The 71,163-nt window shown below is 42.7% G+C and overlaps 7 protein-coding genes across 9 annotated transcripts in view; all 7 read left to right on the forward strand.

The window, feature by feature from the left end:
* The first annotated feature begins 329 nt into the window (after positions 1-329).
* scel (sciellin) lies at positions 330-10,360 on the forward strand. Of its 3 annotated transcripts, none has more exons than XM_080497698.1 (22): positions 330-397; positions 1,806-1,834; positions 2,770-2,845; positions 3,034-3,084; positions 3,226-3,288; positions 3,400-3,426; positions 3,541-3,603; positions 3,696-3,761; positions 4,579-4,650; positions 4,738-4,806; positions 4,904-4,960; positions 5,792-5,854; positions 6,323-6,373; positions 6,548-6,601; positions 6,710-6,751; positions 6,960-7,028; positions 7,121-7,171; positions 7,271-7,339; positions 7,417-7,491; positions 7,710-7,818; positions 9,755-9,857; positions 9,965-10,360. In XM_080497698.1, exons 2-22 carry the CDS (start codon positions 1,825-1,827, stop codon positions 9,979-9,981), a joined length of 1,257 nt encoding a protein of 418 aa, XP_080353824.1. In that variant the 5' UTR covers positions 330-397; positions 1,806-1,824; the 3' UTR covers positions 9,982-10,360. The 3 variants fall into 3 exon arrangements, with proteins under 3 accessions (XP_080353824.1, XP_080353822.1, XP_080353823.1); XM_080497696.1 differs by having other exon boundaries at positions 6,323-6,372; positions 6,538-6,601; XM_080497697.1 differs by having other exon boundaries at positions 3,544-3,603; positions 6,323-6,372; positions 6,538-6,601.
* An 8,406-nt stretch (positions 10,361-18,766) lies between these two features.
* Positions 18,767-30,468, forward strand: slain1a (SLAIN motif family, member 1a; the record flags this gene model as incomplete). The annotated part of the gene is made up of 9 exons (XM_080497703.1): positions 18,767-19,188; positions 21,445-21,581; positions 23,776-23,892; positions 24,561-24,671; positions 25,526-25,675; positions 26,606-26,944; positions 27,993-28,181; positions 28,328-28,661; positions 30,346-30,468. 9 exons carry the CDS (start codon positions 18,767-18,769, stop codon positions 30,419-30,421), a joined length of 1,875 nt encoding a protein of 624 aa, XP_080353829.1. The 3' UTR covers positions 30,422-30,468.
* Positions 30,469-32,271: 1,803 nt separating this feature from the next.
* On the forward strand, positions 32,272-33,195 carry LOC308131723 (uncharacterized protein; the record flags this gene model as incomplete). Its single annotated transcript, XM_080498553.1, has 3 exons — positions 32,272-32,292; positions 32,422-32,585; positions 32,961-33,195. The coding sequence occupies 3 exons, from the start codon at positions 32,272-32,274 to the stop codon at positions 33,193-33,195; spliced, it is 420 nt and encodes a 139-aa protein (XP_080354679.1).
* Positions 33,196-34,707: 1,512 nt separating this feature from the next.
* kbtbd7 (kelch repeat and BTB (POZ) domain containing 7) lies at positions 34,708-36,822 on the forward strand (the record flags this gene model as incomplete). Its single annotated transcript, XM_080498711.1, has 1 exon — positions 34,708-36,822. The coding sequence occupies exon 1, from the start codon at positions 34,948-34,950 to the stop codon at positions 36,820-36,822; it is 1,875 nt and encodes a 624-aa protein (XP_080354837.1). The 5' UTR covers positions 34,708-34,947.
* Positions 36,823-39,597: 2,775 nt separating this feature from the next.
* Positions 39,598-41,951, forward strand: LOC308131724 (ras-related protein Rab-33B; the record flags this gene model as incomplete). Its single annotated transcript, XM_080498554.1, has 2 exons — positions 39,598-39,855; positions 41,505-41,951. The coding sequence occupies 2 exons, from the start codon at positions 39,598-39,600 to the stop codon at positions 41,949-41,951; spliced, it is 705 nt and encodes a 234-aa protein (XP_080354680.1).
* Positions 41,952-44,865: 2,914 nt separating this feature from the next.
* On the forward strand, positions 44,866-55,991 carry katnal1 (katanin p60 subunit A-like 1; the record flags this gene model as incomplete). The annotated part of the gene is made up of 10 exons (XM_080498407.1): positions 44,866-45,027; positions 46,240-46,400; positions 47,074-47,242; positions 47,332-47,453; positions 47,545-47,650; positions 49,442-49,600; positions 52,031-52,157; positions 53,308-53,442; positions 54,571-54,697; positions 55,793-55,991. The coding sequence occupies 10 exons, from the start codon at positions 44,866-44,868 to the stop codon at positions 55,989-55,991; spliced, it is 1,467 nt and encodes a 488-aa protein (XP_080354533.1).
* Positions 55,992-61,810: 5,819 nt separating this feature from the next.
* Positions 61,811-71,163, forward strand: part of tspan7 (tetraspanin 7) — a 13,540-nt gene continuing 4,187 nt past the window's right edge. The window contains exons 1-4 of the mRNA XM_080497576.1: positions 61,811-61,937; positions 70,464-70,652; positions 70,967-71,041; positions 71,132-71,163. The exon at positions 71,132-71,163 is cut by the window's right edge and continues 64 nt beyond it. Coding sequence (XP_080353702.1) covers positions 61,872-61,937; positions 70,464-70,652; positions 70,967-71,041; positions 71,132-71,163 — 362 coding nt within the window. The 5' untranslated portion in view covers positions 61,811-61,871. The remainder of the gene's footprint in view (positions 61,938-70,463; positions 70,653-70,966; positions 71,042-71,131) is intronic.

The raw sequence follows: 71,163 nt of genomic DNA on the forward strand, positions 1-71,163 counted from the left end.
AACCTCAAATCAAATATATCTAAACTAATGTTGAAAGCAGCTGGCCAGTCGTATACAAATCCAAACAAACTATTTGTACATGATCTAATTCCATTTACAAAAGGTCAGCTGTAGTAGTAACACTCGGAGGACCTCACGCCCTCTTGACAGGTCTTGTTCTTCAAGCTGAACATAGTAACTCTCATGAATGGTGATGACGGACACAGAAGCATCGAGAGTGAGGGAGTGAGGGAGAAAATGTTCCCTGATTGTTGCGTGGAGCCACACCCATGGGGTGGCCTTGACTCTCGTTCCACCAGGTTAAAAGCAGGGCCAATGAGGAGGGTGTGATTTTACAGTGCAGGGCGGCAGACGGAGCGTTTACTCTTTCCAGCAAATCTCAGAGCCTTCAGTGGAGGTACGTACCCACTGCATATCTGGATTCTTCACTTCACTTTCCATGTGTACTGGATTGTTTTCAGGCTTAGATCAGGAAAAAATGTGCAGAGAAAAAAACCCAACTCTTGATATTAGTTAATAATAGTACGTTTCTTTTAGATTGGATGGTTTAATTTGGAGAAACTGTGAATCTTGAAAAATACATACAGCGTTACACTATGAGCATTACGTAGGGATTTACCCACAGCTATATTGCCGTCACTTTGAAGAATCAATGCATGACTTAATGTATTAAATTACAAGTGACAAGGACGTGTCACTCACACACACAGTCTCAAGGCTTCCCTGTGTGGACCCTTAACCACCATAAAACAGAAAGAAAGAAAAAAGAACAGGTCTTGTTGCAGGGCAAATGATACTGACTAGTCTTTTTCTCAGTGTCCTCCTTTATGGAGAAGAGTTTTCAGTCTAATTGTCACACATACTAAAGGGAGACAGACATTTATATATATATATATATATATATATATATATATATATAATGATTAAAAGTTCCTGCATACATATTTCATACAAGATTTGTACTATTGTATTTTTCTTTCATGTGATAATACTGGAATGATATTAACACTGGTTTGACTGTTTGATACACAATCATTACTGTCAGATTTAATCCATACATACCTTCTCACACTGGTCCATATATTCCTCATGTTAAACCAAAAATCTGACATAATTTACCAAATAACATAATATTACCATTATGGTCCCAAAAGAACAATGACCACTGATTGATTTTGTGTTTATTACTCGGCTGTCATCCCAGTTGTCTTATTCATTTGGCTGGTGACACGCTGGTTAAATTAATATGTTTTGGGGAGTAAAAGCCCCCATCAGACTTCTAAATGAAGGTGGCGTGTACGAAGACAGTTGTGGAATTCTCCTCCGAGTGTTTGAGTGTTTGTAGTCGCGGAGTGACAATTGTTATCATCAATAGCTGATGGCATGTTACAGGTACACCCGTGTGTTTCGCTGACAAAGATGTGTTTGGAGAAGGTGTGTTATGGGAGGGTGGGTGTGTCGGCATATGGGCAGAGATCAAGACAAACCAGTTTGGCACTTAATCATTCAGTGTGAGTTTGAAGCAGAACCGGCTGAAAGCCGCACGCACGCACGCACGCACGCACACACACACACACACACACACACACACACACACACACACACACACACACACACAAGACAGTCAGATCTCAGTGCTCAGTTTTTTTCAGCTCATTTTACACTGACTCTGATTTGAGGTTTAAGACAAACAAAGACTGAATTGTATGTATAAGACAGGTCTCAGCCTTCAATGCCAGCCCGTGGACAATTGACTGTTGTTTCATTGTTTGACTTTGGACTCTCGTGTTTATGCTCCCTGACAGGTGACGTTAGAAAAGGAGCATGTCTTCCTGTAAGTAACAAATGTACTCAACATTGAGACGTCAAGAATTGAATTCAGTACTCATGTTTGGGAGATTAAAGTAATTTATATGTTGAAAGGTTTACACTTTGCCCCCCCCCTTCATTTCTGCACCCTCGTGTTGTTGCAGTCAGCCAGTAAACTTTATGGTAAAACTAAATGTTTTACAGGTTATAAGACAAGTTTGAGATACAGTGTGCTTCAAATTGAATACTCTTATGGATGCAACATTTGTATCCATCATATTGTGCAACAGACTTTATTCAGACAAGGTTCATATGGTAAGAGAAATCAGTAAAACTTATTAATATATAATGAAGTTATAGGAAGAATTTAACTGATGGAATTAATCACTAATACCATTTGCTCTTTGTATTTCCAACAAAGGATGCAGATAATATAAACTTATATCGAGACTCATTTACTTTATTAATAACTGTTAAGGAATCTTATCATAAGCAATATTATGCACATGACTTCATTAGATGTTGCATTCACTAAAGAGTTAAATACATGACAACACAAAAAACTTGAAAAATGTCTACACTCACATTCAATGTATTCTTTTTTTTGGACCAAATTCCTTCCAGGGATTTGAAAAATATAAATCAACAAAAATGGCATCGCTACACATACATTTGTAGATTTTTACTTGAGGTGCTTTTAAAAGAAACAATGATTAATAGAAATTTGTATACAAGTAATTACATGTAACTCCTGGAAAACAGAGATAACATTAAATAGACAGCCATGTTCACAATAAACAAGAATCCATCATAACAAATCATATCATAATCAATCAGAATGGATTACATTCATTGAAAAAAACCGTCAGTAATATAGTATATATGAAACAACATGAACCTTCACATACTGCGTAATGAAAAGCTACGATTTGCCTCGTTCATCTTCTCCTTGTTTTACAGTTGCAGCCAAACCTTCAAGTCTTCTGAAAGACAACAGCTGGATCAAAAAGCTGGATGACGAAGATGAAGACGTCGAGTGAGTATCATCCATCTGAAGGCGACAATGCAGTCTTGTCACATATCATCTAGGAATGGAAAAACTTCTGGGTGTGACCTTATCATCAGAGATTTGTGTTAACTCCCTAGTTTTGGCGTCTGTTCTGGAAGTCACTGAGTCGCTCCTGTTCGTATGAGTCAGTGATTGTGGTATTTCTCTCCTCACAGCCGAGACCCAAACTTCGGCAGGTCGATTCTCGGCCACAGATCTGATGACAGGTAAGCAGTGAAATTCTCCTCAAAGTAAATTCCAACTCATAAAAATTAAAAAAAAATTAAAAAACAAACAAACATGTGGTTTCTATTAAGATTGCAATGTGAAAACCAGGTAAGTCATCAATTGCCATATTTTTCTCTTAGTGACGATAATGAAGAAACAATCAGCAAAAGCGTGTCATCATCTGTTCAGGCCCTCTCCCAGAGGTACTGAGAGGAAACTCGCATGCACCTTTAGATTGATTCAAGGACTTCTCAAAACTGTGCGTTTAGATCATGGCAAAGATCCTTAACTTGTGATTTCTATTGTTTGTACAGGTACGGTGGAAGTCCATCCGGCAGCAGGTAAGTACTGCACCCGTGTGATTTACAACCGCAGCTAAAACATCAGTTGCTTCAGTTTATACTCAGCCCACTGCGTCCCACACCAACACACCTGATGCTCTTCACTTCCTTTAGCACCACCACTACAGTCAGCAGGGGTGGCAAAACCACTACCACTACTGAGACCACTATCACCAGGTCATTCTTTTTTTTTTTATTATTGTATGATTCCATTTACATATCATTCATGGCTCCCATTTTCAATCCTTTTTTTTTTCTTTTTTTTTCAGATCAGCTGTAAATACATCTAGCAGCACCAAGACGTTCACTGAGCGGGTGCTGTCTTCAAGCAAAGGGTGAAATATAATATATTCTTGACACATCAAAAGTTTGTTCTGATCGGTAAATTGAGCAACAGTACATGGCTGTGCCATTGTGACGGTGTTACATAACAGACACTATTTTCAGCCTGTTTATGTCTATGCAGTGGCAAAGGTCACCAAGTATTCTAAGCCTACATACTGTATGAGGCATTAAACACCACTTTTAGCATATAAAAGACAAAAGGCAATTTAAGAAAACAGAAAAGAATTAAATACTGAAAATGTATTCAGGAAGGTGAACAATTTTCAACCCTTATTTAAATAAGCTGACAGTTGTAAACTAACCCTTAAAGTATGATGCACAATAACGTGTCAAACCACCTCGTCATATAACCTTCAAAAATGTAGACTTAAAATCTTAATATAAAGTGGTATTATGTGTCACATATGAGATTCTACATTTTAGATTTCAAAGGGTTAAAAGGGCATGAGGTAAAATGTATTTTATGTATTGTATCTTTGGACAGTATGTGAGTCACAAGAAAGATTTAGCTCTCTACGCCATGGACTGATAGAAAAGGAAAGAATACATGTTTTTACTTTTTTGGGGCTAAAACTTATGTGTAGTTGAACATAGCAGCTAATTTGGATTCACTGTCAATGTGTAAATGTCATTTCTTGCCTGAATGTGGAGATATACAAAGACTAAATGAAGCATAAAAAAAATAGTTATAATTCAGATTCCTAATGTTTTGGCACATCCCACTTTTAAATACTGTATTACTGGAGCATTTTTCACATTATCGACTGATCTGTAAATGACTGAAAGTCTTCATATCCTCTCACACAGTTCGCAGTACTCAACATACTCGCCACCCAAAACAAGTGACGTGACCAAGAGGTCCATTAGCAGCACTTCAGAGTAAGCTGGCGTCTCATTCTTACATTTCATACAGTCGTAGTGTCTGTATATCACGACTGAACCCGCCTTCATTACGTCCCTCGACAGTGCGGAGGACCACCTCTATGATTCCCTCGTCCCTTCGTCTAACCAGGGCGATTACTCCCCCACGGACAGGTGAGACCTTCACCTGAGATCAAGACGTTGATAACAGGGATCATGTCGTCATCATGTGATCAGAACTTGTATTGCTTGTATTTTCTCCATTCCACAGCAACAGAACCACTGTTGCCACCGAGACCGTGACCGTGAGACCCAACGAAGACTTGAAGTGAGTGTTTGTGTGTGTTTTCACTCTCTATTCTAATCATTTCAAGTAACATCAGGCTTACATGCCAACACTTTAATTTGATTGCAAAGTACAAAAAAAAAGAAAATGTATGACAACCCCAAAAAATGTACAAGTTACTTCCTGCAGTTATTTGACCCTTCTGAATAAAGGTCGACACAAACTCACATCATTGTGAGACAGTGATCATCAGTATTTTCACACAAAAAAAATAAAACCAGTAGCATCAGCAAAAAGCTCTCCTGTGTCCCCTCACACCAGTGATATGAGCTCTTACATAACGCATCTTAATCTCCTCTCAGAAACAGGCAGAGCGGTTTACGGTCCAGATGGTCTGTAGGTGTGTGACGAGGTGTGCCAGCGTGGTCTTGCAGAGCTTGTTCAACTGTGTTTCGAACTTGTACAAATGACAAGCCAGGAATTTGCATATTAGTCATATTTTAAGAGGGCGACTGATACTGGCTCGCGTTTTTCCTCTGGGGGTGGCAGTGCAACTATTAAAAAAAAAAAAAAACAGAAAGAGCTGTATTCATAGACGATCACAGGCAGTCTTGTTTGAGTATGTGTTGCTCCGGCCCTTCATCCTGGATAATTAGCAGAGTTCATGAAGCAAAATGTCGCTCACTGCAGATCTGCTCACAAAAATAACAATACAATGTGACATCTTCACACCTTTTCTCTTTATTCACCATTACAGATATGTATGAACACTTTCCTGTTGTGAATAATGAGAATATTATCAACCGGCTAAATCCAGAGAATCGTGAATAAAAATCCCGTCAGATATGACCGATGTTACTGATTCCTGTGCAGGGCGGAGAACGACCTCTATGACCGACTAATTCCCAAGTCCATCAAAGACGAAGCTGCTTCTGGGTATGTAAAAAAAAACACATTATTATCATTATCAAACTGTTTCACGCTAAAAATCTCCATAATGTTGCTTGACGATATATTTTATATATTATGGTGCATTAAACAAAAATATGCTTATGACTGCACTTAAAAAAAAAACTAGATTTCAGTGTATTAGAAGCCAGGCTAAATCCCCTCACTACCGGAATTTATTTCTAGGATTTCTAACTTAAATGTCACACATAAATCACAGATAAAACACAGATGTGAATTAATTAAAATATGCTGCCGGAGCTGAAGTGTCTCCAATAGATTCCAATAGATACAGTATGTCTAGAAAATCTCTTAACTAGAGTTAGTGAGATCCTTAGCTGTATTTGGAATCCCGGAGGTTTTTGGTGAAGGTTTGACAGCTGTGTCTTTCCACACCATGCGCTACTTTATTTATCATGAATATTATGTAAACAAATAACATAACTCCTTTTACAGCAGGACATCTTCCACCATGGAGACTGTGACAGTCAGAAGCAGCACTATCGGGTGAGCGACTACGCACAATGCACCAGATCAAATATCATCAGCCATCATTACGTAGTCCACTTTAGTAGTTATGTCTGCACAGTTTGCAAATTCCATTCACTATTATCCCAGCAAGTTATTCATGACTAAATACTGCATATGTTCGGAATATCACAATCTGCATCGTCTTCATAGGGGTGATGATGACCTATACAACAGCATCCGGACTAAATCGTCCTCCCTGAGCAGGTGAGAACAATCTACTATTCAATGAGTCAGACGTCACACAACGTGCCACTCTATGTGTGGGATGTCATTTCCAGTGTGTTCTGACTTTTTCTTTTGGGTCTTTATCAGAGGAGAGAGCCCGGCGGTGACCTCATCCACCTCCATCCGCAGGTAAACCTCTAAATCTGGAGTCAGCCTCAAACAGATTTGACAGATTTACCACCATACTATGCTAATGCTGCGTCCAATGGCAATAAGACAGCCGGCTTTCATGTCCACTAATGCTAATCGGCCCGTGGGCTCCATGTTTGCCACCCTCCCGCTGCTGGAACTGGCCGCTGCACAGCTTTTAATTCACTCGGTCTCATTTTCTACACAGCTACAGCTCATACACTGACGACTCTCCAATCAGCAGCAGCACCTCCTACACCATCAGCACGAAGCCTGGGTAACCATTTGACGGTTCACACTCATTATATGGCTTCATCAGATGTGGCTGTAAGTCTTTCTCTGATGTCTGTTCTGTGTTTGTATACTCAGTGATGACTACAGCAGCGACAAAACCTACTCTTACACCAGACCCAGCTCCAGGTGAGAACTCAACCCAAGCAAATTCCTTGAATTGTGTAATTAATAGAAAATAATGAAGAAGTGAGCTTTTTGGTTTGTATTTTTTGTTTTTTTTTATAGTTACGATTACGATTACTCCAGCTCCACTGGTCCCAGTTCCTACACTTCAACAACATACCGGAGCAGCAGGTATTACATTATCTGACTTGATGATTACAAAACCAAAATGAGACGTGACTAAACTGATAGTGTTCCTCCCGTCACAGCAGGTCAGATGATAATCTGTCGGATCCAGTCTACTCAAAATCCTCCATGAAGAATGTCTACTCATCCTCTGACAGGTCAGACTGCTCAATAATCCAGTCACCAAAACAGAAAACAATGCCCCCAATGATTGAAAAAATCTCCACAGTTTCACTTGAAATACTTGAATTATTGAGTCGTTTCCATGTGAATGATGAACCAGCAATGTAGCTCACGATGATTTTAACTTACTCTCCTACTTGGTTAACCATAAACAGCCACTTTAACATGGTAACGCTCATCTTGTTCGACCCAGGACGGTGCTGGAGAAGGACCTGTGCACCACCTGCCGTAAGCCTTTCACCGGTGATGCCAAGATGGTGCTGGAGGACATTAATATCAACTGCCATGCCTCCTGCTTCAAGGTGAGCGTTATGAGACGTGTGGGTGGTGATTGAAGTGAACAGGGTTTTACATGGTCTGTGCTTGAAGTATTTCTAATATTCAGTTTGTTCAGTATTTGGAAAAGCACAATAATGTTTATGTCATGTGCTCCCAAGCAGGGTCCTTTAGACCAGTGTTTTTCAACCACTGTGCCGCGGCACACTGGTGTTCCGCGAGATCTAGTCAGGTGTGCCGTGGGAAATGATCCAATTTCACATTTTTTTCTAAAAAAACATTTACTCTCACAGCCGCTGTCAGCTGTGAGAGCAGTGTGCAGAGTAATTGTGTATGAATACTGTGGCAAGCATCGCGGAAGAATTGCTCTGAGTCGAAATTCTATTCTGCCAGCTGAACACCAGAGGCTTTTATTTTGACATGAACACTTGTTACCGGAACTTCATAACAGGAAGACACTCGACACAACACATTTCTCACTCATGGTTGCACACCAATATTTAACAAACCAAACTAAACTAGATGTAATAATTAACTACAACTCGTAATATAAACAACCCACCAATGCCTAGTACTTTGCACAGTACTTTGATACAAGATGGGAGCAGCAGGTGGTGGTGATTAACCAGACTGACCTCTGTTAAGTGTCATTTCACAGGCAACGTTCTGTGCTGCCATCTAGTGGTGAAGAGTATTGTAATATAAACAACCCACCAATGCCTATTCCAAACCGAAGACAAACACCTTTTCCACACCTGAATAATGAACTTTTAGCTCAGTTGGTTAGAGTGTTGTGCTAATAAACCGAAGGTCGTGGGTTCGAGCCCCGTTACGGGTCACACAGTTTTTTGCCCCAAATAGAGAAATTCACTTCTTTTTTTAACGCTTTAACCTGCTTTCATACCACGTTCTTACGTAATGACGAAGGTGTAAAACCCAATTTTTACTCAAACTAGTCAAGAAGAAGTCGGGTTTTTGATGAAACCTTCCATTGCTAGCGCAACATAGCACGTCTGTTCGATTCTCGCACGTGGCTCTGAATGTTTCGATCTCTGTAGTTAAACTGAGTCAACGCGGCTTCAATAAGCGATACGTGCAGCTAAAACGCGCTGCCTTCTTTAAACTTAACCAAAACTAGATAAAGACTAGATCAGTGTTTTTCAACCACTGTGCCGCGAGATATAGTCAGGTGTGCCGTTTCATCAAAAACCCTGGTTTATCACCACCACCTGCTGCTCCCATCTTGTATCAAAGTACTGTGTCAGTGACAGAAGTTTTTGAAAAGGAAGAATCTAACCAGGATCTCAGCTCTGTGTTCATCCATCAGGTCCAGGTTTCACACTGAGTGAGTACAACTAAAAAAAAGAAATTGGGAAATATTTTTTTCTGTATTTATTTGATTCCTGTTGATAAAACATTGATGAGAATGACTTTATATTGTTAATATAGGCTACAGAGTTTAAAACTTTAACATTTTCGATTGGTGGTGTACCTCGAGATTTTTCCAAAGAAAAAAGTGTGTCTTGGCTCAAAAACGGTTGAAAAACACTGCTTTAGACACTTGTGCAGCTGTAAACCTGGAATAATAGTCAAATAATAACTACAAAATAAACTAGAATCAAACTCAGAAGTTAGTGAGCTTTCTTTTTTTTTCTTACCTTTTAATTTTTCAGAGCAAATTCTACGTAAATGTACACAAATTAAAAATGTAAAATGAGCTTAAGTTCAAAATGCGTGTAACAGTTACAACAGATGCAGAATCTATATAAAGACTTCCATCTTCCAGCAAGCAAAGATGTGTGTTTATTGCCTTTTGATCCCAGCAGCAGTTAAAAATATGATCCTACTGTGTGAAAAACCTTTGTGAACCAGTGTCGGGGACGCTTGAGGGCTTAATTGGAGACTTAAGACTTAAATCTATTGTGGCAAACTGAAGAATTTACATGTGGCTTGTTTTGGCAGTGTGGCGTGTGCAGCGGCACTCTGGGTAACCTGAAGGCCGGGGACAGCATGTGGGTTTACCGAGGCACGGTGCACTGTGAGAACTGCTTTGAGGTCACCAAAGGTAAAATATGGATTTGGACTGTTTTTCATAATCATGACTGTGAATGTCCAAAGAGAATTTTTTAAAAACTTTTTCTTAAATACCTTTTAATTCTTCTCCACTTACAGCAAAATGGCATCGCTGAGCTTCCATGAAGAAGAAACAGACTGTTGCTGCTCAGTGTGCTTCGGGTGACATGGGTGCTCATGTTATTACAATTTAACAAGCAGGCACATTTTTATCTGGGGATTTTGAAAAGTGATACTATGAATATATCGTCTTTTTTTTTTTTTATAACAAGCGTGCACTGTGTACTGCACAGAATACTTCGTATGATGTACTGTAGCTGTGTTGCCATCATAATATTTCTTTGTATACCCCAAATCCAAAATATTACTAAATTTACTAAAGTTGGCAGTTGTTCAGGGGACTCTTGTGTGTAATGCGATAGATAAATGTTTCAACGAGGGCCGGGGGCTTTTTCTGTGTGCAATACTAATAGTAATAAAGTATGTTATTCTCCAACTAAATGACATTGTCCCAGTTCTATTTATTCATTTATTATCAAATAAAGGACAGTCATCAAACAATCATCGTATTCTACCTAATTAACCAAACAGTATAAATAATCATACACAAGCAAACATGTCTGTTAAACTGTTCATAGATTTATTACCAATCGATTTTGAAGAAGATACATTTATCCTTCCTGCTTCATCTATACGTCTGCTTATCAACTGGCCACTAATATGACGGCTATTTGAACTATTTGCTTTGCTGCTTTTAACCATATTCATTTAAAATATTTAAGCTTCCTGCTGAATATGGCTTTAACCTTCAGTCACATATAAGGATGGTGACCAGGCATAATAGAAGAAGAGTAGAAGTCTCACAATGTGCTTATTTTGGTATTTCAGGATGAATCCGTGCAAATTTTCTATTCAATCAAATAAACACTTTGACGTTCTTCTTTAACGTTTTTCAAAAACAGCATAAAATGTACAACAGACCTTTGCTAGCATGGGCTTACCAAGAAGGGGTTTTCAACAGGAGAAGCCAGGATAATAAAAGTGCTTCTTCAATGGTTCTCCAGCCTCTAGAACAGGATGTTAAATCACTTTATTGTTGACAAAATAAATTCTTACTTTCTGTGCAAAACAAGCACATTTTCATTCATTTGCCTCTTATTGTCAACTTTCACAGAAACAATTCTGTCCATGAATTAACGTATTAAGCTACATATAATATTTTAATATGTTACTTCTGGTTTTACCTCAAATTAAGTTCTGGTTTTTCAAAGTGAAACTCATAGTTCTCATGTACATAGGTGGAAAGGAATGAAGAACAGAAATTAATTTTAAAATGTGCAATTGAACCCCAGTTATGCGGGTTACTTAATGTATTTTGTCCCTGGTTGCTGACATGTTTACGGCTCCACGGTATTGGATTTATACGTTTGTAGGATATTGTGGTCCAACACACGAACACTCACACACACAAACACCATGCCCTCGGGGGTGCAGGGCTATTTGCATATTAAATTACAACTAACTTGAATATTGGGAGAGGAGACAAAAGTTAAAGGCCTGTTAAAGTTAAGGATCATACTGAAGGAACATTTTCTTTTGAGGCTCAGTCTTGGGCTTTGGCATCAACATCAACTCTCAACAATGTTGATGATGAATCCTGGTCTGCGCAAAGTTCAGCGTTATGTCTGCTCATACCAATTCAGTCAGGATCACCTGGAGCTTTTCTTCAATTCTGGCAGGGCAGTTTCACATTTATGATTTCAGTCTGTGGTTCAGATCTGTGGGGACAACGGTTATATAGTTTCCTGACTTACCCTCAGAAAATGTACCACTCATGACTGACTGTCCTCAACAAACATCTCTGTAATGTAAGAGTCCGATCAGCTGCAGCCACATCCTCTGCTTTAGTGACAGAGGACGCGCTCCCGTCCCCATTTGAATGAATGAATGAATGAATGAATGGTTTATTTCGGTTACAGTTTCAGTGTAAGTGCAGTTGATGAATTTTTGTGCAGTTCATGGTACAAGTTCACACACCTGTGATTTTTCACTGTTTCCATAATATACTTGTAACCGAAATGGGTAGAGGCTGAAGCCAAGGCTTATTTTAGCCTATCCCTTAAAAACCTGTGCGGCTACCCCAGACACCAGTGATGCAAAAAATATAATCAAATTTTTAAAAAAGCAACTGGAGAAAGAAAAAAAAGAAAAAAATAATAATAATAGACATAGCAGTCATAATAATAATATTAATTAATACAATTAATATGGAACCTAACAGAAGTAATACATGAGAAAAACCCAACCAAACAAAAAGAAGTAGCAGAAATTATTGTTCATTGTAACCATCAATCATATTTCTTTTTACTGTTTTTTTGAAGCATTTGCTAACATTCCTGCAGTGATATGCGACCACAGTTACCTGCCCACTGGCTTTGGTGGTCTTGTGGATACCTTGTGAATGCCCTGGTCTACATTTCAGGGTTCGTTGTCTGAAAAAAAAACGTGGTGTGATGTCCAAGCCTCGTCACAGCCGCTGCAGCCCTCGTCCGTCCACCGGAGCTCTCAGCTGCTTGAACTGAAAAACCCTGGTGGGCTGTCGATCCCCTCAGAGGGAACAGTGAAGGTGATCAGAGCAGCCGAGCCGAGCGATTCGCCAAAACTCCACAGACAACCTTGTCAGTGTGTCCTATGTTAACCATTTTGTCCGGGCTGAGAGTGGTCCCCAAGGAGCACATTACAGACACACGATTTGGAAATTCACAACCATCATTTCATGCTTGTAACATTTCTTGTCACTGTATTCCACAAAGTGAGGCTGAATGGCAAAACTGGCTACTGTGGAGCTACAGAGGGCCAGGACACGCAAGAAGCTGTCTAAATCACTTCTTTTTCAGTGGTTTTAGCTTCCCAGCCCCAGTTGTAAGAGAAGGGGAGAGTAAGATTCACAGCACACGAAGCAAAAATAGGAGTCATAATTTTATTGTGCATACAAAAATAATGGAGGTGGAGGTGGAGGTGGAGGTCACGGTGGACACAGCGAGCAGGTGCAGCGGGTTGCTGAGTACGACGTGGTCCTGTGGGCGCGTCTGGGGCGGAGGTGGCTGCGAGAGGCTGACGGAGGAGCGGGGTGCAGCAGCGGAGGAGGAGGCTCGGAGAGGTGGGCGGAGGAAGAGGAGGCGGGGACCTGGTTCGAGGGTGGAGAGACGCCCCCAGCAGCTTCTGAGGTCGAGTCCTCCATTTTGACCTTGAAGGGGAAGGAAGAATCAGACGTTACGAGAGTCGTCGTGACGTCCGAAAACATCACCAGGTCGGCAGCGACACATCCGCAGCTGAAAGTAGTCCCTCGGGTCTGGAATCCACTATTAATCAATTACTTGTTGCAAATGTAACCACCACAGATTTGTGATTCATGTCCCCAAAAAATATGAAGATTTAAACTCTCACCTCTACGTCCTTGCCGTCTCTGTGGGCGTGGCTGATGGACACCTGCTCAGCGGCCCACTCCCTCAGCACCTCGTCCAAGTTGAAGCGGCGTGTGAAGAAGTTTCGGGCCTGAGCAGATAACAAAGGGGGGGCGGGGGGGGGTTAAAGAGACAAGTGAGGCGGCGCACAGAAACAACCTGCTGGATGGAGGGTGACAGCAAGGTCACAATAACAGATCAGAGGACAATAGGTGGGGGGGGGGGGCTCACCTGAACCGGTGTTTTGCTCCCGATCTCTTTCGCAACGGCAATGAAGTTTTTCCCATGGCGACGAATCCCTGGAAAAGAAACAGCAGGTTTAATGAAGCTACAGGAGGACGTGCTGGTCGCTGCAGGTTTCTGTTCAGAGTCATTTGTGGGTTTGAGCCTAATTTTTTTTTCTTGTTTACAGTTATTGCCAACTTTTCTCCTGTTGTTCTGCCAACAAGACGTGCTGCATGACTTGGGTAACACGCGTTGTACAGGCAGAGAACGGGAATATGAACGTGTGGCAGGGCAAAGAGGCGTCAGTGTGAAGAAGCTTTCACTCACCCTGCACACCCAGGCGCTGCTCCTCCTTGGTCCAGCGAGAGTTCTTCTTCTTTGGGGCCGGCTGGGAGGAGAGACAGAGAGATGAGAGAGGGGGGGGGACAGGACGCACCAGGACAGCAATGAGTGGATGAGGATTCATCTCGATCCCAACAGAGGGAGTTGAGTGATGAAGGAAAAAAAAGAAATGAAAGGTTGCACTACCTCAGAAGGTCGATGCGCCCGCTTTGTGCCCGTTTTGCGCTGTTTGCTCACGACGGGGATCTTGGGCCGGGTCTTCTTCCAGGCGTAGTAAAATCTGACCAGGCTAGCTACCGGCTTGTCTGGGAGCTAACAACACAACACAACACAACACAACAACGTGACACACTGCCGCTTCACTCGTCACTGGAACATTTCCACGTGTGTTCCCGACGCCGGCGTACCATCTTGTGGATGAGGTGGAAACTCTTTCCGTGACAGTTGAAGGCGTCTTCAAACCGCGCTCTGTCCTCCGACGTCCACTCCGCCTCCTGGACCGGGGCCATGCTGCCGAGGGCAGCCAATGAGCGCTCTACATCATGCTCGTGCCGTTGCATCAAGCCAAGAGCCTTGAAGAGGACGAGAGACAGAGAAATGTTAAAAAAATTTTAATTTGCAGGTTGCCATGAGAACAGCCGCTAAAGATATCGCCACTACATTCAGCTTTCAACTGGGACGGCTGAAAATTGTGTGTAACGGCAATAAGATTATTAAAACACAGATGCTTTTTGCTTCCTTTGCAAAAAAACTACTACTGAGACCTTTTCCATTTCAATGTGTGTCGGGTGTTTTTGAAGTGTAACACACGTACAGTATTGTGAACAAGAGTAGCTAGAAATATATTCCATACATAGATATGTACCAACGAAAAATGGAAGTGAATAAATAATATTAAATCGCAGATCAAAAGTTCAAACGACAACAAAAGTCTGTGAAAACGCCCCGATAACACTCTCTGGGTTAAATAATGATTTGCGGCTCAATCGTACCTGCTCCATGTTGCATCCATGCTTCTCTCTCGCTATAAGGAGGTACTCGTCCACTGCAAGAAAGAAATTCACAAACCGTCAGGACGAGGGGGGGGAAAAGTAGGCAAAATAGTGTGATCAGAAAAGAAGATGATTAATAAGCTAGTGATATAAACACAAGTCCAATCCTCTATAATGTACTGATGGATGCGAGGTGAGGTGGTGCGTGTGGGGCTTACACGCGTCATCAGAGAGTTGAGGGTGGGGACGCCACGCCAGCGTGCTCCTCTCGTCATCGTCACTGTAGACGGCTGCTCTGTCTGGGAGCGAAAACAACAGTCAACACAAAACCCAGATATATTTATGTTTTTAAGCTGTGCATCATGACACTAAGATAATAGTAACAATAATAATTTCCTCTCTTTCATACGTTCACTTCTTATTGCCAGTAGTGATCAAAATCTATATTGTTATTCTTCTGACTTTTTTTCTCCAATGATCTGTAACTGATTCCACCCGTTCAAAGAGGCTCGCAGCTTACCTGGATTGAACTCTGGGATCTGAGCCTGGAATTCTTCTCCCACCCTGATCTTGCCTGTGGAGCGAGAAACACAACGTGAACATGGGGGGTTTTGTACCCTGCAGCATTACAGAACCACGGATGAACTGGACTATTAGTTGCGCTGTCTTCAATGTCTTTCTGTCTTCAGTGGTGTTTTCTCTCCTGGCTCATCAGTGCCCGGCCATTCTTACATTCGTTTTTTACAGTATATTTTGTTATGGGCAGTTTGTGTGTGTGTGTGTGTGTGTGTGTGTGTGTGTGTGTGTGTGTGTGTGTGTGTGTGTGTGTGTGTGTGTGTGTGTGTGTGCGTTTATTTATGTGAAGCACTTTGTGCTACAACCTTTTCTGTATAAAGTTTGATTTGATTTGATATCTGCTTCAATTGTAGGACAACTTGTCCACAGATTTCAAAATATTTTTGAGAAAATAAATCCTGTACAATGTACCTTTACATATTTTTATTTCTGATTGATATTGTATAGATTTTTATATGTCTCGTATATGTCCATATATATTTAGTATAGCATCATGTAACCTTGTTTCTCTTTGTTGACTGTTCTCTTAATGGTGAACAAATTGAACGATTTCATGTAAATACATTTTTAGGAATTACTTTTGATGAAAACCTCAGTTGTAAGCTGCATATACATATTCTGAAGTCAAAATTAGCAAAAAATGTGATGCTGTGTCACCTTAATTCATGTCATCAAATATATCAAAATGTTCCATTACACTGTGTTATAAGTACAATGATCTTTCATTTAACCCTTGTATAATACTCACCAGGCTTATTCATCTTTGTCAAGTAAAGGCAAGGTTTACCAATGTAATATTTTGGCAACAAGCAATTCAAGAAGAGATATTAATATGTCAATATGGTTCTTCTGAGTAAATAAAGGTTAAGAAATGTATGGAGAAGTGATAACTATTTAAAAACTCGAACAAGCACTCGCTATTGAATCTACTGAGGAAACAGGTTTCGAACAGACTGGCGTGTTTTGAACAGACTGGCATTATGACCAGAACATCAAAGGAGGGCTTCTTTGATTAGATGAAAGGAGACACGACATAAGCATAACGACATAAGTTGAAGGGACTTCGGCTATTTGTCGGGCGAACGCGCTGATTGGTCGAGCGCCATGACGTCATAACGTTCCGACTTCATCGGGTCCTTTGCAACAATGGTGCTTCAGGTTGGTGATACTTTTTTTGCGAAACGTTTGTAAAATACATACAAACCAATAAATAAATAAATACATGTAGACGAACACATAACCTTCTTGGTCTTTCTTCCATTATTAAAACAGGATGACATGTGATGTCTACATGTCCACTTCATGTCAAGCTTTTAAGTTTGCATTCTGTGTAAAAAAAAAAAAAAGAAAAGAAGAAGAAGACGGGACCAGCTCTGGTTCGTTATAAACGTACAAAGAATTTTATAGATTTGGGAAACTTACCATAGACATTTCAAAGAAGAGACGCCGCATCGACGACTATCAGCTTTTGGCGCTAGCGAGCGGTGGGCCGCCATCTTGATCCAGTCATCAGCTCGAGCGATGACGTTTTTAATCAAATCAATTCAACTTTATTTACACAGCACATAATACAACACAGTTATTTCTAGGTGCTTTTATAAACTTATTGTTTAGTAAACAATATATGATCGTAACACACACACACACACACACACACACACACACACACACACACACACACACACACACACACACACACACACACACACACACACACAAACACACACACACACTATGATGTAGACAGAGAAGCAGATTGTGCACTACACAGACATTTTAAGAAATTGAAAAATAATCTGAATGCATTATAAACCCATAAACGTATAAGGTACAACAAAATCTAGATAAAAATTTTTTTTTTATTCATTTCAGGCATATGACACTTAAAATCTGTACACACACACACACACACACACACACACACACACACACACACACACACACACACACATATATACACATACACGTCTGAAAAATAATTATTAGAAAATAGATCATCTCTATTTAAGTATACTCACACACTTATGAACATAGACACACATGTACATACCTCATATATTTAATCAACGTGCCTGAAAAAGGGTTGGAAAAGGTCAAACTTATCAAATCCTACCCCTAATTATCTCAAAACGCATTCATTAAACAAGCCAACTTACACCCCACTGAGCCAAATTCAGGGCCACAATCTCTGAAATAGGTAAACACACATCAACAAACCAATAATTGACACCAACCACACATGACCATCAGAATTTAAAAAAATAAATAAATAAAGGTCCAGATGACCAGAGATCAAGTTGCTCCTCTTGTCGCCCTTGTGTCTCCTGCATTTCCTCGCGTTCCCTGGACTTCAATAAACCTGGTTTTCATGGAACTCTATGAGTCTGCGCTTAGTTCCATCTGCACACCATCTCATATCACTTACACTACCGGTACTTTTACTACTACTACTACTAATAATAATAAATTGGGACGTTTAAATTTTTTATTTATTTATTTATCTGTGTGCTGTTCCTGTCCTGCTAAAGCTGCTGGAACTCGAATTTCCCTGAGGGAGTCATCGTTTGTTTATTGTGTTAAATGAAAATAATAATTATAATAGATCTCTTACCTTACTTATTCTACTTTTCTTCATCATTTGTTTTCAGGCATTTCTTTCATTTCTTCTAAAGCTTCAATGCAATTCTTTCAATAATATATTTCTTATGTCTTTATATTTTTTTTTCTGTATTTCTTTAATTTCTTTGTAAAGCACTCTGAATTGCCCTGTGTTTGTATGGTGCTCTAAAAATAACTTTGCCTTGCCTTGCTTTGCCTTGCCAATGTATTTTTTTTTTATGTATTTATTTTATTATCAAAATAGTATTAGTTGACTGTGTGTGTGTGTGTATAAAAACTGCTTCTATTGGGATTTGTGTGTGTGTGTGTGTGTGTGTGTGTGTGTGTGTGTGTGTGTGTGTGTGTGTGTGTGTGTGTGTGTGTGTGTGTGTGTGTGTGTGTGTGTGCGCGTGTTTCATAAATCCCGAGTTTATTATGCATTCATGGATGCTCGAGTGTGTAGGAAGTCCTCGGCAGTGGTGTGATGGGAGTTAAACTCCATCTGCTGACCAATGAGAGAGAGTCTGTAGTCATCCAGCAGCATCAGTGTGTGTGAGAGTGTGTGAGAGAGAGAGTGTGTGTGTGTGTGTGGCAGTGTGCTAAACGGGAGAATCTGGACACCGTCTCTGAATCGAGCGGAGCCTCTTGTTGTTTGCAAGGCCGTGTTTTATTTGCCCCCCTCGCCTCGATGTGCCCGGTCCCAGATGGAAGCAGAGGTGTTGAACCCCCCGGCGCTGATGGCGGACGTCAACGGGAACAATAAGGTCGGCGCCGCGGAGCTGGAGGTGCTGAAGCTGCAGGAGCTCGTCCGCCAGCTGGAGCGGGAGAACGAACGACTGCGCACGCGGGCGAACGCCGTGAACAATCGCTCCCAGCTCCAGACCTCCCTGTCCAGCCTGCTCGGACCCCCGGCGGAGCGTCTCTCCCCGGAATGCGACGCTCCGAGTCCGACGCGGCTCGATCCGCGCGTCCCGGACGAGCCCATCGCCTATTTCCAGCCGAGCTCCGGGTCCCCCGATGCCGAGACGGAGGACAGCGGCGCCGGCGGAGGAGCGACGACTGTCCTGGACGAGGTGGATGTTTTGGATCTGGACACTTTGCTGCCCTTCCGAGATCCCGAGACCTGGTATCTGATCCATACGTGTCTGATCTGCTGCGCATGTGTCTTTATTGTTTGTTCGTTTGTGGGTTTTTTTTTTGTTTATCTTGGTATTTTTTTAATGAATGTACAGCATCCCCCCTGTCTGTCTGTCCCAATAGACGCTCCATAGGCCACACAGCACTGTCAGTTGTGTGACTGTAACGCAACCCTTATGCGTCCTTATCGATTCCGTTATCGATTCTTTTTCTGGTAAGAGGAAACTTGCAGACACTGGCAAGCAGAGTGTGTGTTTTTTTTTTTTTTTTTTTAAACTGGAGCAAAATGAAAGAATAACACTTTCAACACAAGCTTTGGGCTTCCCAGCATGCATCATTGCATGCAGCACAGGTACCCATGCACTCAGGATGGAATTAGAAACAATGCCCCCCCCCCTCAGCCTGTGATCAAACAGCCGGGCTTTGTGTGGAGTGTACTGCCCCAGGCTCATCCACTATGAAGCTGCTGACTTGAGGAAGCTCACACGTTTGACGCGCTGACTGCTGAACCGTCTCCACATTTATGCGTCGGATGTGATGTGATGAGGTGGAAAATGTAGCACAGTTTGAACGGATGGGATCCAAGTGTGTCTGTCCACACTCCATTTAACATCACCAGCTGACCCCGGAGTCAGTGGAACTCTGTGGCCTACTTTCACAATCACAAGTCTCTTCAGTTCCTTGTGATCTTTTACAAATAATTGGAAAACATTTTTTTTTACTCCTACACAGGAATCCTGTTAAAGATCCTGCTATTATAAGTGGGAATCTGAGTCACACTGTTAAATGTTTCTTTTTTGTGGGGGTTTTCATTAATTTCGGATTGCCTAAAAAAATTTAAACCCAGTTTCAAGTGGTGATAGATTCTTTAGCAATTGTTATCCTATCGATTTTTTATTTATTTTTATTAATCCCATCACCTTTTCTTTTCAAATGTCATAAAATAAAGAAAATTGATGCTTATAGTTTACCATGGTCACACCAGTTAAAGCTATTTTAATCCAACTCATGAAACAAGTTTTAGATTACAATAGGTTATACAGTATATAAAAGTTGAAACACTTTAATGTACGCTATTTCATTTATATGTAAATAATGGTCACAGTTTGTTTTTGTTTTTTTTAATTAATGGCAACATCAATCGCACCATCCCATTCACCATTCATCTTTGCTGCTTTATCAGAGTCACAGGGGAGGGAAGCAGGGTAACACCCTGGACAATTTGCCCGTCCGTCACAGGGCAAACAGAGAGAGACAGACAACCACACGCTGACATTCACACCTCCGGGCAACTGTAGAGTCATCACAACTTAAGGGTTAACCTCAAACACATGTTTTTGTAGTGCTGAGGTAAATCGTGGGAGGAAACCGGAGTAACCAGAGGAAGCCTACGCACGGGGCAGGCCGTGGAAATTGCACACAGAAGGAAACTCAACTGGATTCAAACGGGGGGATTTTTATCGCTGTCAAGTGTGAGGACGAGGCAGTAACCGCCGTGTGGCCTTCAGGAGGCAGAGACATTTGATTAAAGCACATTTATATTACAGCAGGTGTCCAGTTTGTCGAAATGAACAATGAATTAATTAGCTGTGTCAGTTTGATCATTTTTATTTTCCTCATGAGTGTGTCCGTTAATTCTTTTAACATTTGTTGCCATGGCAAGTCTGTGCGACTTGAACTGTGGACTGGATTTTCATACCAGATGCTCCTCCTGCTGTCTTGAACCACGTGTACCCTCAGTCTGCAGGTTAAAGAATCTCTGCAGTTTGAACATTGGTCTCTTAATCCTTTTTGCATATTCGCTGAAAACCAAATTGAAATGATGGACGAAGGACTTAACCTGTGAAGTGATTAGCTGTTTCAGGTGTCGCGGGAAGAAGCTGTCGCCGCCTGATACTTTATTTCACACAGTTGGTTTTCTTTGCGCACGTGGTCCTCGTTAAAATTGGCACTGTGGCAGTTTACTCTTTGAGGAACCCTTCGGAAATGGGTGTTTGGACTTTATAAAGCTCGCCCAGCCACGGGTTATAAGTTAGCCTGGCCTCAGACAAAATATATCATTGCTATAATCCTCGCCTCTTGAGACCTGTAGCTGCTATTTTTCTTTTGTGGGTAGAGATCGTTCTCCGAATAGATATAGCCACCTTGAGCTTATTCGTCGTCACTCGTTGTCGTTAAAATAACAATATGGGCTTCCTATAAAGGTGTCCGCGGCCTAACTGTGGGTGTTGCTCTCGTGTTCCAGGCTGTACGTGAATCCCAGAGCCAAGCCGCGGGGCCAGAGCGCCCTCAGCACTCTGCAGTGGCGCCGCCAGGTCCTGGACAACCCGGGGCCCGAGCTGAAGCTGGCCAAGTTGAAGTTCCTCCACAGACTGGACCAAGGTACTGTGTGTATTTGACGAGCAGATTAACAGACTTACATCTGCTGCCACATCTGGCTGCCGGCCCGCCGCTCACATGTGATCGTAAAGCCGCAAAACAGTTTGACACAAAATGTCTCCACGTGCAACAGGATTTCAGCTGCGGCGTCCGAAGCGTGGGAGCTTTTCATCTCATAGCAGGCAGCTTTGGATTCACTCGTTTGCGGTTGTTTGATTCAGCTTTCTTGCAAAGTGATTGTTTCTGTGGCTCCTCTATTAGATGGGCACAGATTTAGATGTGGTTTTTAGTTTGAGTACATTTATTCCCTTGACGTTTGCAGATAAAAGAAAAAAATTCTATTAATTTGATTATGTCGTGTGACACTGGATTGTTGTATTTGTTTATGAAGATTGAAAATGTTCCAAAAGTGTCAGTTTAAAGTATTGTAAACTGTCAAATTTATATTTCTAAAGGATTTGGGGACCAGTTTGACATTTTATGAGCGGCAATAATTAGTTTTCTGGTAAAAACAGAGATTAAAAAACAAAAAAAAGATTGCATATATTCCACCAACAGCTATAAAAATCACGACTGATCACGTGCGTTAATCTGTATGGAAACATGCACGTCTGAAATGTACTTTATATTAAGCTCAACTAATGATTTTCTGACTGCAGCTAATATGAGTGTTATAAATCCGCTTATCCAACTCGTGGGAGCAAAACGACTCGCCATGTTTATCAAATGTCGGCGTGGGTTTAATATAAAGAACAGCTTTCAGTGTGTCGCCATAGTTATATCACAAGTTGAATATACTGCAGTATCAGCCTGACGCATCCAAAACAGGCCATTTTACCTGCCTGCACACTGGACTTTAACGTCTGCCAGTGACAGAACGAATGCAGGTGTGCTTGTCGTCTACCTGGACTGCGCTGTAGGAGATCCGTCAGCCTCTCCAGAGAAAGTTTGAAATCCTCGGTGTGACTTCTGCTCACATTAAAAGTTCCTGTTCATCAGTAAATGTACGAGCTTCCGGGCCGGAAAATAGTTTGCATGTCAAGTATGTATTCTGCTTGCTGGATTTTTTTCTGGATTTCTGCCAATTTTAAAAATCTGGGGCTTTTTCCACTTTTCCCACTCATGTGCATGCATGAGGGGTATGGTTGCCATGGAAACCATGCTTATGTTAACTAGGTTTTAGGAGAAGCTTGTACTGTGTATAAGTGTCCACTCCAGTCGGCACGGCTCAGATGCTGCATAAGCGTGTGCTTTCATGGTAAAGTACAGGAGAATTTACTATAACCCTCCAATTTCATGTTGTGCGTTCTAACTACGTTCTGACTACGCTGTTGATTCAGCAATGCTTGTGGCATATTACTGGCGTGTGTATGTTTACATCTCAAGGTCCTCATCTTACTCTAAAGCTGTATTGCGTATAGCCCGGCCCACCTCCTCAAGGTCATGAATACGTCCTTGTGCCTTGAGATCCAGCAGTCCATGTTGGTCTGACTTGCTCTGAATTCTCATTGTATCCTTTAGCGGTTGAGCCTAATTGTGTCAGGAATGCCAAATGCTCCACTTTGTCAGGTGAGTGCCTCTCTGACTACCAATTAGCGAGGGGGCACGCTCTGTGTTTACACACCGAACACATATTAGGAAACCATGTTAAAGTGCCCTCATTACGGCCGTGGCTGTTTGGCAGAAATAAACTAATTAATAAGAGTGCCCTCCTCTAATATGGGTTTTAAACGTCTGTGAGGGGCAGTTAGTTGCTGTAATTGTCATTTATGAAGGCTTTTTTGTTTTGTTTTGTTTTTTTCAAATTGAGCAAAACCATTAGTCAACATTAACGTTGTTGTTTACAGCAGAAAAATCCTAATGTGAAATGCTATGATTATAAATAACCTCCAAACGCCGAAGTAGACCACAGCAGACCCAGTTCTGATTTTGGGAATGCGCTGTAGCCTACATGTTCAATCCCTGCTTATCCCAAGATCCCTCCAAACATCAAAAAAAATCTGTGCTTTAGCCCAATAAGCCGCTGTGTCAGGCTAAACCTTGTCTTACTGTATCAGCTGTGACCAGTCAATACGGATCTGTAAGAAGAAGCCGATTAACACGATATGTGTAAATGTACAACAAATGTCCTGCATGTATGTATGTGTGTGTGTTAAATGGTCACGCTAACATGCATTTGGATGCTTTTGATCTTCAGCAAAATGGTGGCGAGGAGTCTCCCCCATCCGTCCATACAGCTGCACAGAGGGCCTGTCCACCCTCAGCAGCCCCGTCCTGCCTTACACTAAACCTGCTGCGCTGAGCGAGACCCCAGGTAAACAGCAACTGGTGCATTATAATCCCCGATAACTCTCAATCTGAAGCCAACCTCCGATAAGCCGCATACATCCTCAAACAGGCACTAATCTCTTTTGTGGTTCGGTATTCATAATGGGTTTGGCATTAGCGTGACAAAATTGACTCGAGTTGAACACTTTTTTTTTTTTTTTAGCTTAACGGCAGCTGGTGAAGCCGCCGATGCTGGTGCCAAATGACAACTACATGACGGTAGCAGTTACCAATTTAAGCTGCGCAAATCCGTGAAAAGACGGTTCACATTTGCCACTGGCACGATTTAAAGTCTGTTAAACTGTTGGCTCCATTTTTTTTTCATTTTTTCCCCCCGTTTCTTTTTCCCAAATTAAAAACCTAAAACATGTGTTACTTTCAAAATAGTTTCTAAACCCAGATTTTTTGAACAACCTACTAGTTGACATTCACAGTCAGATTAGAGCACTTTGTAGGGAAGAGATTAAAAGGTTGCACCATCTGACAGATGGAGATAAGTCAATCTTTTAACTCCACCAAAGAAAAGCTTCTTTTGCCCGTTCCTCCATATTTCACGTCATTAACACAGAGCGGAAGCTGGGTTTCGGTGGGTATGTCTGACTGGTCACTTGGGAATCGAGCCTCACTCGTTTGTTGTGTTTGTCTCCGTCGAAGCCCCTTTGCCGTCGCCTGGCCCGTCTTTCCTCCAGTCGCCCGCCCCTCTCAGAGCCGGCGGCAGCCTCGCGGACAGAGCGCCCACCTTCCTGTCCAACTCCACGCCCCACAGTAAGTACCCTTTGGCCTGGCATCTTCTCTGCTCCCGTCATTCATTTCAGGTGCGAGTAAACATCAGTCTCAAAGACTGTTTTTCCTAAGCCTGCACATTTTGGGGGGGAAATCGACGTCGATGTGCCTCAAACTCAAAAAGAGGGAAAATGAGTTGAAGCGCCTCTTCAATGAGCGTCAAGATTCAAATTGCTGTTTAAAGGTTCATGACCACAACCGTCTTTTTGGCTGCTGCCACAGCAAATCTTCATCGGCTGTTCGACTTGGAGCAAATTTGACATTCTTGAAGCAAACGTCACAGGGATTTGAGCTCAGCGGGATTCAATCCCCGATTTAAACCTCCCGTGACATGTTGGCTGTTTTAGGCCATCAGTTCTGGCAGTTGGAGCGGGTTTTCTTCCAGTCCAGAGTTTCCAGGTTAACCCCCCCAAACTCAACCTGCCCATGTGTCAAAGTGTCGCTGAGCAAATGTCTGAATTCTGAGTTTTCCCTGTGGCGTCTTACGTGACGGATCTTATAATGCGCATTGAGTCGGCTCAAGTACAAAAATGCGCTACATACAGTAAGTGCATTCGTATATTTGTATAGATGTTTGTTTGTTTTTCAGATGAAACTAAAATAAAGAAAATCCGTGGCGTTCAATCAATCCCATTGCTTTTCAAGCAGGTTTATGAAAGAGTTTTGGAAATTTTCCATCCTATCAAACTTTCTTCATCACTGAGTCATATATACACACAAACATCACACATTTTCTGTGTGTGAAGAGCTGATGTCACTCTTAGATTGAATCCCTTTCACCCTTTGTTTTCCTTTTCATTTTGCTTCAAAAAAAATAAAACACATTCATCTTTCAGATGTGGGCCGGCGGCAGGCGACAGTCACCCCTCAGTCTTCCGTGGACAGCGAGGTGGGCGTGTCCGAGCTGGAGTACGACTCCATCTCTATGGGCTACAAACTGGAGGACATGACAGATGTGGTGGTCATGGCACGACTTCAGGAGGAGAGTGAGTCCACCGTTTACACGGAATGTCTTGAGATTTCGATATAAATGGCCACCGCTGATATCGGACCCTCAGTACCACAGTCACTGAGTGCAGCTACGGGAAGGATAGACATAAAACTAAATATATAATAAACATAAATGAGCTCTTACAAGTGTTCAAACATTTTATTTTAATTATTTCCACCATTCACATCGGAAAATTATTACATTGACTAACCAAGATTATAACTAAAGACAAAAACAGTTTTTAAATGTCTGACACAATAGTGGGGGGCCTGTTTTTGTGTTTTATGCATCCTTTTATTCATCCGCAGAGCCTGAGGCTTCTGGGGTGTCCTCGTCCATTTCCCTGGTGGAGGTCACCAGGGTAGTCACAGGACTCATTTATACATTTGTATATCATTTAAACGGTGCATTCAAAACAACTAGTCTTACATCGCTAAGTGACTTGAGCTTGTGATTTTAAAATTCAGATTTTTAGATCATTTAAAATAAAGTGTTTGCATACTGCCTTTGTTGTTAACACATTAAAAACAATTGTACTGATACTGGTGCTGAGGATGCATTCATTTTATAGCCGATGCTTTTATTTGACATTGATTTTCATGCTATAAAATAAAGATGCATCACTCTCAGGGGAGGCTGAAATTAATTACTGTGTTGAAATAGATATAACTGGCAAAAAAATAAGATTAATGTTGAACAGTTGAACTTCGAGACGAGCATATCTTGCGTCTTGTTAAATTATGCAGAACATTTCATAAAAATGTCCCGAAGTATCAGCGGAGTCTGGCGATCCAGTGACTGAATAATGGATGAGCGGCTCCTCCAGGAGGAAATTCATGATATGGTTGCTGTATTAGGGTCACGTTTGTTTTTGGTTTTTTTTAATTTCCCTCGGATTAAAAAGCAGCGATCTCCCACCTTGCAGGTCTACGAGAGGACTGCGCCTCTACCTCAGCCACACCCAGCCGCCGCAGCTCCAGCTTCTCCCTGCACTCTCTCAGACGCAGCGAGATGGACCTGGAGGAGGAGGACGAGGAGGAGGACGACGACGAGGGCTACGACCAGCTGCCTCCCCCCCAGCCTCGACTGTTCCGTGGGAAGTCTATGCAGCGGGCCAGCCTGCCTCACTCACACACCTTCTCCAGCATCAGAGACTGCAGACGCAGCTCAACCACCTCTCAGTTTTCTCTCAGTGGACTCCCCCAGTACTCTGCGCCCTCCAGCCTGATCACAGAAGCACACGCAGCATACAGGAATGGCTCGGGTGAGTGGGCAATGGAGATCATGGCGCTTTTGCACTGTACAATTACCAAGAACTTAATTTTACCCGGCAGAAACTGCCTGTACATTATGAATGGTGGAATAATTAAAAAGAGCATCATGTCGCATTATAAGATTTCAATTTTAAAACATAATGTGCTTTGAAGATTCTTTTAAAGCTTTTAAAATACAAGCAGCACTCTGAAAGACAAAACAACTCCTAAAAATGAACATTTCGCTTTGCAAAATGAAATGGGAGTCAATGTGAAATGAACAGCTGTGTGACAAGCAGTGGTTTCAGGTGAGGGATAAATATATAGCGATGCCTGCTGTTGGATCCCAACCAATATCAGGCGGAAGTAAATAAACAGTGTCGCTGCTATGTGTGTAAATGTGTCCTGCAGACAGCCGCATACGATCAGCCCAGTTGTTTTCTATCAAAACACAATAACAGTGTGCCATTAATGCACTTTTCCTCATTGTAAGCTTTTGAGTAAAGCGCCAACAAAGCACACAGATTGATGCAGGTACTTCTGCAATTTAACAAGCGCTGGCAGTAAACAATATATCTGCGGCATGACGACGACTGCATCGCTCTCCACCCAGTGGAAGAAATATATGATCTTGTTGTTTTATGCCTGCCGTTGCTTTGTGATGGTTCCTCGACTATAACTCTTCTGAAACAGTGATGGACTGAAAGAGTTTATTTCAGACCAACTTCCACTCGCATGAATAACTGCTGTGGTCTAAGACAGATTTAGGTGCCATCATGATGAAGGATGTGAGTCGTGTCCTTCTTGTCCTTCTTCTTGTCAGGACGTTTGTGCATTAAACATGATTGCCTTCTTGTTAACGGTTAAATATGTGGGTGGACACGGCAAACATGGCTCTGTCCATGTTTGTTGAGACAGTTTTTAGACCAAGTTTTTTTTTTTACAGTTCTCAAAATAACAAATATTACATGAAATGACATAATTGAGAGACTTCTAATGCTGCACATTGGCTTGACGGCTGAAAACCCCTGACCTGGTTTGTTCATATTGTTTGCATAGACAAGCTGCGAAGAAGCATGCCCAACCTGATCCGAGCTCCCAGCATGCCTAGCGTCCCCAGTATGCCTTGCCTGGCTTCCCCTGTCAACCCGCCCTCCTACGGCCCCTCCTCCCTGCCGGTGATGCCCTCCCTGCGGAGCAGCCAGAGCTTTGACTCGTCCAATGGGCTGGCACGCCTCCAGTCCTCCAGTAAGAAACTTGTGTTTGTGAATAAATCAGTTTCGCGGAGCTCATTTAGTCACTCGTAAATAACTGATTGAATGTGCATCGGCTGGTTCCGGGTACAGTAATTGTACAACCATCAACCCAACCTCACCTCGATCTTTCCCCCGCAGTTCCTTTCCCAGGTCAACTCAGCCAGCGAGTCCAGAGCGTGGGAAACTTCGCCACGGCGACACGACGCCCGCTAAAGGCCACGGCCTACGTGAACCCGACAGTGCAGCAGAATCCCACCGCCAGCCCTCTGACCGCCTCCGTCAGCCTGCACTCCGTCCCCGGCAGCGCCGCCGGGTCTCAGCCCCTGCAACCCGGCGGCAGTCTGCTGCCGCAGTCCCTGAAGGCCAGCACGGTCCAGTCGGCCATCGCACGCGGTTCCCTCTCTCGCCCAGCCTCCTTTGTCGGAACAAACGGAATTCCGCGACCGAGTGGTATCACCCAACCCACACGCAGGTAAGCTCACAGACTCGCCTTAGCAAATATCAAACGTGATGAACATCCCGTTAAACGTTATATTCTACGCGTCAATTACAGGCCAACAGGCAGCTCACACTGCTGCGTTTATATTACGTGCACAACCACTCAATTTAAGTCAAGACTGGTGACACTGAACAGGTCCAGCAGGCTGGATCTTCACCCGACTACTGCTGAAACACACCTCGACACACTATGAAGCGACCAGGCAATACTCTGATGGTTAACTGTTAACTGTGAAACGGATCTTCTTGAAAGGTGTTTTTATTTTGGGTTTGTCATTGTGTATTGTTCATACAACTCTCTCTTCAACTGGAGACTGAGAAAGAAACAAAAAGCCCAGGCTTTTGTACATTTAATGATTTCTTATGACTCGTTTTGAATCTTGTTGTTTTTTTTTGTCAGTTTGGTGTCAGAAACTAAGTTGAACCAACCAGGTTTTTTTGTTTTGTTTTTTCCTGTGCCTGGTAAAATAATGAAACAACGAAAGAAAGTGTAATTCCTGGTAGTTTATATTACGTGCACAACCACTCAATTTAAGTCAATGTCGGCAAAAACTCAGAATTAAGCATCAAGATCTACGGTATCAACGTATCCTGGAGTGTTTCTTGCTCTCACACACTCGACGGTAATGAGCAGGTTGTTATAAGACTTTTAGCAGAGGTTTAACAGAGCCAGGCTTGTTGACGGAGGAAGGCAGGGAACATGTTGGGAAAGTGGCTCTCCAGGTCCAGGAATTAAAACCACTGCTTCAATAAGATGTTGTCTGAGCCGAGATAACTGGCATACACTCACATTCTTTACTACTGTTGAAATACTGCCACAACTTGAAGAAGGACTTTGACCCAAAGGTACGGCTCAAAAGGAAAAGTACCAAGATTTTTCTTTTCATTCACAATGTACAAAAAAAAAAAAAGAGAATTGAAAAGCTCCCTCTTGAGGAATAACGGCTTCAAAGACTGAACAAAGGCGGAACAAAAGGTTAGAATGATTGAAGACTGGGGGAAAGCGGCTACTATAAAAAAAAAACCTGACAGGGTGCACGAGCGGGTAAGGACTTCTCTGATACATGTGGTTAAACGCAGACTATTTAGGTACACGTGGTAAAAGAGAAGTAGTGGAAACAGTCAGTGTGAAGTGTGAAACAAGCAGTCAGGTTAGCACTAATCACCGTCGGGGAAAAGAGAAATTGACCTGGAACAGGAGGAGAGCAAGACTACAGAAATACACAGGAAGCTACGAGAAGACAGAAACTAAACAATGACGGTATGGTTTGCCTTGTGGGCGTATTAACTGAAATGAGGAAGCTCACCAAGCTCTTCCAAGTCATATAAGCTGGTGCGGTGAGCGACCCTGGCATCTCGTCTGGCCTCATAAGCAGTGGACTCAAATACTGGACGGTAAATAACACAGCTGCTAAAGCACAGTATTGGGCTAATGCTGCACTAGGAATAAATACTTTCTTAAAATAAGACATCCGGTGATAGTTTCACATCCAGATTGGATTTTTTTGGGGGGGCCATGATTTGTGTATGACTGGAATAGACATGGTGGTGTAGTGGTTCACATTCTCGCCTCGAAGGTTTGAAACCAAGTTAAATCACTGTATTGCTGGGTCTTTATTGAGAGTATTATTAATGGGGTTGTTTCCTTCCCTCTGCAGTTTGTTGACTCCTCCAAAGAGCCTGGCTGCTATGAGCGCCCTGCGTGACAGCAGCTGGAAAGACGGCTGCTTCTGACCCAAATAAGACTGAAGGTTTTAGAAGTGCGCGGGGGTCACCCTTCATGGTGAACCAACTTCTTCAACTTGACGCTGTCTGTGTTGACAGTCAATGATCGTGGATCCAAGTGGACTGTTGAAATGGAGAAAGAAAGAAAAAAAAGGCACTACTCTTCACTGAAGAACAAGGAAAAGACTGGTGACACTGAACAGGTCCAGCAGGCTGGATCTTCACCCGACTACTGCTGAAACACACCTCGACACACTATGAAGCAACCAGGCAATATTCTGATGGTTAACTGTTAACTGTGAAACGGATCTTCTTGAAAGGTGTTTTTATTTTGGGTTTGTCATTGTGTATTGTTCATACGACTCTCTCTTCAACTGGAGACTGAGAAAGAAACAAAAAGCCCAGGCTTTTGTACATTTAATGATTTCTTATGACTCATTTTGAATCTCTTTTTTTGTCAGTTTGGTGTCAGAAACTAAGTTGAACCTACCAGGTTTTTTGTTTTGTTTTTTCCTGTGCCTGGTAAAATAATGAAGCAAAGAAAGAAAGTGTAATTCCTGGTAGTTTTATTTGTCGGCTGGTCCTTTGCAGCACATTGAGTCTAAATTATTTTGAAGAGATTCAAAAAAATTATTTGCTATTGCATTCATTAATGTCAGTGTTCTCCAGCGAGTTTGGATTTATTATTTACATGAAGTTTTTCATGTTCTTTGATAAATAATTGCTGCATCGATATTGCACATCGAGTTCTGACGCTTTTTATGGAAGACAAGAAGTTAAGGAGATGACTTTTTAAAGTGAATAAAAGTATTTCAAAACAAACTTGAATTGTCTCTTTATATATATATATATCATCATTTGACTGTTGCTATGAAGAAGACATCTTACAGGAAATGACATTATCAATAATGATTTTTATTGTCTGTCTGCCGTCTATGTTAACTTTAAGCCAATTTGCTGGCCGGTCGTTCGTTAACTAAATTAACTTTATTTACATAGCTTATTTACACTCAAAGCACTTCACAACTGCCTTGCAGAGTGTTTTACCTCCATCATGAGCAATTTGGTTTCAGTGTCTTGCTCAAGCACAGTTAATGAATGGCGATTGGAAGATGACCCACTCTTATCAACTGAGACACACTCGCACCATGAAGTGGTTAAAACTTTGTTTAAAAGAGAATTGCGGTTGAAAATGTATTAATTTGGACATAATCTTAATAGTGAAATAATGAAAGCGGCTGTGGCAATCCAGGATTCTTATGTGGAGTTTGCATGTTTTCCCTGTGCAACATCCAAATGTATTTTGGGGAAAAATAATGCAAAGCAGTTACCATCCTTATATCAGCACTGCTATTCAATAACAGCTTACGATTTGTAAACTAATTAAAGCAGGAGGAGCTTCAGAATGCAAACAGGTTGATATAAATCAAATAGTTTTGATGAAATAAAAATACAAACTCAAAGAGAGACGAATCACACATGACAGTATTTAGCCTCAGCTTCCGAAGATGACTGGATAGTTCTGCCTTTTCGCAAATAAAACAACTTTGTGACTTCCAGAACGTTCCATTTGTTTACCGTACATCGTAGTGAGATGAAGAACTCAAGCTCACGCTTGTCACCGTCCCAAGAGTCACTGAAGTGACTAATGTTTAACAAAGTTCGTATGTTGATGCTGAATCTCCCCAGTAACGCTCAAACCACGCTCACTTTCGATGTGCTGTACTTCAAACTAAGCAACGAAAAGCCTACTGACACCATATCTGCATGTTTTCTATTCCTCTCAAAGTCGGTAAAGACAACTGAAGACAAATTCTTCAAGTGTTACACACGCCGCTAATTTTGGGGAATTTTTCATAATGCCCAACAAGGCCCAAGAGGTATGTGGGATTGTTTACTTTTCAATTGCAATGTACTTTTAGCATCCAAAGTTATTTTCAGTTAAGAAAAGTTAAAAAGTTAAAGAAAATAAAAGTCAAATAGTTTGGTTATTTTGTTTTGGTTTATAGGATGCTGTGATCAACCTGAAGACTCTGCAGGAGATCTCCAAGCAGCTTGGTTTTGAGTGGACGGTGTTGGCGTATGAGCTTGGCTTCAACAGAGCGGAGATCCGACGCTTCCACACCCAATCCACAGATAAAACCGCTCAGGCCAGGGCCATGCTGGAAAGCTGGTACAATTGTGTGTGCGATATTAGTGTGTGTGTGTGTGTGTGTGTGTGTGTGTGTGTGTGTGTGTGTGTGTGTGTGTGTGTGTGTGTGTGTGTGTGTGTGTGTGTGTGTGTGTGTGTGTGTGTGTATGTATGTATGTGTTTTAGTTGATGTAGTGAACTACAGTGTTCAGAACAGTGTTTCAACATTGGTTTGTTTGTTTGTTTGTTTCAACCCTGCAAATAAAATGAATCTTTTTGAACATTTCCATTATCGAAGTTCAATGGGTTATTTTGTAATTTTCATTAACTTGGTCCTTCAGTCAAGAACTTCAAACACACTCAATCTGATAGTCGTCAGAAATGCTCCACATGTTTTCCTCTTTTTGTTTTTTGCAGGTATGAGAAGTCATGGGACAAACACAACAAGACCAAACTGCTGCGAGATGGACTGGAACGAGTCGGAAGACGTGACCTTGCGGAGACACTTCACTGCCTCCACTGGGGCCACCAGAAACTGAGCCGAAGGGTGGAGCTTCCCTCCGCATTTCCTTTCCTCATCACAGTCCACAAGACCATCCACAACCAAGAGGCATTACGTAGAATCAATGATCTCAATCGAAAATGTATTTAAGGCTGTAGTTGTAAACATGTGAGTATGTCTGTGCCACTGCTAAAAAATAGTATAAGCCACTTTTAGTTTTCTAATAAGTAAAGTTTTGCAATATAGGTGAATGTGAGACTTTGATTTTTTTTTCTCCTTAAGTGACTTTTCGTTCATTGCGGAAGACACGTATGTAGTCCATGAAGTCAGAATTCTGACTTTATTCTCAGAATTCCAATTTATTTTTATTCTTTTATTGTGTGTCAAGTGTTGGAAGGGCACTGACGTCTTAGTTCTGACAAAAACAATTAGTGTGAACATTACATGAATTACAAGGATACATGAAGAGGATGAGTGCCACCTTAAAAATAAGCATATATGTACTGTTTTTTCACATTTTCTATAAAATCATGCTGATTTTATTCTCTTGTATTCTCACTTCAAAGTGATGATTCTGACTTCATTGTCGGAATTATGACTATAAAGTCAGAATTTTAAATACAATTTGAACACTTTGTTTTTAGGTGGCTTTATTAGACTAAAACATAAGAGTCAATTCAAAAATGGGTTATCATTTACTAAAATTCTATCAATACATTTATAGTGTTTTGCTTTGGGTTTTTTTTTACTAAGTAATCAAAATGATTTCCAAATAACTTAAGTCAGTTTGTATTAATACATGTTAGTGTTTGTAACTAAATCTACTATGAATCATTGACAATCAACTCTGGCCTATGTTGCTGAGCCTTGACACAACACTTGAATAACAATATGAATACATTCATTTGGATATTCAATTCAATTCACACCAAATAAACACAGTATTTTCTAGGTGCTTTTTACAGAGAGGACCCCATCAAATCTGATTTGCTGTTGGCTTTTTTGTTTGTTGTTGTTGTTTGTTGTTTTGTTTTTTTTTAATAAAACTGTTACACTGGTCGACTCATATTTGTAATTATTGCACATGTTTTAGCATTGCATAGCTCGTTACACTTTAATAAAAGTGAAACAAACATGACATTGCTTTGTTTGTATTTATAATTATCTCTATAATTAAATCAGCAACTGCCTTGAGACAGTCAGTGCTGCTCAACCAGACTTGAATTGACCCAGATAAATGAACCAATCATAAAGGAAAAACGCTGACCATCATGGTTGTATGAGCTAGCAGTCACTCAAAACGGAAACCAAAGAAAGTTGCCTTCAATCTAAAACACATAAACTCTCATTTAAATAATATTTTTTTAAATGCCAGGTTTAAATGTTTGTAATAACGTTCTACTACATCTAAGGGCTTGTTACTGGTATAGCAATTCGATATAACAGATTTATCGTCACACTTACGTGACGTAATTGTTTTATTTTGTAACGTCTTTTCGGAAGTCGTAGTACCAGCCCTGGCATTTCTGACACTTTTATCTCCGCAGAGTGATGACTGCCTACTGTAGCCAAAACATATCAAAACAACGACAAAAAATATCTTTTATAAGCCGTCGCTGCCGTCAGAGAGACTCGGTTTGGTTTCCGTGTTTTTTGTGATCCGAACGCGACATTGTGGTCGTCTGGAGACAGAGAAATGTCGGCGTTCACACACACGCAGGCGCGCGCTCAGCTGCTCGCTCCGTAGTATTTCTCCTCAAGCATATGCAGGATTTTCACGCCGTGACGTTTGTGTCATTACCAGCGCGAGGACCCTCCGTCCCCCCGTGAGTATGTCTGCCGCGTGATACGGCGTTATCCCGACGTGAAATAGCCAATTTGTTGCCGGCTGCAGGCGAAGCGATGGCTTCGGCGTTGAGCTGCTTCAGCGGTCCGGAGGTGCTGGAGGACTGGAATCACGCCCGCAGCCTGGTGGACGAGCTGAGGTCGCTGTACGACTGTCGGCTCCTCGGGGACGTGACCATCGGGGTGGAAAGTGACGACGAGTCGTCCCCGGAGCCCGGGGACGACCCGGCCAGAGGTGACCTCGCCCAGCTCTTCTTATGCAGCCGCAACGTCCTCGCCGCCGCCAGCCCCTACTTCAAGAGCATGTTCACGGGGGGCTTGAACGAGAGCATGCGGGACAGGGTGGTCATCCGCGGCGTGGACTCCGAATCGATGTCCGTCATCATCGATTACTGCTACACGGGCAGGGTGACCATCACGGAAAGTAACGTCCAGCGGCTGTACGCGGCGGCCAACATGCTGCAGCTGGAGTACATCAGGAAGGCTTGCTCCAGTTTCATGACGAGGAGGCTGGACCTCTCCAACTGCGTGGGCATCTTGAAGTTCGCAGACACCTACGACAACCCTGAGCTGAAGGACAATGCCCAAGCCTTCATCGCCAGGAACTTCCACCAGGTGTGTCACGGAGGTGAGCTGTGCGAGCTGGACCTGGTGCAGCTGAAGGACCTGCTGTCGCTGGACACTTTGGATGTGGATTGTGAGAAGAAGGTGTGCTCTGCCGCTTTGCAGTGGATAGAGGCCAACGCGCCACAGAAGAAGGAGGATGCACTGCAGGCGCTCAAGTGTGTGCGCTGGAACTTGTTTACAGAGAAGGACAAGTGCTACCTGGAGAGCCTCATGACACGACCTTTGATCGAGAAATATCTGGCGTCATTTTTTAACCGGTCCCCAGAGGACGGCTGCGGGATACCGGCGACTCTGGATGTACCAAAACACAGAATTGGCGTGAGTGCGAAAGAAATGATTCTCTTCTTTGGCCTGCCTAATGACAACATCATGTGCTGTGACCCGTACTCGGAGGAATTGTACTTCATGGCTCCTCCTTTAGAAGATCTCAGCAATCAGGACTACAAACGCTCTACGATGGAGTCCTTAATCGCCTGTGCCACACCTGAAAACAACCTGTACCTGGCCTCCCACCTCTCTAAACACTTCTGGCTGTATAACCCTGTGCTCAACAGCTGGCAGGAGTTGGCAGAGCGGCCACTGGGGAGGATACACTCCGGGATGGGCTACCTCAATGGTCACGTGTACATGTTGGGGGGCAGGAATCCAGTGACGGATGCCAGACTGAAGGAGGTTGAGTGTTACAGCATCCAGCGGAACCAGTGGACATTTGTGGCCCCGCTGCCGCACTCTCTAGGCAAAATGCAGGTGGTGGCCCTGAACGACCATTTATACGTCGTGAACAAAAGGCGGATGCTGTGCTACGACCCCAGGAGGAACCGCTGGCGCCACTGCGGCTCGCTCAGGAGGGACAAGCTCCACAAAGCCTGCGTGTTCCAGGAGCAGATCATCTGCGTGTGCGACATCCCGGTGGTGAAGGCCTACAGCCCCACCAGGGGCGAGTGGAAGAGGCTGGGCGACATCCCCATCGACAGCCGGGCTCTCAACTACCAGGTGATCCAGCACAACAGCAAGCTGCTCCTCCTCACTCAGACCTTACTGCAGCACAACAAAAACCGAGTCCTCATCCACGAGTACGACCCGGCCAGGGACACGTGGAAGAACGTCATGGCGGTGTACGTGTCCACCCTGGGGCCCGTGTGCGTCTCGACACGCGTGTACCCAGTGTGCCTGGGCTCGGCTCACAGCTTCTCCACGGAGGAGGACGACGACAGCGGCTCCAGCGCCGACTGGGACTTCGATGGGCTGACGGACGCCGATTCCGACTCTGGCAGCTCCAGCTCCTTCTCAGACGAGAACTGGTAGTGAAACGTGTTACCGTGTCAAAGGAAAGTGAATTTTATTGGAGTTTTACAGGGTGTTTTTGTCTGCCAGGAGCAGTCACGGAATCGACAACCTCTTGAAGTAGCCATCTATAATAAAAAAAGCACAAGCCGATCAAGCGGGCAGAAGTCTACCATTTCAGTTTCATATGTGAAAAACGAAGAAAAGACAGATTTGAATCCGTCGAAGTCATTCATGTGGGGTTGGGTTCGTCGCTGCAGCGTTAACAACAGTTTTAGCAGATATTAAGAAAGTATCCGAGAGCTTTTTTTTTACAACCTATGGATCTCAGCAGATGTTAATAATGATGTAATGTGAAAATCTGAGGACGTCTGGTACAAAGAGCCAAAGCATGTGCAGCATTAGCATTAGCATTAGCGTGCAGGAAACGATGTGTCTTCTGTATGAAGCACAATGATGAGGCACAGATGAAGTATTATAATTCAGTTCAATCTGAAGTGATTGTCCTCAAAAGATGAACAAAGAAATCCAAAACGGTAGAAGCTGCCGAATCGTGAAATCCCTGCCCTTCGCGTCTTTGTTTACTAAACATTGGATCGTACACATCATCCGAGAATCATTGACTCCCACAATGAGATCTAAAAGATTTGCCACATGAAATGGGGGGGTGTTGCAGTTTTACAGCAGAGATATTTTGCCACAGGAGATACTAACAAGATAATTAACTGCTGAGCCCGTTTGCAATAACTGCTGGAGCAGAGCCATTAATGCTGTTATTGGGCCCACCTGTGCTTCTCCTGCTTTGACGAGACCCATTTCTGCTGTATAAAGGGCCGTGAATCTCATTCAGCTTTGTGTCTTTTATGTGCATTAAAGTGTGCGAACGGCTGCTCCGCGAGAGTCCGCACTCCTCCCCTCGCTCGTTATACGCACAGCCCTCACCCAAGCTAACACATTCATACGTGTGAAACTGTGCGCGAAGGCCCAGTATTGCTCTCTGAGCTCATAAAGGGATATAAATCATCGAGGGGTTCCGTTATTGCTTTAACGGTTGGTATTTCTGATTATGGGAGGTGTGTGTGTGTGTGTGCGTGTGCGTGTGTGCGCGAAATCTGATATCAAGCTTGAATAAACGGAACACACCTGCTGAACATTGGCGTATATTTGTGACTCGGGTGTTTTGGATGACGGGCAGCTCAAGTGCCTCGTGTTTATGACTTCAAAAACAACTGCTTGTTAAACGGGGCTTTAAAATCAATGGTCCTCTTCATGTTGCTGATGAGACACACACGGACACACACACACACACACACACACACACACACACACACACACACACACACACAGAGCCGGAGTTTTGAAAGCTACCGTGTGAAACCTTGAAGCCAATGTACTGTGCACTCACTCAGGTTGAGGCCTCTTTGAGAGCCTCATTGCCATGACAGACTTTTACCTTTTGAACGTGTGAAATTAGATCGTTGCGGTGATAGATACGACTTTTATTGAACGTTGTTTAGTGTGTATATGTGAGTTCCTCGCTTATTTTTAAGTTAAAACTTGAGTTACAAATAATAACTTTATCATGTTTTCTGTATGGTTTAGTTTTTGATTAATTGTTTTTCTTCCAATTTTCATGAAACTGCCGAGCTGCTATCAACCTGAGCGGTCAACGCCGACACTCAGTTATCAGTTTACAAGCTTCTTGCCCTGGCTGATATACATAGTTTAGAAGAAAAATATATATTATACATGGGTTTAATGTATCGCCACATTGGGAGTTTGGTTAAACTTCCCCAGCTTCAGCTGGTTGTACTAATAAACTGATAACTGAGTGTGGTTCTCTCTCTCTCAGTGGGGGCTTGTGGAAGTGATCCATGTTTGTTGATGTGTGAGAGTGAGATCGGGTCATTGATTGTGGTTTATAAAGCTGTTTTGGTGTCAAAATTAAAATTCGTGTCAGATGAATGGAAAAAACAGTTGTTGATTCTTGAAAAAAGAGTTTTGTGTTAAAAAATAGAAGTTGCATTGCATGAAGATTAAAGACCTTCACATGGTAGAAGGCTTCTTCAGTCAATTCCAGGTGAGTGGGTGAAGAGGAACCTGCTTGTCGTTTTCCATGTTGGTGCAGCCCGGTTATATAAGGTTCATACTGGAAAGTCACCACATGGACTACAATCTCACACTCGCAGCGCCCAACCACAGATTAAACCCATGGCTATACTCGCTATAAAGCAAGAATGCTATCCACACCAATTACTTGTTTGAAAGATCAAATTCTGCCTCATAGCATCAAAGTTGTAGATTAAAATCTGGGCCAGGTTTTTCTGTGCGACACCCAATATGTGTGGGATTTCTCCACATATTCTACTTTATCCACACAGTCCAGAAATATGATCTATGCAAAATAATGACACACAGACCAGAAACGAACAACATTGTCTAATTTAAAGATAAAGGTAAGATGTTGTACCGCTACACCAATCATGTGAGTGTACAGAAAGTATAATATAAATATGTGAATGAAAATATACGTGAATAAATGGATTAAATGAGAAATGTGTAAACAAAACAACTCTTGTCTTCAATACTGTTCTGCTATGGGTAAAGTCATTCAAGAAAACGAAGAAATATTAAGAGATTAAAATAGAAACATTCCTATAAACACAAAGACAATAAACCCGCATTAAACTCTTAACTTTAGGACCGGTCATTTCAGTGACATCTATCGGCGGCGTTGTGTTTGATGAAGTCTCGCGATATCTCAGCGGCGCGACTCAGACCGCGAGAAGATGAGCAATGGCAATAGAAAACAAACGTGAGGAGGAATTTCACACAGTTTTCAGTCGAAATGACTCCCTGGAGCTCTCGTGCCACCGCGAATACGACCCCGCGAAGGCTCGCATCTTCAAAATAATCGTGATAGGCGACTCGAATGTGGGCAAGACGTGTCTGACTTACCGGTTCTGTGGGGGCACTTTCCTGAAGAACCCCGAGGCAACTATCGGGGTGGATTTCAGGGAGAGGACGGTGGAGCTGGATGGAGAGAGCGTCAAGGTGAGACGACAGAGCAGAGACGCAGTTCTGGACCAAACACTGGTTTATCCAGCTGATTGTGTTGACAAGAGAGCTGTGGAGGAAACACCACAAAGCGGTGGCCTCTGTTAACCCATCTCAATATATTCATCATTTATCTGTGGATGGAAAATCCCGACCATTATTGGGGAATTGATCAATGATTTATATTTGTGCATTTCCTCATGCTTCTTTCAGGTTTGTCTCCCTGTGACTGTTGTTTGGCTCTGAGCAGGGTTGTTGGTGTCCAACATAAGGTCCATGGACCAAAACAGGCCGTGATGCGGATTCACCGGTTTCCTTGTTAAGTGGTGACTTGCTAACTGCTTGTAAAAAAAAACAAACGATTAAAAAAAAAGAAAAAACCCTGAGAGGATAGAGACTCACACAAATGTATTGTAAATGTGGTTTAACGTCAGTACAGATTCAGATTTCTGTTGGGTTTTTAGCATGTGCAGAAACAGCAGCAACAACAACAATGGACGTCGGCCACCAGTTAGCAGGGAAATCAGTTAATCCAGAACACTGGGCCACCAAATTACCAAGCAAATTGTAAATAATTTCCAAGAAAACACTGATTTTTCCAGTGGTAAACAGGACAGTGAGACCTGAGATGTTGGCATGAAGGCCAGCGACCTCATTGTGAACATGCAAACCAGCATTAGTCTCAAAGTGGACATTTTTTATTTAGTTTTTAATTCACCGTATTCTGCCCCAGAGGGTGGCATTAAAATTGGCTTTATGTTGACGTTGTTGTAAATTTCCATATTAATTGTTTGTTTTTTGGAGAAAAAAATATAGACATTACTATCATGTATACTCTGCATCACAACAAAGAAAGACTTTAGAACTGAAATTTAAATGTGGTACAATTCTACCACCCAAGATAAATTTGGGGTGTATGTGGCCCCTGAACTACAATATATACCCGACTCTCCTGTTTAACACCCCTCCTCAATTTGTACCTGCTTGTCTTCACGTTAGGACGGCACTGGACGGATTAATAATGTCTCACAGTTCTCACCAGTTCTCTACCTGATTCCAGTGGATCGGAGGCTTTGCCTGCTAAGAAGGTCACAAAATTAGAAAATAGAAGAAAGCTATATTAAGATACTTCTTAATAGGAAGTATTAAGAAGTTCTCAGATAGGAGAAGATGCAAACTCCTCATATGCTCTGGAATCAAACTGGGTCTTTTCCCTGTGAGACCAACCACATATTCTGCTGGGCAGGCTTGTATATTTTTTTGATTTGTCAACTGATGTTTAAAAAAATATTCAAATGGATCCACTGTCCCAACTGATGTGTATTCACTTCGTGGTGGTCATTGCTTTCGTTTGAGCAAATTCCACTTGCTTCCTAAATATCAGCATAATAGTGTTTGATAATGATTGCAAATATTTCCTTACAAACTGCCCGCTTCACAAAATACACACTTTAATTCATTATTTTGCCTTTTTTCGGGAATGGGCCACTATGGCATTGCGAGGACGAGCTGTGTTTAATTATCACGCTCTCCCTATGTGTTTTCTACGTGTTCTATGTGTGTCTTTTCTCCGGCTCCTCATTAGCTTCACAGTGTAATCCCAGGCCTGTCGTTCACCCTGCATTTCCTCCTCTGTGCCGTTGCAGTTGCAGATTTGGGACACGGCCGGCCAGGAGCGATTCAGGAAGAGCATGGTGGAGCATTACTACCGCAGCGTCCACGCCATCATCTTCGTGTACGACGTGACCAGCCTCGCCTCCTTCCACAGCATCCCAGACTGGATCGAGGAGTGCAGCCGGCACGCCGTGGGGCCCCTGGTGCCCCGCATCGTGGTGGGGAACAAGTGCGACCTGAGGGAGCGGCGGGAGGTGCCCACGTCGGCAGCCCAGCGTTTCGCTGACAGCTACAACTTCCCCCTGTTTGAGACCTCGGCCAAAGACGCCGCTGAGAAGGAGCACGTCGACGCCATTTTTCTGACTTTAGCTTACAGGCTGAAGAGCCACAAACCGCTGAGACTGAAGCAGCCGAGCGCGAGCAGCGTCACACAGCTGTGGAACCAAAGTGAGCAGGATGAAGGATCTTGTCAATGCTGAGGCCGGCGTCATCCTTTACGGATGATTTGGAAGTGTTTAGAAGGCAACGACAGCCTCCAGGAGTCGTAACGACGCCGAGCTAATCAGTGTCCTGTAGTTCCCATATTGATTAGGCAGGAAGGACAGAAGCCTGCCTCGTCTAAGGCCCAGCAAGTGACGGTATATTATACCTATGGGTTTGCACAATTCCAAATCAACATTTCAAGAAAAGCATGAACGCGTATGGATGAATGCCAAGTATTTGTAGCTTCGACTGCACATGAAAATCACTTTTTGAGTCGGCAGAACGTTGCCGATCGCACTTTATTAGATGAATGATATGCAATCGTAAATTGTCCAACAACACTAGCAACTGTAGCACATCCAGAAAAAAAACCCAAGATGTACAGTGATTACAGAGATCTATTGATTTCTGTGTGTGTAAAGGGACCAATGAGATGCAATGAAACTGTGAAGAAAAAAAAAGCTGCAACCATTGAGATGTTTGAAACATATACATGTTACCCAGTGGGACTTTGGTGCTTGTTATTTGACGTTTTGCCTCTGCTCAATTGCCCGACACGATTTCTCGACTCGGTTGAAAAGCAAGAATGGAAATGACAAAATGTAGCCGTCATATGAAAGAAATTGCAAGTCTTGCGTAGTTCACCTGAAAAACATGGCTGCCTGCCGGCTCAGCAGTCCTGGAAGTTGAGAGAATTTCACAGAGGATAATGTTGCATGTGTGTAATATGTCAAAAAGTTCTCGACTCCAAACTGTAAAGCTGCAACTCAATAAAAGCAAGTATTTTCTGTATGGTCATCTTTTTTAAAATTATTGTTCTCTGCAGATGAGTCAAACCTTCTTATAACACACCAGATTTCCCTTCAGATTTATAACTTTACTGGAGCCGATCCCTGCTGACTGGGTGAAGTCAGATTACAACGTGGACGGCTCGCTTGGTAAACACAAGAAGACATACAATCATATACTCACATTCACATGTCTGGTCAGCGGAGAGTCACCAATTTACCTGGAATGCATGTTTTTGTGGAAGTAATGCAGTACCAGGTGAATCTGCAAACTGAGCACAGAAAGGCTGAACTTGAACGTGATCTTAAGACACATTCAGATGAATTTCCACTATGAGCAATGTATAAGAATCTTTAGATATCAACATTAAGTGGAAACATTTGGAATTGTAGCACAAAAGCTGAAAGTGGTTCACGTATTTGAGAAAACTTTAAAGGCCGCCACACACTGCAGGATAATCAGGCCGATTTTAGTCCCAATCTCTCCCTCATGAGCATCGAGAGAACAGGCCTGATTGTTGGATAGCTGCAAAATAATAAATTGTGTCTAATTTTCCAGTGGTATGGAGTGTGTGTGTGATACATATATATATATATATATATATATATATATATATATACACACACACACATTTTTCTGAAAGAGATTCTTACACTGAGATCTGAACTGAGATAATGATGCTGCCATGACAACATCATTGTGAAAATCCAAACTAGTATTTGCCTCAAAGCCTTACTTTCAAGGTGAGTTTGTACAAATGCAGTAAACGGTGCATAATGAAACACTGTTGTGGTGTCCTTCAAATTGTTGGGATTGTTTTCATTTTTAGTTGGTTTTGCAAACATATAAATATTTTCATCACATATATTCTGCACCACAACAAAACAAACTGTAAAGTTTGAATTTAAATGTTATAATGACACTATTTCACTGGTCCAGCCCACTTAAAGATGAAATGGGGCTGTATGTGGCCCCTGCTGTAAACGGATGAATCATTAATTTAATAGTTCATTTTTAAGTATATTGAATTTATTGACAATAGTTTATTTGTTGAGGGTTAAATGACTGCTAATTGCTTCTGTTTGATTTTAATGCGTGACCTCCTTTTAGCGACCCCCAGTGGTCAATATGCGTAAGGGCATGCATTCCAATGGTGCGTTTAAAGACTCGTAAAATATCAATATGAACGTCAAAGCTCGTTTTGCATGTCGCTAATAACGTGAATTGTAACCTTCATTTATAAGTGATATACTTGTTCTTACATGGCAGAGTTTGCCATTTTGGAATAACACACGCGTTTGAGCCGCTGTCTTGGTGGAGAAATCTCCATAGAAAACCTATGTGTTCATATTTCCCAGCTTGTATTGAGTCAGTGAAGGCATCACGGTAACCGGGTCGTCTGTATTCTTCACGAGGCGTCAGTCCGCGGCCATGGTAACACTCTCTCAATACCGGACCGCCGATTCACCAACGAAACCCCTCAAACTGACGCCTGTTTCATGCGGGTAGGACATTCATTCAGTCCTCTCTTGAGACTGCAGTTCGTTTCACATGTTTGGTTGTTTTTTTGGGGGTTTTTTTTGTCCGAACGCACAGTCCCACGCACGCTGCCGAGGATTATAGCGTTGATTTATTTATTTGTTTGCTCGCCGGCCCTTCTTAGCAGCGGGCTAGCCGGGGAGCTAATGTCGGGGAGGCTGGAGGGTGTGGGCCGGAGGAGAGGCTCGTCTGTGGGGCTGCGGCGTGTTTAGCTGTCAGGTGAACCGTCTGCGCTCATTAACGCTACAGCTCGATTAAAAAAAATTAAAAGAGAAGAAGAAAAATAAAACAAACATCCTCAGTTTCATTCTAAGTTTCCTTGCAAGGATTTGCATGGAAACTTTATAAGAATTTAATTATTATTATTATTATTTTTTTTTTACAATTTACTATTTTATAACAATTTACAATAAGGTGACTGGGATCAGTCACGTAAACATGATTGCACCAGATTTGGCTCTTCACTTTAATATCAGTCCAGTTTGTTGTGTGCTTCCTCTTTGCCTTGTGCTCTCGTGTGTTTCCTTGACGTTTGATTGCGCCTCATGCATCTCCTCCTTCTACATGTAGCTGCTATTCACCATGACTATGGCTGAGATATTTGATAACGCCAAGAAGGGTCGTGAGTACGCCCTGCTCGGGAACTACGACTCCTCCATGGTGTACTACCAGGGGGTCATCCAGCAGATCCACAAGCACTGCCAGACCCTCCGGGACCCAGCGCTGAAGGTCAGGTGGCAGCAGGTGAGTGTTCACGCCCGCCTCGATGTGCGATTTTTTTTTTTTTTTTAAGTATAAATATGAAAACTGACAGAGGCTGATCTAAAAACACTAGATTGGCAAAAAAATGACATTCAAAACCACCCTTGGTCAGAATTAATTAATGCAATCTGTGGAGGTCACATGACGCAACACCTTTCACAATAAAGGTGTCCAATTTATGTGAAATGATACTTTAGACACGTAAACTCAAAACAATTTCCAGATGATGACAAATTGTTTTAATCCTGAATAAAAATACGATATCCAGATACAGGTGACTGAGGTTTTTTTTTTTTTTTTTTCCAAATATAATAATATCTGATTAACTTTAATATGTAAATTTCAGAATAGACTGGTAAATTCTTGCAGTTACAAAAGGAGCAAAAGAAGGAAAGACTTTAACATTTGTCCATATCTGCAGTTTAATGTTACGTTTAACTTGTTCGGCCCTCCAAAGGGCAGGTTAAGGTGGATGTGGCCCCTCAACTGAAATGAGTTTGACACCCCTGATATAGATTAAGGAGAAATCAATGCAATGTGACTTTCTGACGTTTGCATAAGCGAGCAGAAAAAACAATCACAAGACAGTCAGATCGCTTCTCCTTGGAGGCACGCTTTGAGACTGTGTGGAGGAATCTGGTGGAAAGCTGTCAAACTCCACAAAGTCGGGCCCTCAAGCCCAACATGGACTTCAAATTAAGTACTCAAGAGAACCCTCATTATTATTCTGTCTTTTAAATTAATAGGATACCACGATTCTTGTAGATTTCTTATCAATTCAATGTATAAATGAGCCAAATATGCAAAACCAATGTGTGCAATTCATTTTCCGCGAGAGGCTAAATGAAAAATGACAGCTGTGGACCAGGAGCCTGTGACGTGGCTCCATGGCTACTTAACTCGAGTAGATTTCTTCATAGAAAGCGGTTCGCTCCATGGTTTGACTCGAAATTGAATGTTGAATAAATCTCTTCTCCACAAACCACGCGCAGGCCTTCACATCCTAATTCAGGAAAATAAGTACTCACGTGTTCCTATCTTGTATAAAATGTTTAATTCTGAATTGATTGTTGTACAATGACAACGTGTAACAGCGCCAACATATATATATATATATTTTGTATTAAACATTCCAGGAATAATATCCTAATAACTCATTAGTTTGGCACTTTTTTTTAACCCGCTTGTGACCAGGTGAGGCACGAGCTGACGGAGGAGTATGAACAGGTGAAAAGCATCGTGACAACACTGGAGAACTTTAAGTCGGAGAAGCCGGTGGACATCCACGCGCCTCAGCCAGAGGAGCAGAGTGCAGATCCAGCGGTTTGGCCTCCCCCCATCCCTGCAGAACACAGGTGTGTGTAGAAATGTGAAACCTGAAGGTGCATAAAGCTTCGTCTTTAAACAAGTTCCACAACCCTTTGAAAAAAAAAAAAAAGTGACGTTGTCAACGTTTTCTTTGGCATCTCTACTTAGCAGATCCAACAATTTCATATAATGAAGCTCACAGACTGAGAACAGAAAAAATTACCTGCCCACTGCCATCCTGTCCCCACTTTTTATTTCATGTGGGATTAAAGACCTGGGAGCAGGATGACAGCTTGTGGGTATTTTGTTATCAGTCTGTGTGGATTTCAAACACCTTCTCAGTGGCCAACTGTGATTCAGATGAATAATTCTTTTTTTTTTGCTTTATTAGTGTCACTTTTGGCTGAACTGATAACATTGAACTGCAAAAAAGGCTGTGGAACAAAACGCCTTTTTATGAAAGCTCTTTGAAGAGCAGAGAGACGTGTTTTGCACAATCTGTTTCATCTATACGTGCACAATGTGGCTCGCCATGTTTTTTTTTGTTTTTTTTGTTTTTTACTGGTAGTAAATTGCTGCCACTTAATGGGAACATTTGGCACACTTGGCGTCGCCACCAGTTTCCCTGTCGCCAATTATGTTTGATGTCTCCGTCGGTAGGTGTGTCCTTCGGGTTATTATTTTTTGCATCGCTTCATCCCTGTGGGTTTCTCGCCATAGAAATCCCGTTGCTCTGAAGAGGCCCAACACTGCAGTGAAGCAGCAGAGGAAGGAGTCCCCGGGCCTGCAGCATCGAGGGGCGGGGCCGGGGGGCCGCGGCCCGTCCAACCCCAAATCAGAGCGGCCGGGACCCAGAGAACCCAGAGGCGCCAAGCCGAAAGACGACAAGGTGGGATCACACCAGGGCGTTAATGGCGACGTAAACGTTTGAGTTTTTTTGTAAAGTTAAAAATAATAATAATAATAATTGTTCTGCAGGGAAAGAAGGTGAGTGGAGATGCTGATGTAGAGCACAAGAAGTTTGACGGCACAGGGCATGACGGTGACTTGGTGGACGCACTGGAGAGAGATATCGTGTCTCGTAACCCCAACGTACACTGGTATGGTAGCGCGCTCCAGTTGCCACGCAGTGTTGGTCTATAGTGGGACTTTCCCCTCGTCCCGCTGGCTGACTGATCCGCTGCTCCGCAGGGAAGACATTGCCGATCTGGAAGACGCAAAGAAGCTTTTAAGGGAAGCGGTGGTGCTGCCCATGTGGATGCCGGACTTTTTCAAAGGCATACGTCGCCCATGGAAGGTACGGCACCTCCGCCCACACACGCCATTCAAGGTCGTTTCTTTGTGAGTCTTGTTGTGCGCCTTGTTGTTCAAGTAGCGCTCTGAATATGACGGCGTTCAGCCAGCCAGCTGACGCAGCAGCGCCTCCAGCAGAAACGTCTTAACAGTATAGTCACATGTATGATCAGGGTGGGTGCGGATGTAGAAAGATCTGCTGGAGCTTTGTGTTTTTAAGCACTAAAACTCGTGTGTTTGGTGCTTCGCTGGCCTCTTTCACCCGTTCGTTGTGCGTGCCGCCATGGACGCAGGTCAAGCTAGGTTCTTCAGGTTTGCACTGCGGCTCAGATCAATGTTATTTCCTTGTCGATGCTGATTCGTGACTGTCCACGGTACGCAGAAACTGTACATTTATGAGCTCTGTTGGTTCGATGCAGATGAAAGCAGCTTTTCCCAGTTTCCAAGACAACGGTCATCTGGAAAAAAACAACAAATGTCGTCTGATTCACGCATCATTTCTTAGAAAAAAGTAATGAGCAGCTCACACCTGTGCCAGTAGGTCACTGCAGTGAGTTTCCAGTGCGACTCCCCGATACCGTGCTGTACACACATCCACTTCACTGTTTTACGCCTCTGAATGGCCAGTCTGGAATATTTCTCTTCTATCTGCTGCTGTTGAATGTCACCATGTGAGACGTTCTGCCGTAGGGTGGCCATGTGAGGGTCAACACTTAACCGGTTTGTTTTTACTGCAGAACACTGCTTTTCATTTTTCTGGTCTATGCATGCACATAATCCACTTCAGGCCTCTTATACGACTAGGACGCCTGCATTTCTTTTAATTTCATGGCTGTCGAATGCAGTCGAAATTGTACTTCAATCGATTTGTTCAAGATTAAATTGACCTTCAATAGCAGGAAGTTCTTCATTTACCGTGTGTGTTGAGAAGCTCGTGTTTCCTACGTGTGTGAGGCGCTGGTAAATCTCGTCTGTTATCGGATGGCCATGCAGAGGAAACCCTATTTGTCCGCTTTCTGGAGATCTCATTAACAAGCTAGGACTTTTAGTAATGATCAGTAAGATGCCAAACTCCTGTCAGCAGCAGAAGGATGGAGGTATAAGGGTTAGCTAGATACCGCGGAAGAGAAATTGCCTTTAAGATGAACTGGCATAGAACTGGAGGAATGTATTTTCTTAGTGGTTTGGATCCATCTGTCGTCCCGTGCAGGATTTTCCGGGTGTTTCAGTGCGCTCTCTGCGGGTGTCTGTCCACTCCCACCTGCTCCCGCTGAGATTCTGATCGTCCCCGTCTGTGTCCACGCTTTATATGGAAAAAAATCTGTCTGCTCCGTCCCACGGGGGATTTTTAGGACACTTTTAACATAAATGCATTCTGAAGTAGTGAGCGTTTCCCCCGAGTTTCCTAATAGATTATTATCGCTCGCACGTCGCTTATGGTTCATGTAGTCTCTACGAGGAAAACAAAACGTTGGACAGCAGAGTAGCTGTGGCGTTTGTCATCATTACAGAGAAGATTTGGATCTGGGTTTTGTTTTAATGTTGGACATAATGACTGAAAATGTAAGAAAATAAAGTGTTAATGTGGGCGTTGCATGGCTTGGAGGTCACTTGAAGACAATCCATGTGCACGTAAGAGGCTTTTCACACCAACCGAATAGATTCGGAGACGCTGGAAGACGGATTTTCTGACTTTGGATGTGGCCCGGCTGATCTTTTCTGTTTCTGAAGATCGTCACAGAGACACTCTACGTGGCTCCGGATAGTGTTTTAACCTTGTCGCGTTGCGTTTCAGGGCGTGTTAATGGTGGGCCCTCCGGGGACCGGGAAGACCATGTTGGCCAAAGCCGTGGCCACGGAATGCGGGACGACTTTCTTCAACGTCTCTTCGTCCACTCTCACCTCCAAATACCGAGGCGAGTCTGAAAAGCTTGTCCGCCTGCTATTTGAAATGGTGAGTGTGTGTGTGTGTGTGCAAGTTGGCAGGTACAACAAAATAAATGCTTTGCCCACAACACGCAAACTCATGATTGTTGACATGTTTTTATTGATGAGTTTGTTTTCTTTTGACCAAGATTCCAGTTTGGTGTTCTTAGTCTTAGGGACTTGGTTGCTGTTGGAATAAATAAATGCTTCTGTGACTGAGAGCATAAAGACACAATCATCTGACACGTCGTTCACTCAAGGCTACATTGTTTACAAATTCCACAAAACCGTCTAATCTATTGGTCCTTCAGACTGCAGGCTGTTCAACCTTTCTTTTAACTGGATGATCGTCCAGTTAAAAGACAGTATTGTTCATATCAGGGTATTTATTAGTACTTAGAAAAACACAGTAAAACCAATAGTAATGTTACGAAAAAGAGCTATTCGATTAATGGTTGAGTGACATTGTTGAGTTCCAAGCAGTACAGATGTTGTATAAAGCAAGTTACAGATTGTTACCAAGACAAATATAAAGAAGGTTCCGAGATCGTACTGGCCGTTATGAAGTACGTGAGGAATTAAACTTTAGAAACATTAACGCAACCCTGAAAAGTTTTAGCCCGACAGTTCATGGTGTACAATTGTGGAACAAATTGAAGATGGAGTTGAAATGATGCCCAAACATCAACCTGTTCAAATATAAATACAAACAAAAGATTTTTTGAAACATACAGAGAAGAAGAAATGTATTGCCAGCATGAGGAGAAGTAGGATCAACGTATATGTGCATGTGTGTGTGAGTGTGTGTGTTGTAAGTTTGGTCCGTGTTGATATAGTCGTTTGAAATGTGGGAGGTTCTTTTTTTGTTGATGTTTTGTTCTTTCTATACTAGTGTGGAATGTACTTTGTGTTGCTCTGAGTTTGGGGGTGGGCGCTCATAAGTGCCTTGCTTCAGCCCACTCCTTTTGAGCAGAATGTTTACTGCTCAAATAAATAAATATCATTTTCAAACGCTCATCTTTCAGATACACTGCCTGGCCAAAATAACTGTCGCCACCAAAAAAAAAAAAGGTCAAACACTAATATTTCGTTAGACCGCCTGTAGCTTTGATTACAGCATTCACTGTTTCAATAAGCTTCTGCAGTGTCCCCAAGATTTATTTCCATCCACTGCATGACGGGAGAGTCTGACCACTGCACAAAGCCAGAAGATACTCAACGGGGTCAAGTCTGGACTGTGGTGACCAATCCATGTGTGAACAAGAACGTCTCACGCTCCCTGAAACACTCTCTCGCAATTTGAGCCCGATGAATCCTGGCACTGTCGTCTTGGAATAACGCCCGTGCCGTCAGGGAAGAAAAAAAAAAACGCGAAAATTCCCGCGGAAATTTTTATTGTGCCTGCCACCTGCCCGCCCCCTGCTGCCCAGCGAGGCCCCCCGACTGTACTCGTGAGCCCGCGGCGGGGTCAAAAGTACGTGGAAACCATGTCATTAGCTAGTTATTCTTGATCGCAGCGCCAACACGAGGCCACCCACCAAATTTCAGCTCATTTGAACAAACTTGTTAGCATGCGATGCTAACACCTGCGATTTGCCTGAAAAGCGCAGAGGATACCTCCCAGGTGTGGCTGACCTCCCAGGTGTGAAAAAGAAATTCATCGATGGAGTAAACTGGTCATTCAGTATATCAGGAAGTCAGCTGATCCCATAATGTTGCTGAAGCCCCCAGATCAGGGCCCCGCCCCCACAGGCTTCTTACCCCGATGCACCCTTCAGTCTGGAACATCAGACCACATGACCGTCTTCTGTTCCTCCACAGTCTAATCTTTACCCTCCCCAGCAAACTGAAGCCATGTTTTCTGGTTAACCTCACTGATTGGTGGTTTTCTTGCGGCCACACAGCTGTCCAAGGCCAAACCCCTTGACTTCCCTTCACATTGTGCGTGTGGAAATGCTGTTGCTTTCACTGTTAAACATACTCCAGAGTTCTACTGTTTTTTCTATGATTTGATTTGGCCAAACGTTTGACTGATCGCTGACCACGATCATTCAGGGTTTTTTTTTTTTTTTTAAACCACATTTCTTCCCGGAAGCCGATGGTTCCCCGCCATCCTTCCAGTTTTTAATAATGCGTTGACCCAATTTTAGTACTTTCTGCAATATCCTTAGATGTTTTCTCTGCTTGATGCATGCCAATGATTTGAACCTGGTGTGTCTTTCGCCATGGTTGTTTAATAAATGATGACTTGTTGCCAGCTGAAAGATAATTGCCCATGCAGTCATTATCCGATAGGAGGCTTGTACCTATTTGCTTGGTTAAATCCAGGTGGTGGCTTTTTTTTGTTGTTTTTTTGGGGGGCCAGGCAGTGTATTTGTGTCTGTTACCACAAAATGATATTGCCATTTCACACTTTGTACCATAAAACATTCACTTCGCCACACCGTTGTTCTCTCAGGCTCGATTTTACGCCCCCACAACCATCTTTATCGACGAGATCGACTCCATCTGTGGCAGGAGAGGAACATCTGATGAGCACGAAGCCAGTCGCAGGGTGAAATCTGAACTCCTGGTTCAGATGGATGGTTAGTGAATCTCCAGGCCGGGATGTTGACGCCATGCAGGCGTTGCTGATGGATTGATTTCAGGAAAATTAAGAGCGTAAAAGTCGTCAAATGTCGAGGAGGAGTTTCTGCTCACAAATGTTTGATAAAAAGAAGAGTCTAGATTTTGTGTCGATCATACTTTGGAAAAGATGAACATTTTGGTGACGTGTACTTCGTTTGGTTTGGGGGTGCTCAGCAGCCTCTCGGAAAGACAAACTGGAAATTTGCAGATTTCAGGTTTGGAAACCACTGTTTCCGTTCCTATCAATTGGTTCCCAGCAGTCTATAGTAGCATTTGTGTGAAAAGCACAATGAGCTGAAATAATAGAATATCCATGCAGCAATACGACCATAAATGAGGATAAATTTCCCTTTTTACACATTATCTAAATCAGGGGTGTCAAACATATGGCCCGGGGACCAGAAGCGGCCCGCCAGAGGATCTAATCCGGCCCGCCATGTGATTTTTTTTTTTTTAAGTATAAATATGAAAAGTGACAGAGGCTGATCAAAAAACACTCAATTGGCAAAAAATGACATTCAAAACCACCCTTGGTCAGAATTTGACCCCCGACATTAATGCATCTGTGGAGGTCACATAACACAACACCTTTCACAATAAAACAATGAGTCCAACTTATGTGAAACGATACTTTAGACACGTAAACTCAAATAAATTTCCAGATGATGACAAATTGTTTTAATCCAGAATAAAAATACGATATCTAGATACAGGTGACTAAGGGTATTTTTTTTGCAAATATAATATCTGATTTCCTTTCATATGTAAATTTCAGAATAGACTGGCAAATTCTTGCAGTTACAAAAGGATCAAAAGAAGGAAAGACTTTGCATTTGTCCGTATCTGCCGTTTAACATGTTATGTTTGACTTGTTGGCCCTCCAGAGGTCAGATCAGGTTGATGTGGCCCCTCAACTGAAATCAGTTTGACACCCCTCATCTAAATGCTCGAAGAGGTTTCAGTGTCACCAACCCACGATCTTTTGTCTTTGTCCTCAGACACTGGTTAAAAAAATAAATAAAAATGATGCAGCAACCTAAACGGTTGCACAGTAACGTACATTGTGGTTGAATTGTGTTGGTTTCAAGTTGAATGTTGTGTGCTCAGGTGTGGGCGGAGCTCTGGAGAACGACGACCCCTCTAAGATGGTGATGGTCCTCGCTGCAACAAACTTCCCCTGGGACATCGATGAAGCGCTGAGACGGCGGCTGGAGAAGCGCATCTACATCCCCCTGCCCACAGGTACCATAATAATACGACTTGCCTAGTGTGTACCTGACTCCACTCTCAGCTGGGAGAATGGGATTTACAGTTAGGCCCATAAATATGTGGACAGAGAAATTTTTTTTCTTCTAAATTTGGTTCTGTACAGTACTAAAATATATATTTTTTTAATTTACCAATTCAGATGCAGTTAAAGTGCAGACTTTCAGCTTTCATTCAGTGGGTTGAACAAAGAGATTGCATAAAAATCTGAGGAACTGAAGCATTTTTTAAACGCAAACCCTTTTTTCGGGGGCTCAAACGTAAATAACTGAAGTCATTGTTGCCAATGACTGCCTGAAGTGTTGAACTCATGGACGTCACCAGATGCTGGGTTTCCTCCTTTTTAATGCTCTGCCAGGCCTTTCGGTTGCTATTTGTTTGTGAAGTTTAGCCTTTAACAGGTAAACTTCCTGCTCCGTTGGGTTGAGATCCGGTGACTGACTTGGCCAATCAAGAACATTCCACTTCTTTGCTTTAACAAAGTCCTGGGTTGCTCTGGCTGTATGTTTCTTTCTCAGGATGTACCAAACTGTAGATTCTGCCACTCTTAATATTGTAGCAATTTCACGGATGGGTTTTTTTTTTTTTTCTGTTTCCATAGCTTAAGGACGACTTGTTTCACCTGCATGGAGCGCTGCTTTGTTATGTTACGTTGTCTTCAGAGCAAAGTCTTCCAAATGCAATCAACTCCAGGCCTTTTATGTGTCCTTAGTAATGACAGAACGAAGGAATTGCCCACACCTGCCCATGCAATGGCTTTTGAGTCAATTGTCCAATTACTTTTAGTCCCTTTTAAAACAGGGGAGCACATGTTAATGAGCTGAAACTCCTAAACCATTCATTCAGTCTGAATGTGGAGACCCTGAGGTGAAAGCTGAGAGTCTGCACTTTATGTCCATGTCTATAACTATATCTGGAATATGTTTCATTAAACAAGTAAAAAGAAAATAATTGTCTATAAGGACGTAACTGTAAGACAAATCGATACTGATTGTTAAGCGTTCACTCTCTAATTGAAGTATGGAGCACACGCTCGTCTTTCTTAATCCGATGTGAGGCTGCGTCACCGTGAGGCTGTAGTTGATTAGTGGGATTTCTGTGCAGCCGTTGGCCGTGTGGAGCTTCTGAAGATCAACCTGAGAGAGGTGGAGGTGGCTGCGGATGTGGACCTGGATCTCATTGCAGAGAAGATCGAAGGCTACTCAGGAGCTGACATCACCAACGTGTGCAGGTCGGTGTAAAAACTACATGAATCACCAAACGGATTGTGGAGTTATTATCAATTAACGACTATTCTTCAGTATATTCTCGACTTGAACTGTGAAACAAAGCATATCACCGTACATCACAGCCACCACAAAAAGACTTATTGCCTATGAACATATAGATTAGCACAGAGTCTTTCTGACAGGTTTGAATTAAACTTCCCAGAAATTCAGATGCACGAATCCAGCCAAACTACTCAGCGATTCGGAGGCTGGCTCCAAATAATGTTGTCACATCAAGTCAGACCTCCTGCTGTGACGTTTCCAGGAGTCCACGTAGCTTCAGGGAACATTCCTTTGTCCTTTATCCAATTACTGATGGTGCAATTTTCCTCGCGCCGGATCCTGGAAGACATTGATGAAATTTCAAGATGGAAAAAAAATGCAACAGATGAAGTGTGATCACACAGTGTACCTGCAGTAGCTTCATACAAGATGGTGTCATTAGTGATAAAAAAAAAGAAAAAAGAAATGCTTAGATTTATTTAAACAATCATGTTTTTGAAGCTCAGTATGAAGACACTTTGTTTGCGCAGAGGAGAATCAGAGCGTCATGCGGTTCAGATTAACTGCATGTTTAATGTTTCTGGATTTCCTGATTTACACATAAAATGTCTATTTTTTTCTTGTTTTTATGGTCATTTATTTTTACAGCTATGATTCTTTTTTTTTTTTTAAAGTGCTACAGAAATAAAAGTTGAGTCAATTAAAAAAGGCAATGTCACATCCAAACACACTCTGATGGTCTTTTATTAGTGACCTACGAATGTCTAGAAATGTTTTTAGACTTGGGTCAGTTACTAACAATTGCTTTTATCTACAATCCAACTTTCCCTTTGATCCTATTTTATCACTATCTCCAAAAGGGAAAGTTGCCCTTTGATCCTATTTTATCACAATATTACCGACCTGATGGAGTTTGTGGTAAAGAGATACGGCAATGTTATCCCATGTGTGTTCAAAGTGACATTGTCACGCCAGGCCTTCAGTACTTGGAACACTTCAGATGTTCCAAAACAGGAGAACTGACCATGTGGTGCTCTGCTGCTCGTGTGCATCAGGGACGCGTCCATGATGGCCATGCGCCGCCGGATCCAAGGCCTGAGCCCCGAGGAGATCCGGGCTCTCTCCAAAGACGAGCTGCAGATGCCCGTGACCATGGAGGACTTCACCCTGACGCTCAAGAAGATTTCGAAGTCCGTCTCCGCCGCGGACCTGGAAAAGTACGAAGCCTGGATGGCCGAGTTCGGGTCGGTGTAGGTTACCGTGACGACTGACCGCAGGCGGCCCCGATCCTCGGACGTGGAAACCGAAAAAGCTTTGGAAAGGTGAAAGCCCGGTGCCTTTGAGAGTGCGTAAAATAATCCCTCAGTTTTGCTTCAGCAAGGCCAATGTGGAAAGATTTTCACCATCCAGGAAGATTTCACCTCATTTTAGAATTACTTTTTTTTTTTTTTTTTAACACTAAAGGTGGACGGGAAATCTGATTGTTTTCCACGGAGCTGGTTCTAGTGTTTGTTGTGAATGTTTATTGTGTAAAGTAGCACACTACCCACACGTAGGGACTGCACTCTAGTTTGACATGTTTAGGCTTCGGTCCAGAAGAAAAACATTCCTGCAAACTGCATTACGTACATTTGTTGGGCAAAGCGGTAGTGAAGTCTGGTTGTTTGAATCACGTTCTGCTCCTTTTCAAAGAGTCGCAGTCAAACTGTGACTTTGCACAGGTTAAAGTCCGTCCTGCTATCAATCATCCCGACCGGAATACACACTAAATCCCAAAATGTCAGCATGTCAATGCTGCTGTTCAGGCTTGTGTCATAACAGGAAAGCAGATTAAGATGCGTTGCACAGATTAGGCTCCTTTTAAGTTGTATCCCAAAAAATGTTGTGGATCTGTTCAAACCATCAACATGAAAATCATTTTCACCCATGGCTATTTTTTTTTTTTTTTGGTCGGTATTATTTGTGAAATCACCAATTCTTCTGGATTGATAAGAATAATTATGGCATAAGGCATCAAGAAGGAAAAACTATTTCTCAGGTAGAGGCACAAATCCCTTCATTTGGAGTGATAGATGAACTTTCCCCCACCAAAAGGATGAAACTCCGAATCCCAAGTTTCACTATCAAATGCAATCAGATATACGAGTGTCTTTGTTCTCGCATGAGGCCGTTTACAAGCCTTTCGCTGCACTTTTCATGTATTTTCAGGAGCAAACCCAAGTATTTACTACTGACTGAACACACTTGAATTTACCTGCACTGTCACGTGGTGGCGTCCATTTGTTTGTCCGTTTATGTTGTTTTTAATACTTGTTTTTCTGGTTTTAGTTCTCTTCAGACCAAGGTAGTCGACAGAAATAAATGTGACCAGTAGGTGTTTTAATTTGTTTTCTATTAAAGATGAACTGAAGTCTAACCTGCAATGTGACGTCCTTCTTTTTATGTAATTGTTGGGGAATGTTGTTTGCACGTCATATTGACACGGATGAATCGCACTGCTTGTTTTTTAAGTAAACAGATAAATCCTATTTGCGACCCACTTTGAGGATTGGGGCTGAGCGGAGTGGCGATACGAGCGTGCTGTGAATTATTGATGAACTCGGTCCAGCACGCTTGTTTTTCCTCAGACCTTTGGGACGTCCTGTTTTAAGCAAATTAAACTGCAATAAAATGTAATCCAACTGATATTTGGGCTAAAACTTGTTTGGCTTTTTAGTCACATTTCACCTGAATTACTCGCAAATTCTGCAGATGTTTAAAATTCGAATGTTGGACATCTATGCACATTTGAGAAACAAATACAACCTTAAAGTCCACAAGAAGTTGATACGGATCTATTGACATTTGAGCTGTAAGATTTGAGTTGAACTTAAATGAACTCTTAACATTACGTGAATGAGCCCTCTTTAAAAGTGTTGAATCAGCTGCCGGGCCGACGTGTCAACACTTAAACCTCGGTGAAGACTGTGATGTGGTGAAACGCTCAGGACAACGACAGTGAATCGAGCTTAAGCCGGAAGCTTTCAGACGCGTTCAGTCAAATAAGTGAGTCTTGACAGCAAAAATCAGCAGGTCCGCTGACGCAGGCACACGTCTTTCAGCCCGCTAATGAGCCATCAGATGTGATCCGCAATCGGGGCATTCGACGGCACTTGACCTGACAAAGAGAATCAGATTATCCCAAGAAAGACACGACTCTACTGACTGAGACGAATGAAAGAATCCATGTTTTCATACATCCTCCTCCATTTTAGCCAGATGAGTGATGGAGGTCTGGACACAGATCAGATGTCACAGGGTGAAAATGGAGTCACACAATTACATTTACCTCCAATCAAATGACAAGAAAAAAAAAAAAAAGCAAAGTATGCACAGGACACAATGCACTTCCTGGAATTTGACTTTTATTTTGACTTCAGATAACTGTTGGTTAAAAATTATACGTTGGCATCTACTTGGTAAACGGCACCACAGTTCAGTTTGCTGGTGACATAACAGGAGTCGTGTTCAACAAAAACCCTGCAGAGACCAGACTTCCCTCATGGAGAACTGTCAGGAGCAGACAAGGTTTCCGGTTGAAGGCTTTTACTCTGCCACAGTGAGACATTTTCCCTGTTTTTAGGCGCAGACGATCTGCTATACGAGGAAAAAGACCAATTAATTAACACAATCGTCTATGACTAATTGCGACCATATGTTTTCTCCCACGTCTATCCCACCTGCACTTCAGCCTAAATTAGCCTCATCGTCACAAGTGCATCTTTACTACCTGAGCCACTGAAAGTGCGACACACACACACACACACACACACACACACACACACACACACACACACACACACACACACACACACATTTGTTGTGTTGGTGGAATTGCCATCCTCCTTTGTGAGAAACCTGCAGTCTCCGTCTTCTTTGAAGACGGGAGCTTTGCACACCTGGATGGGTGGAAGTCGGATTTAATTTTCAGACTTGTGAGTGTCTACCGCCGGAGCAGCAGCTCGTCACACAATGGCCCGTTAGACGACACCCGGACCTCTTCATTATTAATGCCACTGTATTTTGTTTCATTTTGTTTCGTCCGAATCCTTCCGATTGACCTATTTTTCTTTCCCAGGTCATGTTTGGTGTGTATACCCATCAGCCATTGCAACATGAACACAATATGACTATCAAGTAAACAACACTGATCTTCTTTAGCGTGGCGCATCTTATATGAGGTGGCAACAAAAGAGGTTTTTTTTGTTAAAATGGATGCGTTAGAAACACAGAAAATGGGTAAACTTGAGATAGATGGCACGTTTAGAGTATTTCAAAAACCGTAACTCATTTGTCATAATGTGTGTTGGTTGATTTTTTTGGTTTTCTGTCGATTTATTAGTTGGTGTACTCTGTTCTCTTTGTGTGCTAATTGTTCAGCTCGACTGTAAAAAATCTGTGTGTGTGTGTGTGTGTGTGTGTGTGTGTGTGTGTGTGTGTGTGTGTGTGTGTGTGTGTGTGTGTGTGTGTGTGTGTGTGTGTGTGTGTGTGTGTGTGTGTGTGTGTGTGTGTGTGTGTTTGGGGCGCTGCAAAAAGCCCCCAAGGAGGCGGGATTTAGTAGCTGAGTGACCAATCACTGATTAAGAGCAGAGTGACTGACATAAAATTAAACCAATCAGCATTATTTAATGCTCAGCGATTGATATGACGACAACAAGCGGTGAGTCTCTGGTTATTAATTCTTTATATCTCTTCTAATTTACCATTTGAAACGAGAAATTGGGCTGAAAAGCTGCAGGTCATGTTCAACTTTCTCCATCATAGTCATTTTTAAATGAACAAAAACAGAAATCTGTTAAGAATTTTGCAAATGTGTGCAGGTTTGTTAATATTTATACATGTTTAGACATGTTCATATCTATTAATGACTGAAAATGTAAGTGTGAAAAAAAAGCATACAGTTTATTATGCAATTCTGTTTTGAGGTTTTGATGTATTGTTTGAAAATATACCTGATATAACCTTTTGTTTTTCTTTAACTCAGACCAACTGTTATTTCAAGTAAACCAGCCCCAAAACACTAAAATGGACCAATAAAGCCTCTTCTTGTATTTGTAAACTAGTATGTTAGTAAAAGATTCTTAATAAGTGTTCTCTATTCACTATCTGTTGAAAAGTACAATAACCTTCACCACTGGGAGCTTCTCTCAATCTAAAAAAAAAAAAAGATAAGATTGTTGTAATGTGGTTTATAAACACACTGTATTTAAATGAAGTTAACGTTGGCTGAAATCAAATAATAATGAAGAGCCCCACCTAAGAAATGTATCACCACTGGCTGTTCCACAAAATTATCTACCAAATCAGCTTTTTCCACTCTCATTTAATAAATGCTGAGCACGCCAGTGTGCTATTTCCCCAGAAGTTAATATTTTCCTTTGGAGATTGACGAAAAGAAAAATAGTACATCAAACTCTGATAATAACATTACAATTACAGTACAATCTCCCCATACCACCTCAGTCTCATTTGAGGTTGTCTATTAACAATTATCGTTAACATTATTTCAGTGTTATCAGAACCTTCGCTTTCCAGCTTTTCTGGAGGCAAAATCAGCCCTGGCGTCCTTGTAACCTATCTTTTGTTAAGCTTTGTTATTAATGCTAATAACTGCAAGTCCACTGAGTCTTTCCTGGGTCATTGATGATCTGAGGGTTCGTTTTAAAATCACTTTTAGTTTGGAAAAGCTACTCTCAGCAGAGGAAACCGATACAGGCACAATGCAGGCAATGAACAACCCCAAACATTTTGATAAAGCCTACACAAATTCTATCGTTTGAAGAGTTATGTCACCTTTTTCTCACAATGTGTTCACTTTTTATTTTTTTATTTAGTCCTAAATTTCACATGCTGTTGGGGCCCTTTGGTCGTCATCAAGGCCATACGTACCAGCATATGTTGCCTTCTAGTGCAAAAACACTCCTATTAGCCGTTGCATTCTGCATGTTAAAAAATAGAGCCTTTAAAACTGTTAAAAAAAAAACAGGTTCCAGAGTTTAAAAGAAAAGGGGCCTGTTTCCTTCCCCCTACCCAAACCAGGGTCTGTATCCCTATCCCAATTCGTCTGTCTGTCCTATCCTTCTCCTCTCCTCTATCCCCTCACGCCAACCAGAATAGCGGAAAGCTGCCACCTGAGTCCGGTTCTGCAAAGGTTGATAACCCTGCGACCCTCTCCACGAAGTCACTTAACAACAACAACAATGGCGGACTGTATGCTTCAGATCGTGCTGCAGAATCAAGTGGTTAGTTGCTAACTGCTAACTGCTAATAGGACAGGTATACACTTTGAACCCTGTGTAATTTACAAAAGACCCCTGTATTTTATTTTAAATCTCCGAGGTGCTTTGCGCTGTGGCGTGGATGTTGGTAGACATTTCTAATTGTTATTTTTCATGTGAACAAAGGACTGCTATGCTATGGCTGTGCTATAGCTATGCTATGGGTGTGCTATAGCTATGCTATGGCTATGCTATGGCCATAATTGACAGTTCCTGTGGTAAATCAACGTGCGCTTAACATCCATACCAGTCAGCATCTCACATGTCCTCTCGCGAGAGGAAGTTTAAAAAAGGATCAGAATGAGCTCTATACATTTTTTTTTCCAATAAATTCTAAGAATTGATTTAAAATACAATTGAAAGGAGATTGGGTATGTGAGAATATCAGGTCCTTTAAGAAATGTGTGAAACAATCAATATTTTCTTTGAATTATTTACACTTTGCTTGGTGGTTTGGCCAGATTAGAGCATCTTGCGGCCCGACTTTCACCCACAGACCTTACGTTTCACACCCCCTGCTCTAAATACATGGTTTTGTGTTTAAAATATTTCCAAACCCAACCAGTTTTTTATGTCTTTTTTTTTTTTTTCCTCCTTTTAAATCGAGTTGAAAGATTGGATGTGACAGGATGCTTGTTTATTATGTGACGATCAGCTATCCCAGCGTTGTGACCTGCTGGCTGGGTGTAGTGACGCCGCGGCGGCTGCATCAGCGGAGGGCGCAACACCGCAGCTCGCGACCGACCGACCGACCGACCGCCCGCACGCCGCCTCAGTGTTTTTCCGCTGCTGTTATTTCCACACGTTTGCACCCACAATGGAGACCAAACCGGTCATAACCTGCCTCAAAACCCTCCTCATCGTCTACTCCTTCGTGTTCTGGGTACGTAACCCCCCCTCTCTCTCCCCGTTCCTCCTCGTTGTTGAGCGACGGGAGTCCATCTCGATCCGGTGTTTTTGTTTGTGCGTGATGAAGGAGCGGATCCGGCCAGCATCATCCTGCCGTCACGTTAACGGATGGTTTAACCACCCGCAAGGATCATCGTGTTTATTTTCTACGTTTAATGCCTTGGATTTCTTTTCTTTTTTTTAGTCGCACAGGTTATTGATATATATATATATATATATGTTTGTGGACGTCTGTGCGTGTGCGCGTTCGCCGCACATCGCATCATGGTCGCTGTCAGATGTGAACACCGACCCCCGTTATCAGGGTGTCTGCGATCAGGCCCCTTTATTCCTGGAGACACACCGTGCACGTCGTGGATCCCTCCACCCATAGGCCACTCCACCTCATCCCCATCAGTTATGTGCTTGCACTTGGAATATACTAGTGATTTACCACACCCCAAAATGAAACGATGCACATTTATCGTGTTTATCCTATTCATCGGAGGCACTCGCCTTCTTAGTGTCTCTGTTTCCTGTCTCTCTGTGGCCCGATAAATAATATTGTGCATCTCATTCATTTGCATGTGTATTCGTATGTAAGTTAGACTTATTCTTAGTGCATATAACAGATGAGTATTTCTCTTGTGAAATAATATAAATGATTATGTGTATTTCTTATTTGTTATATCGATTGCCCTGTGGGCAGGTGACATCTTTAATTCTATCTGAAATTATATGCTCATACCCCCCCCCCCAAAAAAAAATTTATAAATTGAGACAAAAACTTATTGATGGCCGATCATATATGTAGCGGATGGCCTGGTGACCTGTCCATGGTGTGCCCTGCCTTTCACCTTTTGTTAGCTTCACGCCCTCTCTGCCCCTCGGACCTCACACTTCTGAAAAGAGATCTTATCGTCTGTTGTTCCTTGAACCTGCCCGAGCCATGTACCCTACGGCCGTGACACTCCGCAGCACTGGGGGTCACTGCCACAAGTGATCCGATTACCACGGGGACTGCTGTCAAATTCGTCTTTCATGCCTCGTCTAAGCTTCAGATGTTTGTATTTCTTGTGCATCGCTTGGTTTCTTCTTGCAATATTGCGATGACTTGGCATCACAACACAAAGGGAACTACTAAGGTCCGACTGGTTGTGAGCTCGGTCAGTTATTTGAGTTTGGGGTCTCATATCGGCACAGATGTTTTTGTAGACCCCGTGGCCTTTCATGAATGTTGGCCTGCCTGCTCAGTTGTAGCGCCCCACTGTTACGAGCTGGACTGACTTCAGTGCAGCTGGTCAGTCCCACAAGTATAGCTTTTTCTGATCTGAACCACCTTCAGTGTGCTGACGGTACATACCATGGAGGGGTCTGTCCACTGGTTCTTCTCCCTTGATTTGCTTCTAATGCTTGAGGTATTCAATAAACGCCCCTTCTTCTTTATGCAATCAGAGATTGTTGTTTTATCCTGTGTGGTGACTTTTCACCAGTGGCAGGCCGTGCATTTCAGACCCAGGCCTTCACTGCTGGTCACTGCGAGTCAATCCACCCCTTAAAAACTAAAAAATAGTTTTGACAATAAATCTGCACCCAAATGTCTTTATCTTCTCCTTTAATCATTGTAGGTTGACAAAACCGCTATTAAATCAACACAACTATATTTTTGTACGCGCAGCTAACTGCAGATGCAGCTGGCTAGCGCTGGAGAGTGAACTCTCTGACGAGCCAATCAGAGGGCTTGAATACGCCAACATCACGCTAGGCCTTCAAGAAGGCCCCGAGTCGCCAATATCAAAATCTGATTGGTTGAAGAAGCAGCCATGTGACCGACACTAGTTTTACACTGCAGATGACTGCAGAATTGAATGTGAAGGCCTCAAAGCTGATTTCTTTACCCGGCAACAGATGATAGCTAAAATGTGATTGGTTAAAAGCTTTAATATGGAAGTACATGTCTGGAAGCAGCGCAACCGGGGGGAAAGCGATGAGAGGAAGCAGACAGACCATTTGGAATTATTTTAAAGTATTCATGGACAAAATATAATCAGTCTGTGATTCAGATCTTTTTCTTAGACCTGCAGAGAAGACCTTGAAGGGCCCGACGGTCACGCACACCGGCCTCAGACGTCCTTCGTTCTGCTCCATATATTCTGGTTTCAGTTGGAATCCTTCATGCATTGTCAAGTGGTTTCTTTATGTGTGTCTCTTCGATCTCATAGTCTGCCAGTAGGGTGTCTGATGACTGGCAAGGCACAGGTGCTGGTAGCCCAGACCCTGTTCGTCCCACTCAGCTGCCTTTCCAAGACTCGCTTGACTTGAGTAAAGCTTAAGCAATAATCTATGGCTTATTTCTCTTCATGGGAACTCGTCATGGTTTCCATTTGCGTGCAGGATCCCAAGGTACTTGTTGCCTTTCTCCAACATCTGCTCTGTAAACATCTGGCTGTCTGCTCCGCTCAGTTCTGACAACCTCTACTCTTTCAGAGACCATGGAAGCATTTTCACTTGGCCTGAATGCCGTTCCAGCGTCGACGCTGCGGGATATTTCACTTTGTAACACCACTGACCGGTTAGGATGAGGTCAACGTCAGCCCCTAAGTAAGGCCATTAACACTTCCTGTTTGCCTCATACATGATGAACGAACAGGATACAGGAGTCACCGTGGTTCAGAGGCTGCCGGGGTCACCAACCAGTTGTATCAGGGAAATACAATTCACAATATCGATTATTGACGATGTACGTCGCAGCAACACACCAATCATAATGATTATCAACACATAAAACAATCAGCATCGTTGATTTAATTACATTAAGAAGGTGTTAATGTCATTGTAAATGACACAGAATCAACAATAGCATATGCTAAATATTTTTTACCAAACCTCATTTCATGTTTTAAAGTAAGTTCATAAATTGTCCCTCACATATTGTCACACATTTTAGTCATCCAGTAGATTAACACCACAAGAAATGAATCCAAGTATTGGAGTGTCCTAAAACCTTTGTATAATCTAATCGTTCATTTTGCGACTGTATTTTCAAAGTTCTTGTAGTTGACAGCAGCAGAGTGAGTTCCTTCAAGAGCGCCCAGTAAAAATGTATAGGAAAAGATCATATTTAAATGAATTGATCTTGGAAGTAAAAAATAACCAATATTCACTCGTCTTTTTAAATGAAGAAGTAAAAGTAGGCATAAAAGTCTAATATTGACATCAGAGATCTAAAAGGATTAAGTTATTGCAAATGTTTTCTTCATATCGAAGAATATGAACCTTGAGGGTCAGAAAATATAATAAAGATATTTTATTTCTTTGAGGCATTGCTGCATCGTTTGATTATTATTAGTTTACATTTTCACAGGAAATTGATCAAAACCAAAAAAAATGCATTTTTGTTCAACCCATAATATTCAGATTAGTACATAAAATCAGAAAAGCTTGACACTGGAGAAGCTCCAGAGATTATTTTTCTGTTAATGTATCAAACCTGAAGCACTTTCCCCCATTTTACCGTAGGGAATTTATTTCATTATTTTATCACCTCTGCCATTATTTTTCTCCCTTCATTTCACTGCTGTGTTTTGAGGTTTGGATGGCATAGTTTCATCATCATTATTCTGTAAATTGTTTTATTGATTAGCAAATTAGTCGGCTGACGTTGGAAAATGGTGATAAATGCTCAACATCACTGAGGGACTCCCACAAACTGCTTGTTTAGTCTGATCGACAATGCAAACCACAAACGCGTGCGGCTCTTTATCACGTTTGACGTGGGTAAATACACAAATTGTAGTGTCCGTGTGGCAAGATCCAAAGACTTTAATCTATTTCTGCATCATGAGTTATATGAATATGTACAGAAATGAACTACGTCTTTACAATTTTGAGTCGAGACCGCATTGGAGTTTTGATTCTTCTCAATCAATGTTGCAATCAACCTGGTCAGGGCTGCACAAAATAAGCATCGATGAGATTGTGAAGACTCTTGATATTGAAGACCGTCTCCAAGCCAAGTCCTTAATTCTCTTCTAGCATTATTTGGAGACTTAATCTGATATTAGATGTTATGACAGAGTTCTACTCTAAACTAGACGAATGAACAGGTGAAGACTGAGTTTTGTAGCCAGCATCACTTACAACCTGCTCATTTAATGCGATCAATTAATCCCTCATGTTAAGAAGCTGCTAATAATTGCGTGACTGTACGGAGGCTGTGCAATCAACAGCACAGAGGAACGTCTATCACTCCAAGAGCGGCATCAATACCTCTGATGGACTTTTACTAAAGTCCTCTGCAGCTCGCCTGCACCCTAATATGAGTTATTGCAAAGCTGTTAGGAAGGCTGCATGAAACAACGCTCATTTTGAAGAACAGCTTCTGCCTCGCTTTATCTGACGCCATGATGGCGGCGAGCATCTTCGCTATTCCAACCATCAAGGCCACTCAGACAATTATTCTACCGACTTCAACGAAAGTTGCTCTGAGATGTATTGACTGAAGTGAGGTGCAAAATAATATTTCTCATCGTCTTGTTTCCAGTGCCTTGGAGTTTATCTGTTTGCTTTTTGATTACTTGGTTTTAATTCAAAAACATGATTTAACATTTATCTAGTAACAAGGAATAGAAGGAATCCCAGATCACATATTATCCAGGCTAAACACAAAATAAAAACAATTTTTTTTAATCATGTTTAGCCATAATTGAAAAACAAATGGAGGCTCTCCATTCTGCCTGGTGACAGCAAGGAAAAAAATATATTTAATACCTGCAAATAAAATGGTTTTATCCGTTCATATAAGACTCTGCTTCCCAATTATGTCTCTCGGCTGTCCTCAGTGAAAAGAGATTTTAATACTGGGCCTTTAACAACTCTTAAAAACTGTGACTTTGCGGCGTTAAAACTGCGAGCGGCTCTGCGGTTAGTGGAGGGTTGAAAGGCAAGAGCTGTGTCCTCGCTGCTGTGGTGTCACCGATAGGAACTTTTTATATTTAGTCTGGATTGGATGGTCTTTTTGGCTCTGCAGCATCAGGTTTCAGGCGCCCAGAGTGCAGAAGTGTCTCACAGCTCAGTGGGTCTCCTCCTCCTCCCCCTCCACCTCCCCCCCCCCACCTCCTCCACCACCACCCCGAGGGCCGAGGCTCTGAGAGGGCGCTGGCACGGAGGACCCACTGGGAGAGCGACCTTCATGTCAGGCCTCGGTTTCACTGTCAGCAGCTTGTCGCGGCAAATAATGTCGCCGGCGCGAGAAGCGGCGTTATCCGCACTTGAGGTGCTCACACACACACACACACACACACACACACACACTCGCTGCACAGTGGTATGCAGAGCAGGTGGCAGGAGTCTGTGTTGTCTCCTCGCCAGCATATTTTGTCATCACACCTTCTGTTTCTTTATTAGGCCGAGGGGCGGGGGGGGCTGGAAAGGGGGGGGGAGGGGTCCGTTTTTCAAACTCGGTGCTGTAACCAGGGTGGCCAGCCTGGCATTGAATTTCAAACAAAACGTGCGGGCGGTGGGTGGCCGCGAGAGGAGGAGGAGGAGGAGGAGGAGGAGGAGGAGGAGCAGGAGGAGGAGGAGGAGGCAAGAGGCCGTCTGAGACTGTTTGGAATTCAGCAGCAGAAGTCTCCCAAGTATAGATGATTCACCCCGACTCGCTGGGCCTGATTTCCCAGTTGCCTTCAAAATTAACACTTTAAGCAAAGACAGGGGGGGGGACGCTTTATCTATATGCAACAGGAAATCTGTGGGAGAGTCGATTTGTTCGCGACGCTTTAAGAGCATGAGCAAGTGAGGGTGTCGTTATCTGGACGGATGGAATGACGGCGTCCTCGGGGCTGTTAGAATTGGAAATATTCGATTTCATTGTGTGACTATTTGAATCATGGGCCTATTCTAATTACGTTCCGCTGGGTTAGATCTGGAAAAAGGACAGATATTTTCTGGGTGCAATTTGCAGGGGTGTGCATGCGGGGTGAGTCCCCCTTTTCCACTGGACAACATGCCTCCTGCTGAGTGATATTCCTCCTTTATAAGTGTCCTTTTCTCAGACTGATAAATGATTAAAGCTACTTTGATTTAAAAGTCAAAGTAAAAGATGCCGACTCTCCTCTCACGTCGACAGTGGAATGTAACGTGATTAACGCGAGGCTCATACACAGAACTGTTGCTGATTTTCCTGATTTTGGGGCTTTTCTTTTTGAACTTACACAATAATAAAAACACTTTTTTTGAACAGCTGTTAGGATCCATAAGCAATTTAAAAACACATGAGAAACTTTGAGGTTTCTTTTTGAAGAAATCAGTCGGGTTAGTCATTATATATAAGCAATTAAGGTTTCGCACCACAACCTATTTTCATTAGTCTTTATTAGATTGCCATTGCATTCATTTTTGCACAGGTTTAAATTGCTTAATGATAATTGGATTGTTTTAAAAAGCCAAACATTTCATGTTGCCCATTTATTCACGCGCAAACAGCATCAGAAATAACCTAAAACCATCGCTGTCATTTAGGAAAAAGAATAAAGGATGAACAGTGTTCTCCGCTGCAGAGAGCAAAACAGTGAAACAATGACCACAGCTGCTTTATGGCAGAATTGGATTTTATAAGGATTTTTTGCATCAATAAAGTGATGAAGTGTATTTATTTGTCAGGTATTTAATTTGGAGCATTGGCCATTAAAAAAAAAAAAAAAAAAAAAGTTCATCCGTGAGCTGGCTGCAAACAGAATTTCACTGGAGCTCCAACTGTTGATCGATGACGATCACAGTATATTATCCCTTGTAAGAGATGCTTAAGATGAAAAGACAGAAATATTTGTGATGGCGAGACATAACCAAGTCCTTTTCAATGGAAAAAAATAATAGTTTTAGGCTAAAATGTTGCTTTAACCTTTGACTGTTTGACACTCTAATTCTAATTTTACCACCAAATGGCCCAATCACTCATGTAGAAAGACTCTGATGAACTCCTCATTTCTCTTTACCTCTTTAATTGCTGTTTTTAGTGACTCTCACTCCTTTATTGTGTTTGTGTTTGTAAATCTACTTGACAGATGTTTGTGATGAAGCTCAGACTGACCGACCAAACAAACTGGTCATTGTGGACAAAACACACACAGCATAAAGATAAAGATTAGATCCGTCGAAAGGCCAGAAATGTGACCCTCACGTTTATTATTGACGTTTCCCTGCCTGCTAACTATGGAGACACGTTGTGCTGGTGTGTCGGGACAATTGTTGAGGAATCTGGAGTTCTTCGAGAAGAAATCAATTCAGATAGCCAGTTTTATGTTTTCATAAATGTGTAATGACTTTAACCTGGGCCAAGTTCTGCTTCACTCGTCTTCGGAAAAAATAGTATTAAAAATAAGTGAAAAATAGACAAAGAAAGAAAGAAGAACAGCTGAGACAATAAAATGCAAATTCTCTGATCAGTCCGTCCGAGTGATCATCAGTGATACTCAAAACTTGAGTCATATCACATGTTTTGTTTTTCTCGTAAAGTTTAGGGATTTTTTTTTTTTTTTAACAATTTCTGGATGGGATGATTACTGAATTTGCTATTACGAAAAAGAAAAAAAAATGTGTGTCACCTTTAACAAACAGGGAAAAACACATTTCTGTTTGTCAGTGTTGTCTTTATTTGCAAGAATTTTAAACTTAGAAACTAGTTATTATCTCCTGTATGCATAAAAATCCGAGCTGGTGATTGGTCGTGGCGGGAAGCCTTTGTCCAGGGAGAGAGCACCGGGGGTCAAAGGGTAAATGTTCGCCATCATTAACCTGAGGTGGGGGCTGATCGCTAGAACAGAACAGTGGAGAACTGAGTGCGTCATTCTTATTTGTTTTGGAGGTTTCAGTGTGTACGGAGATGTTTTCTGCCCCCCCCCCCCCCCCCCCCACCCCCCCCAGGGGGTCTGGCACCGGAAAAGACAAAACAGCCTAGGATTTGGGAGGAGGAAGATTAGTATGAGTCGGCCCTTGCCGGAGTCAGATCATCAGCAGCCGTTCCACACGCCGCTCGCTTCCCGACGCCAACAAGACAAACCCAGCTGAGACACACGCCGCCTCAGCTGCCTCATACAACGCGCTCTTTTATCCGCAGCCTTCATTTGAAATGCTAAGAGAGGCGCAACAGGAGGAAGCGTCTCGCCTCGGATCAAAGAGCGTCTTTGATTTGTCCTCTTTTCTTTCTCTCCCCTTCTCTCTCTGCGTGCGTGCGTGTGTGCGTCTGTGCGTGTGTGTGTGTGTGTGTGCAGGCATATTCATAGAGCAGGTGATCGCCGTCCCGTACTCCAGATAAATCTGCGTCTTCTGTCTTCCGTCTCCTCCTCCTTTGCTCTAATTGCTCCCCCTTTCTTGTTCCACCTTGATCCTCTTCCCCCCCTCCCCCCCTCCCCCTCATCGCCACGCCGCGAAAACAACTATTGTAGTACCGCGGGAGCGTCGAGATAAAGGCCCCGTTCCCCGTGTTCCTTCTGCTCCCTGAGCGTTCTCTCCTCGCCTCCTATAGATAACGGGAGCCATCCTGCTGGCGGTGGGGGTATGGGGGAAGCTGATGCTGGGCCCGTACATCTCCCTGATCGCCGACAACTCCACCAACGCCCCGTACGTCCTCATCGGCACCGGGACGGTCATCATCGTCTTCGGCCTGTTCGGATGCTTCGCCACCTGCCGAGGAAGCCCGTGGATGCTGAAGCTGGTCAGTGGGTGTTGGGAAGGGGGAGGGGGGGGGGGGGGGGGGGGGGGGGGGAGGGGGGTGTGTTAATGGGAGAGTGAGTGGCGTTGTGAATGCTGATTAATAATTAGCCTCGGATCATTATGATAGCGGGAAATAATGGCTGATATGTATCCTGCGGAGAGGGACGAGGCACTTTGCTCCGTTAATGGTGGTCAAGTGTGTGTGTGTGTGTGTGTGTGTGTGTGTGCGTGTGTGTGTGACCACAGGGAAATTATATTCAGCGAAGGCAGAGGGTTTATATGCAAACTGTGCAAAATCTTCCTCTCCCTCCGCAGTACGCCATGTTCCTGTCGCTGGTCTTCCTCGCTGAGCTGGTGGCGGGGATCTCTGGGTTCGTGTTTCGCCACGAGGTCAGGAATACAAATCAGCCGCTGCAAATCGTTCGGTTTTTCAACAGCGAGGCCGCGTTCGCAGCGGCTGATATTCCTTATCCTTGACAGATTAAAGGAACCTTTCGCAGGACGTACACTGA

This window comes from Blennius ocellaris, assembly GCF_963422515.1.
Source record: "Blennius ocellaris genome assembly, chromosome: 6".
Lineage (NCBI taxonomy): Eukaryota > Metazoa > Chordata > Actinopteri > Blenniiformes > Blenniidae > Blennius > Blennius ocellaris.

Excerpts from the sequence above, each read along its gene's own strand:
- scel (XM_080497696.1), top strand. Across the intron at positions 7,029-7,120 it reads ACCATCAGCACGAAGCCTGG|TGATGACTACAGCAGCGACA; the intron begins GTAACCATTTGA and ends TTGTATACTCAG. Across the intron at positions 7,340-7,416 it reads ACAACATACCGGAGCAGCAG|CAGGTCAGATGATAATCTGT; the intron begins GTATTACATTAT and ends CTCCCGTCACAG.